This window comes from Melozone crissalis, unplaced genomic scaffold (assembly GCF_028551555.1).
Source record: "Melozone crissalis strain CALT ecotype California unplaced genomic scaffold, PUWL_Pcris_2 ptg000013l_1, whole genome shotgun sequence".
Lineage (NCBI taxonomy): Eukaryota > Metazoa > Chordata > Aves > Passeriformes > Passerellidae > Melozone > Melozone crissalis.
In genome coordinates, this window is record NW_026535791.1 from 6,885,082 (window position 1) to 6,957,170 (window position 72,089).

General features: G+C 39.0%; 1 protein-coding gene across 1 annotated transcript; it reads right to left on the reverse strand.

Moving 5' to 3' along the window:
• Positions 1-475: 475 nt before the first annotated feature.
• Positions 476-56,340, reverse strand: UBL3 (ubiquitin like 3). Its single transcript, XM_054271784.1, has 5 exons — positions 55,579-56,340; positions 10,567-10,675; positions 6,931-7,017; positions 2,670-2,747; positions 476-2,243 (listed from the first exon to the last, which is right to left on the reverse strand). Exons 1-5 carry the CDS (start codon positions 55,603-55,605, stop codon positions 2,191-2,193), a joined length of 354 nt encoding a protein of 117 aa, XP_054127759.1. The 5' UTR covers positions 55,606-56,340; the 3' UTR covers positions 476-2,190.
• Between the last annotated feature and the right edge of the window lie 15,749 nt (positions 56,341-72,089).

Here is a 72,089-nt window from a genome sequence, read left to right on the forward strand (position 1 = left end):
TTTTAAAGAAGAATGTTTGTGTCCCTACAGTTTCTTATTTAGCAACCACACTGCAGAGCAGAAGGAAAAGCTCCCTCCCAAGGTTCATTTTGGTAATGAGCACAGTGGTGTTTGGATGACACAGTGGTGTCATCCAGTTCCCAGCACCTCAAGGGGAATGTCCGTGCTCTCTGCAATCAGTAAGTGAAAACTGCAAAAACCCACAGTCCGAGCACACGGCTCCTGGGAGGCACACGAGGGTCTGACACAGCTGCACTTTTGCAATTGCTCAGGCTCACATTCCTATTCTACAGAAGAAAGACTTCCAGGCCACTTATGGAGTCAAAGGAAAACAAATATTGCAGTGATAAATCCCATTAGCATTTTTCAGCAAGCTTTGTGCCCCTCCTTTTTAAAAAATAAATGAAATGGAGTCCTTACTTAATTTCCAGATTAAGAAGCAGTTCAGGCCCAATTACAATCCTTGAAACACCACTGAAATGCACTACAATATTCTTTTATTTAGTTTACAGAAGAGTCTATCAGTACAGGTTGCAGAAAGAAAATGTTTAGTGCTATTTACAATTTGTTTTAAAACTCTGCTCTATACAAATTTAATTCTGATCAGTATGAACAATATTTTTGTAAATCTACTGCATATAAAGCATTTCATCAAAGCAGTAACAATGAATAAAATAACCTGTTTACATTTGAATGATGCCAATCATTCGGAAAAACGATTACACAGAACATCTGTAAGAGTTGTGGACACTTAAGTACAGAACACAATGTCAACCTGTGACTCAGTTTTTTAAAGGCTAAAGCTATTTATATGGAATATTGTTCTATTATACTACACGCCAATCTATATTTAACTTCTATAGTTATGTATTTTATAAGATTTTTATTAAATATATTCTACACATATTTGTAATTTCACCCAGGAAGAATTCCTCCCCAGTGAAAAAATATAAAATCTTTTATATTTTTTAATTTTTATTTATTTTTATTTTTTACAGGTTTAGATGAAACTAGCTCATGCTTTAGTGCTGTGCAAATTTCTTTAGCATATCAACATTTAAATTATTGATATGAAATAAAAGAATGGCATCCTTTTCAATTATGTATGCCTTCAAAAATCAGCTTCTGATTTTAATACCATTGCAAGCACTAATTCCAAATGCAGATTACGTAAAGAAACAAAACTAGTACTATGGCAGAAGTTTTTCTTTTTGCTTTTTAAATTTTAATAATTCTTTTGAAATCTCTAATGAGTAAGCATGACACTGAAGTCTAAGGTACAGATGAGAAAAATGACTGAAAAACACCAATTGCCAATATTCAAATACATAAAACTGATTAGTAAATGATGTTTCCTAACATTTATGCACAATAATAAAAGCCTATGAACTACAGGAAACTACCCCTCCCATATTAAGGCTAGGAAATGCACTCTCTGCACTTGTTTGTGCTGTCTGAATAAGCACTCAACTAATACACGATCGGAGTGCACACAGTAACAAAAAATCAGTTTCATCAGCCCTCTACAGAGTGCTTTTAAATTACAGGCACATAGTATTTTTTCTTTGTTGCAGTGAAAAGATATATAGTTAGACTTGGTTTAGTTAGTATTCTGTGCCAGTTTGGCCACCGAGGTTGACTTAGGTAGAATTGACTTAACAGTTTTTCCTTTGATTTGGCCATAAGTGAGATTTGTTTTACCTATTAATATACTATTTTCCAGTGTTGCATTATACATTGTGGGTTATTACTAGATGTCTCAAATATTGTTAGAGATTGTTGAGGAGAAATATACTGTCAACCATATTTAGTGCAAATTGCATCTAGAAAGCTTGACTGGTTAGATCCGGTTAATGCGGATTTTTGTGGTAGCAAAAAGATTCCTGCTATGGAAAAAAACACAAACTTTTCTGGAGACTGAATTCTTTCAAAAAGTGATGTACTGTAAGATTATTCAACAAACAAAAAGGAGGAATTGAAAAAAATAAACAACTAAAGTGTTCATAGATCTTTCACTTTTTTTTTTTAAAAAGACGAATGAGACAGTGTTCGTGTATTATTTCAGTTCCATGGATTTACAGACAGGCTCTTCCTACAGGTGGTTGAAGCAAGGTAGGGCCTCTTCTATTCCAGCAGCATGAAAGACAAAGACTATATTACATCACACTTAGCAGGTAAAGCTAACAGGGTTTACAGGATTACACAGCAATTGCTTTCTCCAGTTTTTTCACGGTTCCTTTGACCTGCAAAGAAAAGGGAAGTGTTACTTACATTCCATTTCTAAAGCAATGAGGCTGTTCTGTGTGAGAGTATGCTTAATACAAATCTGTTCTTAATTATTTCCAGTAAAAAAACTATTTATTGCTGTACAAATGCATGCATAACTGAAAAATAAATCAGGACTAGTTTTTCACAATAAAAACAAGAACTTTTAAGGTCTGAGTAAGTTTCTGCACTATATAAAAATGCTAAACCAGAAAGTTAATTTCTTAGTTTTCTATAAACATGTAGAAAAGCATTCCATTAACTTCTTTTAACAAAATAATTCCATTAACAAAAGAGCACAAGGACTTGACTTTTCTCTACTATGAAATACTCAAAGAGCCCATAAGAGACCTGACCACTCTGCCATGTACTCAAGTAGGAAACTCCTCTAGTGCCCAGCCTACCTTGAGAGTTTGGTTCTGGCAGTGTCTCTCTAGCCACCAAATGCATCACTGTTGTTTTGCCAAAAGGAAGTTTTAATGCTGCAAAAGGAAAAAGGGAGAGTTATTAACACATTGTGTCAGCTTTTTTCCCTCCAAAATACCCAGTTGAAACTAACTGTAATTGGATTAGCACCTACTCAAAAGTTCAAACTGTTAGGTTTGAACTGCTTACTGGTTGAAGTTTGGTAAATCTCAGGGCATGACAATAGTCACTTAGAACACTGCATTCTTAAAGACATGATACTCCTGTTAGGAAGCTTAGCCTTCCTCTTTTGAGTAAAAAAGTGAAGTAGGCATTCATGCCAAGACTCAGGTGGTTAAGCACTCTTTAATGATAAGGATGCAAAAAAATTGCTAATGCAGCCACCAAATTGTTATTCCTGAGATATCAAAACATTGAGCCTCTACAGCAAAACAGATTTTCCTAACACATACTTTGATCCATGACACAGATTTCTTGAAATACAAAATCTCTGCATCTTGCCTTTTAATACTAATCTGTAATATCAGCTGCATGTGAAAAATATCAAATTTAAAGTAGTAGGTCTCAAAATGCTGCCTTTGTGAGCTTTAGCAACAAAAAAAAATTAAAAATTATGCTTTCCACAATTCATTCTGCTTGTGTCTGAAACTAAAATAATAATTTCTATATTCCAATTTAAGTATACAAATACACTGCATACTTATTTTCCTTGATTGTTTTTCTAAGAAATAAAAGGTCTTCTGGCAAAGTTCTGCCCTTCCTACTTTATAATGGAAAAAAAAGTCAGTGATAAATTTAACAAGAATTTAATCCTTAATACACAAATAATTCTGACTTGAATAGACTTTGTCCTATCAAACTCAAGTTACAGCTTTTATTTTCACACACAGTGAAATGGCATTTTAAGTGAATAAATGAATAAAGAATGGGCAATAAACCTGAAGGTAAATGAAGCAAAAAATGCCCCTCTGTTTTAATCCCTACAGCATAGATTAAAGATTCATCAATAAAAAGCCTCACTACAACACCACTATTAAATCATGTTCATTGCCTACATATTTATTTAAATAAATGCAAATTGTGATTTAAACACAGGTTCAAACACAGGTGTAAGCTCACAAAGTGGTACAGAACTCCACAAGATTCTTTGAAGCAGCTGTACTTTGGGAGAAGCCATCTCTATGGAAAGGCAAATCTGAAAGTTGCTTGATTTACTTGAAGCACTGCCTGTGCCCTGCAACTAGAAGCTGTTGATAACTTGAAATCTGACAAAGATGATGCATTTTGGGTACTTGACAACATGATACAACTGAAAACTCTAACTGACTGTTAATATGCTCTTTGCAAACTCCATGGAAAAGGACTGTCTTCATAACATAAACTCTTGAATTACAAAATAATCACATTAGGAACATCTTTCATAATATCAACACAATTCAGGAGACATCACTAGTGAGTTGTGGAGATTAACTATTTACAGTAATCAAGTTGTACTATGCTAATATTTATATTAACTAATTTCAGCTAGTAGTTTGTACAGTTTACACAAGTTCTTGCTAGAAATTTCCAGCTTCTTGCTTGGAGCACCACGACAGCAACTGAGCAGTCTAACCTATGCTCAGTAATCCTTCCTTGCTCTTCTCTTTGTGTTCTCACCCCTTTCTCTCAGTTTAGCCAATTTGTATTTAATTCCTTTCCCAACTGTTCAATTCCATTGTTGCTTTGTATTTTCTATCATCAGAACTTACTTTTCACCCCCTTTTGGAATGTGCATGGCACATGGTGGGTTAAACTTCCCTTCACCAGTAAATAAGGAAGCAAATACTGCTGATTACCATTATCTACCAAGAAATGGAGAACTGTTGATTATGTATTACTTCCCTAATTAATATTATTTGAAATGCAAACTGCAGAACAAATATTTAGCTAAAGGATTAAATTTCCTGTTGGAAGCTGAACAACGGACTCTGCCTTGCTAGCCAACTCCCCAGCCCTCTGCACAGGCAGGACACAGCAAAGCAGCTCAAGCACAGCAGGCAGGAGCAGTGCAGCTTTACAGAGGTGTCTGTTCCACACTGCTCCCAGTGCCATTAGCTCTGCTGTTCCTGCAGTGACAGGCCATTCAGAGGGGGTATCACAAGGCATGATTTATCAAAAATAGTTTTTCACTCAAAAGCACTTTTTCCTACCAATTTCTCTTTTCTGAGGCATCTTAGTTTATAGGAGTCTTAAATTCATAACACTACACAGACATGTAAGGCACAAGTGAACAAAAATGGACTCCAATTAAAAAGAAAAACATCAAACTGTTTCCTGGGAAACTTTTATTTCACTGGATGATAAAATGATTTCCAGGAGGTCCAAATTCTAGTCAATATTTCCTAATCACCTAAAGCAAATATAACACTAAGTGCTATAACTCAAAGAGAACTGCAGCTAGAAAAGCTTAATGCAAGTTAAGCTAAGTTAAGAAACATAATATAAATATTGTTTAATAAACCCCCCCCTTCACCTCCCTTTTGAAGGTAACTAGTTCACTTAAGGTTACCTCTAATGAATAACACAAACTGAAGTAAGAGTCTTTTCAGGCTGTTTCATGAATTCCTGTTCCACTTTCAGCTGTGTAATCTTACTCCTGATAACTTCATTAGTGCTGAAGTTAAGCCAAGGTTTTAGGGATTCTTTTTCTTAAAACAATACAGCAACAAGAATATTTTTGAAAAACACTAATATACATGTAAGATCCTTGGGGTAAAAACATGGTGATTAAATCTCAACGCATGAGTGATTAAGAATGAACTAAAATGCCCTGAACCCAAGTAAGTGTTCAAAATTCATAGACCTGGGTTAATGCAATAGTCAGCAGCATGCAGCTATTATTTTTCAGCTTAATTCATTAAATAATATATTAAATATATTGAACAGATATTCAACATTTTCTCATATTGAGACAAATGTCACTAAGGGAAAAATACTGGTGGTGAAGAGCAGCACTCAGTAAAGTGTAAAGTAAATAAATGGCAAAGTAAATCCCAGTTAGCTATCCTTGCCTGGAAATGTAGGGTAAGACTAGCATCTTTAATTGCAGAGATGATCCAAGACTTAACATTTGTCTTTCAACTCTACTCCAACTGCTACTAGCTGTACTCACTGTCACCTGGTAAAAATACAAATTAAAGAGTGAATAAAAATTTCAGAGTTCTTCCAGCTGAGCTGACAATGATCTTGTTTGCATATATAGAAGCATTAAAAATTTATATATGTGGAGAGTAAATCTATAAGTACATCACTAGGCAACATTGGGAATGGTAGAAAGTGAATCAATAGCTATATCATCCAAGTCAATTCTTCATGGAACATCACCATAAGCAGTCCAGAAATAGTATTTTCAGATTCCTCTTAACTTCAGAATAATTAATTGGTGATTTTGTATTGTATTATATTCTCCTTTCTGTACAGCATTCAGGTACCAAACCATATATAATTTGAACATACAAAGCAGAAGCATTAATTTGTTTTTAAACTGGCACAGAATGGAGAGTCTCATATTGTTTAGTCATTGATACAGCTGATATTCCCACTGGCAAATGCTACCTACAAAAGGAGGGATGACTTAACAAATGTGTGTCACACCTCTATGAAGGGTTCCCACCAAAATGCATAACCATGGGGAAACACTTGCCACGAGGGGGCACAGTTGAATTGCATTTCCTCAGCAATCGAAGTGAAGCCATTTACTGTTGTTTTCACATAACTATGCAATTGTATCCCTGGGAGAGCACTGGACAGCAAGAATGCTTCCCCTCATTCTCATTCACAGGGTGTCTCCCTGCGTTGTACAAAGATTTCAAGTATTGTTTGACCAATTATCATAAAGTTTATCAAGCATTTTAAAATACTTCAGATATTTATTAAGTAGCTTGTACTGCAAATGCAGTGTAAGAGAGGTGGAACAAAATATTTCATTTAGAAAGACAACAAATAAAAGCAGGACTACAGCACTACTCCTTTGTGTGAGAGGAGACTTAACTTGGCAGGTGGGACCTCGCAAAGTTTAACAGCTCGTGGTAACAAGATGGAAAAATATGCAATAAAATACAATGTCATTGTATGCACAAGAACAGCAGTATAAAGCAGGCCATCCTGTGATCTTGAACAATAAAGTAGTATTCATTGAACTGTAAATAAATATCCCCTTTTGCCAAACTGTAACATGTATAATAAAAATTATTTTCATACCTCCTAATGTCACGTTGCCATGAAGAAACCTCCCTTGATAAATAAGCCGCAAGATATTTGGACTGCTGACTTGTTCTTCTTCCCAGTCTGAAGAGAGAGAGAATTTTCACAGTTACATTGTAATAAAAACATCTTTTGTTAGTTCTCTCATCTTTACCCAGGAAGAAAATCAGGAAAGGACTCTTGTATAAAACACTGAAGAGAGAACACAGGCTGAAGGTACAGGAAGACAATTCAAGACCAGCACTCCTGAAGTCTATTCTTGAATCTATTATTTGACCCTGGGCATTGAAACACGTAATTTTATGTCTGCAAGTATATATATTACTGATGTCACAGACTGCAGGATATATTTAGCAGATACACAACTCCTAAAGAAAATATTTCATACATGCAAATTGCTTCCTGAATCCTGGTATGCAGGCCATTCTGAAGCTTCCCGAGCCATACTTCTCATCACCAGCTAATTGACTAGCTGGAGCCGTTCTCCAGCAGCGGGAAGCTGCCGCACACAGAGCGAGCGCGCATGTGATGGGTCACTTGAAACAGGACTCTGAGATCACAGCCCTGAAAAAAAGCTCCGCAGGCAGCTCAGCGCCGTTCGATGACGGCCAGATCCAACCAGTTCCATGTCTGGAGGGGGCAGTGACCTGAGCAGCCCCCGACCGCCACCACAGAGCTCTCTCAGAGCGCCCACCAGTACATTTTAAGGAGCTTCTCCAAGGCTCATCCATTTTTATGCGTGTTTTTATGTGTTTCAGTGTTTTTATGTAGCAAACAGTGGTTCAAAAAAAAGCAAGCTTGCATTTTCCTACAATGCTTAAGCTATCATAAATAAATTATAAGCTTAAATGGTCTTTCCTACTCTTTTCCCATTCCCGGTCACAATGTGAAGAACAAATAAATATGCACTTTTCTTTCAGAACAAGTATCACAAAGCCTTGAAATGTTGAATTTAAATGGTCTCTCTGGGAATACAGTGTCTTCTGTTTCTTAGATGACCAGATATCTGGCTATAGTTGTACACAAACATTCTCTCTTTCTGTTTTTGTAGTGTTTATATAGCAAAATCAATATTCAGCAAGAGATCAGGACAAGCCACAGAAACCAACCTGTTCCCCGGGAACACACAATTAACATACAGGCAATAGCAACTGGCACCACAAAAGGAGAAGAACTGAAAAGAGTAGAAGGGGAAGCATGTAAAACAAAAGCCACAGCTGCAGAGTGTACAGAGAGGCATCTGGTGCAAAAAGCAAGCAGGCAGAGACTGGGCAGCAGGAGCCATCTCAGCCCCAGACCGCGGTGGGAGCAAGGCTGGTGCCAACAGTAGAATGTGCTACACTCCCAGGTGCTCCCATGTGCCTGGTTTATAAGATTAGATCAAATTAGGCAACCAAAGCTATTTGAATTTCAAGTATTTCCACTCAGGGGCTGATTCAATTGTCTTGCAATTCAAGCACATGCCCGTTCCGCTGTGCTGTGAAGTGGGCTACATCAAGGCTGAATTATTGCACTGCTACCATAATAGTTTTGTTTTGGATTTTTTTACTCCATACAGTCTGAACTCCACTATACTATGGCTGTAAAGAGAAATTCAGCCAGTTGACAGAGCCATAATGATGTAAAAGCACAACCAAAAGAAGACAGACTAGATTTTGGCACAGGTATTTTCTCACTGTTAAGCTGCCAAGTTACCCATCCTTTTAATTTCTGCTTCTTGGCTGGAAGTCTGAAACATTTCTTTCTGACATGAATTCAAATTTTAATTTCCACCGATGACTAAATGAGCCAAGGACTCACTGAATCTACCTTTTTTTTTTAAAGTTCAGATAATTGCTGTACAAAAAAGAAGTTAATATTATTTAGCAGAAAATGGGGAGGAGAAGAAGAGAACAGGTAGCCTATCTAGATGATATACATTAAAATAAATTTGGCATTTTCTACTGCAAGTCGAGACATCCTTAATTAACAACTGTATTGCCAAAAGAGGTGGGGCAAGGTTTGCCTTAATCCTGCCAGCATGTGACAGAGGTTATTTCATTCCTTTTTTCCCCACAAGATAATGACAAGTCCAAATGGTGGTAAAAACAATTGTAACATCTGTGTTTCAAGGCAACTTTAGTCCTCATCAAGATTTCTCAGTCCTGTGGCAAAGAGGAGCACTCTCAGTCTGAAAACATCTAATGGGCAAATGTTTGTAAAAATCTATATGCTACTCTGAAGTGAGGTGTCTTTTTTCCATTTAAATTGAGACTATTCTTCTTTGCAAAAGCAATTAAATATTCATCAAAATTTAGAGTACTCCCCCAGGACAGCAGGTATTTGAACTGAGATTTCCATGTCTGGTTCTACTTTTTTAAAGAAGAGACTTTAAGGTCTGGGTCTCTTCCCAACTCTAAACTCAGAATCTGCAACTTTCAAGCTCTTCACAAGACTGTGAACATGATATCACATGTTCACAGGCACAGACTTGAGTAAGGAAAAAAAATCCAGCTCTGCCTCTACCAATTCAGATAAATGTACACAAAGAACATTTGGTTATGACAACTATGTTGTGCATTATGTACATATGTACATTAAAATATGTACAGCACAGAAGCTATGTTAACCTATTTTTTAAAACGTTTTACTTCTGTAACTAATACTTCAGAGGACTTAAAACCTCCTCCTTCATTACATATTTTACTAAATACATAATACTGCATCCCAGCAAATCAAACAGCAAACTGAACTTTTTTCCTGACCTCAAAGACCAGTTTAAGGACTGATTATCACCATTAACTTTTTGGCATAAACTATTATCCACCATATGTCTTTGACAAAGGCACCACAGAAACAGATAGTGCAATGTTTTAGTTTGTCTAAATAGTAGTCTTTTTAACATCAAAACAGTAACCCAAATGAAGTCCTGTACCAAAAGAAGCATTTTCTTTCATCGTATGTAATGCTATGTCTGGGTTTTGGCTATTTTCCCATGAAATCATAGTCGGGGAGAACAGAAGCACTTTGTTTTGGGGAGCTATTCACATATGTGAATACACATCTTAAGTTCTCAAGTCCATTTTCCAAAGCCAGTATTCCTGCATGACACCAAGTATATTTACACAAACAACATCCAGTCTTCTAATGTCTCTTAAAATGATCTTTTATATTCGTTTTCTTCCTAAAGCAATATCAGTATTCCAGATCCTTTTGAAGAGAAGGCAGTAAGGAAAAAGTACTTCAGACTCAATTTCACTAATGCATTCCTGTGACTTCCCATGTTTTATTTTAGCTGTTCTCACATAAGAGGTTTTATATCTCCGACATTTCCTCACACTTACTAGATCCTCTAAATGGATCGATAAAGAAAAGTGTCTAAAGATAGGGGGAAAGAAGTACTTCAGTTTGGGGAAGCAGATTTCAGAAATAAAGTAGGAAACAGTTCTGACATCTAAAAATCTGCCCAACTGAAGGAACTGTGAAAAAGAAAGCAAGACACCTGTATTTCTGCATAAATCTTTGTCCAGATAGTGAATACACATACTTAATTTGAATGTTGAGCAAGAGATCAGTTTAATGACACTTCAGTCTGAATACACAGGGAATCTCCTTGCTCACCAGTTAAAAAGCCCAAGCCACGCTGCTACTCACCCATTGGCCAGTTGTCATACACATGTTTTGCAATATCTGCAGCAGAGTCATTCGGTGAAAACAGGAACTCTTTTGTTTTCCCGCTTACCAAGATGAGGCGCAAATTTATCTGGTAAAAAAATCCCAAAACATCAGTATTAGGAAAGCTTACACAGACAATTTAAATTATTTATTTGTTACAGTTACTAAAAACTGTTGTTGGTTTTGGAAGACTGATCCAAATGATTTGAGAAAACAGTTTAACATGTTAACATATGTTAAAAAGAGGGTCAAAGAGGTCAACAGAATGTTGTTCACATATCCATAATCTAGGAAGATTAAATTCTAACAGCTGGTATTTTTGATTATAAACACCAGAAGATTCTGTTAGTGATTGAATCAATTGTGCCAGTAAAAAATAGCTTTCAACAAGGTAGAAACATACTCTAGCAATGACACATAAGGAACATAGCTCCTGAATGAAGAGGAAAAGTATAAACCTGAAAAATTAACCTAGAGAGAATTAAAATATCAAAATCTGCATCTGAATACCCTATGAGCCTAAAGAAAAGCCCTAGAATGCTCCCTCCTGATCTCAGCCAGTGCATCTCCTACAAAATGCCAGAGAGAGTTAGCATCCTTCCTTGCCCCCAGCTGCCACAGAGTTGCCTTCCTGAATCCCTCTGCCAGTCTTCTGAATCCAAAACTTTGTCCCACAACTGTCTTTTACCACAAGCAAAGTGCGATCCACATGCAACAAAGTAATAACATCACACCATAATTTTTCTTTCATTAATTTCCTCCATACAACCACCAGCACCTTCAGTCATAATTTTCCTCTCTTCTATTTGCAAACTACTGAATATAATTTCTTTTCCATATAGCATTAAAATAACACATATAAAGAGCTCACTATGACATTGTTTACAATGCAAAAGAGATTAAATTCTGGCTCCTCAAGCGACTGTTTGCAAGGTCACAAAATACATTTGGTAGCACTTAGCAATGCCCATGGCAAGCAGGAGTCCAGCTGCTGTTGTACTTTGACCTACAGGCCCACATTTCATCAAGTTTCAGTGAGACTTTAGCAGACTAACTGCTTGGATACTTTTTTCCAAGTCACATTCTCAAGCTGTGGCTCTCACTTTAGGTAAGTTGCAACAAAGCTTTCTTTGTTGGAATTCAGAAAACTGTTTTCTACATCAAATATCAAGTGCAGAATTTATAGCAAAGTCCAAGTTTTCTAGACTTCTTGAAAAAGATCTCAGTGCATCACATCTTCTGAACATAAGAGCCCTGCCTCAGCTGCCTGCTCTCCACTTATTTCAGAAGCTCTTTAGACAGATCATCTATTCCCTCCTGAATGCTTTGGCTTGGATTCATCCCACCTATCTTTAAGCACCTAATAGAGGTATCCAAATTACAATCTCTACCATCCAGCACACTGCAAGGTCAATGAAGGAAATGACCCCTCCTAAAAGCAATTCAGTGTCTATTTCAAAGTGTAGCAAGCACAAAAAGAGTGAGCATAAAAGGCTAAGTTCTCCTCCCTGTCCTCCCACTAACACCCTTTGGAAAAATACAAGTTCTCCCATTAGCCCAGGAAAGCAAATGGCAGCTGTCTCTGAGAAAGCACCACAGCCACTCCAAGAGCATCACTGCATACCATGAAATGACAAAAAAAAACTTGAAAGAGAGAAACTGAGGGAATGCTGTTTAGTTGAAGAGAATTCTTCATAAAATTCAGAATACATTTGGCTATACACAATAAAGTTTGTTTTCTTTGGGATTTCCACAATGATTATGGAATTATTTTCAGATTTCACCAATATTTAGCAGAAAAAGCAGCTCAAGTTCTACTGTTCTTGTTTACTCCAAAAACCTAACTACTGTGATGAAACTACAGCTTCAAAAAGTTGGACGATATTCAGGTGTTGTTTTGCTTATATTGCCTTCCAGTTTCAGTATTTCACCCCCCTTTACTGTCTCCACCTGTGTATGTATAGACAACACTCACATACACAGTTTCTTTTGCTGGACTACCCCAGGTAAGCTCTTCAAGCTTTCTCCAGTGAGATAACTATTTCTCCTTTCATCCTAGGAGTCTGTCTCTGCACAATTCTTTCTATCTCTTCCCCAAACAAATGACAATTTCTGAAGCATACTACATGATGTCTAACCAGATGCTTGTAGAACACCACCAGTAATTTCCTCTGTCTACTGGAACCACCTGTAACTGTGTCCCAAGAGCACATATGCCTTCTTCATAACTGCACCACGCTGTTTGCTCGGTTACTCTGCACTCTTTTCTACTTTGATCCTTTCAATTATTCAGCCTCCAAGCATTTATTTTGGCTGTATCACCCTAAAGCACATGGCTACAAATTTCACCCCAGTCCTATTACTCCATCCCTCAGAGAGAAAGGAGGCTAGGTGTAAAGAAGTATTCTGCATCGCAAAGATGTTTCAGATTTATCCCATGTCTGGGCACTGGACCTAAGAAATCTCCCACAGTTGTTCTTCCTCTCTGCATTACAAGCACTGTTCAAACTTCATGTCACCAATGAATTCTAGCAGCAGGACATCTTTACACTTACCTTTGTCATTAAATGAATTAGGAAACATCAAAATTGATCTGACACTTGTTTGATAATGAATTTAATAACAAGGGCTCTCTGAGCTGTCTCCCCCCCTTCTCAGCCAGGTCCTTTATGTGAGGCTCACAGACACACAGTTTCTCTAATACTTTTTAATTTCTCCTGTTTAATCAACAGTTTGCAAAACAGCACCACACCAGTTACTAAGTACATATTCAGATGACACTATAAAAATATGCATGTAGAAAGTAAGTTCTTTTCATCAGTTTGCCACACTCCAGCTTTTGGAAGTGGGGTGTACTGCATTTGATTCCACTCTCTCTATACCTCATTATTTTTAAAGCATTAATGCACCTTTTTAAAATACTGCCAAAAATTTAGGAAGTTCAGACCACATCACAAACTGTTACTTGTGCTTGGAATGGGCTGCCTGTTTAAAAGAACAAACAAACCAACCCCAAATTTTCATCACCAGTGCCTACCTTAGCTTCTTCACCAGAAGCCCTTTGGCCTCTCACTCCAATTCCCCATATCCATTTCCTATACTCTAACTGGCTCATGAGACACCCCCTTAGCTTGCTCCCTCTGGCCAAGCAGTTCCCAAACTCTGAATTTCTATCATTTATCTAAGGATTTATTTTGCTTCATCTCTGTGTAATTTAGCTGTGGTGGGGGTTACCTGGTTTTAAGACCACAGCACTTTTCTAGGTAGCAGACATAACACCAAACCATCCACTCCCTAGAACTAGTTTGTTTGGATCCTACAAGGAGATGACTGAAAACAACTGAAGATTAGCCCTGCTCCGCACTTAAAAGTATGATTATGGCACTGCATTAACATAGACATTATGTTAACACAGAAGTGAAGTTATTCTTCTTCTACCACAACATTAGGAAGACACATTTCTTTTTATTCTCACTACTGAGTTTTGAGATCACTAGGCACACTACAGTGAATACAGAAAGGAGATTAATATCACTAAAAAATAACCAAAACTAACTTGGCTTCCTGGAAAATTTCATTAAGTCATACCTATGCATTTAATATACACCATAAAATTAATAAAAACAATATGGGGAGGGAGGGGGGAGGCAGGGGGAAGAGTGAAAAATGTGAGATCCTTCTTTCCCTCTACCTCCCCAAGATGGATAAGGTTCTTGATGCTGAAGAGCATTTCTTAGTCTTAAAAGGCACATTGAGATAAGATAATAATTTTACAGGGTATATTAAAAAGTATGTCTAAAACACAGTATAAATATTTTCATTAACAAAAATAAATCATCCCATGTCAGCAGAAGCCCAAAATGAATTTTTAAGTCAGTCAAGCAGATGTTATATGAAGTGCAAAGATATAGCTGTTCTAATGAAAGCTTTGAGCATTTTCTTATTTATAGTACAGCATGCCACTGACACATTTAGTTTGCATGTTTATCTCTCTCTCTCTCTGTATATATATATATTTGTGTTTCTTAATCTTGGCTTGAAGGAATCTTAGTCTTGAGTTGCTTATCACAGTACCCCAAAGGGTTTGAAGCAAATAATCCTAAAACTTGTCTCTAAATTTAGAATCCAAACTCATTTCCCTCAAGAATATTGGTAAATGTCAAACTTGCAACTGCTGTACTACTTAATCTTGCAAATAAACTATAGGGGATCTGAAAAAAATTCCAGAAATTCCAGAAACCTCAGAACTAAAAGAAGAAAGAGAAAAGATAAACCCATATGTGTATAGACAATAACTCAAAGTGAAGAAAAAAGTCTTGGTTAGGTAGAGAAATTTTGACACAAAAGCATCAAGTTTTTATTTTTCAAGTTAAGAAAGAATTCTTAGCAACCTGAGCTATCGTATTTCCTACATTAAAAGCTGCCAAGGAGGTTGTATCTGTATTCCTTGTATGCTTAAAGCCCCTCCACCTATTCTTGTTGAGTGTCTTGGTCACAAAAAACTTTTGCAATTCTCATAGTCCTGACAAGTTTGCTTTTCAACTGGGAATGTTACAACAACTGTCCTGATTATGGTTTTTTTCTTTTTTTCAGGGTACCAAAGGGAGTTCCAGCCTTTTGCTACAACAAAGTGATAGAGATACTATCCTCACACTTCTGTGTTGTAGCATCCACTGCAACATTACTGCTGACAGCAGTCAAGGGCAGCCAGAGTATCAGAAGAAGGATTAAATACAATTTGCAGTCTACATCCCCTCTGCACTCTTATGTAATAGCACATTCTGTTTGTGATCTCGAGCATGCAAATCTCACCCTCTCCCCTCCACCCCAATCTCATAATCACAGCTCCAGTAACTCCCCCATCAGTTGCACTGAGTACACAATAAAAATTTTCAGCATAGATTATATTATCCAAACAACAACAAACCCCCCCACCAAACAGAAAACTTCCCAAAAATAAAACTGTATTTATGAAAAGATTATAGTAACAACTGTGACAACAATTTTTGGAAGAGAAATTTGGGTCACATATATGCTGACATAGAGTAAGTTGTGTTTTCTTTGTTCTAGGCATCTGCAAAGTTTGTTCATTCTTTAAGACATGCCTACAAAATATCTTAGCGCCACAGTGCTTCTAATTTCACAGCTAATGTTAAATAAATGGGAAGTCACTTTAACATCAATAAACATTGTGTAGGTTGGAAATCTCATTTCTTAATGTTTGACTTCTCATCTATTCAGTTAAACAAGCTAATTGGTTATCAATTTTATGCTCCAGTAGCAGCTTAAGATTGCTCCCCAACTTACAATTCAAATGCAAAGAAGTGTCATATCACTACATCATATGCAGCCCCAAGTTTAAGCCAACTGCTTTTCTTTAGCTGTTTTAAGATTGAAATACATGCACAAAACAATTTTTTCCTCAACATCCAATACACTTACCTTCTTGTTCAAGTTCATTAATGTAAAAATTAAGTTGGCTCTCTAAAGACACATTAAGGTTTCCTAATGGCTCTAGGCCAAAGAGGAACCTCTCAGCCCCCACTTTAGTGACTGAATTCCACCAGATTTACATACAAGGTTGAACAAAGCCCAAATAACAGTCTAAGCATCACACAAGCCAACTCAGCAGGGACCTGCAGGTTCTGAACACCAGGTCACTCCTGGAATGCATCCACCTGAATATAATGAAGAACTTCAGTTTTTACATGTCCTGCAAGTCCGTTGTAGAACCTGAGCTGTTTCACTGAGTGCTGCCTTCTCGTTCCCAGCTTAAATTTATTCTTGAATAAGTTACACTCACTGATCTCACATGCACATCACGCTTTAGCCCAAAAAACCCTGGGGTTTTGATAGCTTTCTTCTGCATCTGCAGACAAGGACACACTTAGCCAAAATTAAAAAGCAAAGGTTCTCCTCATTAGAAGCCTGGTCCTTGGTGGGAACACTGTCTTCAGAATGCTGAAGCACATCAATAGGGATTAAGGTAACTGGGCTTGGTAGGCCTGGAGGGGACCTATTAGCAGCCTTCCCATGCCTAAATTACCAAAGTACCCCTTTACTGAGGTCCAAGACAGAAGATCAACAGATCAATGGTCATAAATCAACAGATCAATGGTCTTAAATGGAAACAAGAGACTCTGAACTGTGATCAGATAGAAAGGTTTTCACCCTGAGGATCTCAAAACAGTGGTCACTCAGAGATGCTCTGGAAGCTCTGGCCTTGTGGATTTTCAAGGTCCAACCAACAAAGCCTCAAGCAATCTGGTCTGAATTCAGTGGTGAGTCTGCTTCCAGCAGGAGCTTGAGCTAGAAAATTGCTCAAGGTCCTTTCCAAAGTGAACAATTCCACAATCCACTTTAATCCCTATCCATATTTTTAGTTTTGTTTAAACTTTCTTAAGTATGCATAATTAGAATGATACACAGTATTTCAGGAATTCATAAAATGATACTAGAACCTCCTTAAACTGACTGCAAAAGCCTCTCCACTTTCAATTATAAACATCACAACTGTCTTACATTTGTAATGCAGTAATCTCACAATGCTCTTCTCCAGCCCAGTTGTTTCTATGACATAAACTTTCAAGCTTGCATTTCAAAATACAGCTTTTAACCACTCGTAATGTACAGGATATTCTTATTGTAATTCGACTAATTCTGTTCCTCTTAATTCAGTCTTTGAGATAATCCCATCTCCATACAACACTACAATCATCTTCTATACTATTCATCATCAACAAATTTCATCAGCATACTGATTTTCCTTGTCTAAGAGGCATAAACAAAGACAATACAAAGACAGCTGGTCCCAAAACTATCTTTAAGGAATTCCACTAAGCATAACTGACAGCCTGACACTTACATCCTGAACACTGTACTTTGTCATCCTCTCCACCTAAGTCACACACTCAATCAAACCCTGCCTTCCCCAGCTGATCCCTTGCTATGCAACATCAGCTACCCACTGAAGTCCAGGCAGGTTACACCTCTTCTGCATTTCCCCTATGTGGAAAACACTCTCCTTCCAGAGAAAACTAGCTGGTGAATCTGTCCTGATCTGATTTGGATCAATAGAAATCATGAATTTTATTCCATTATTTCTTCTCTGTTCCTTCTCAGCATCCTTCCCGAGATGGTTACTCATCTGTCAAGTTCAAAAGTCTCTCTTCACATCTTTTCACTCAACTAGCATGTAGATATTTTATAACTTAATTTCTTCAACCTGAAGAAATTAAGTTATAAAATATCTGAAGAAACACCAAGCATGCAAATCCCTCAGGCACACTCCTTAATACTAACCCACTACATTTAGTTTAATCAGCATCTGCCTCCTTGAAATCCAAAGCCTTTACATATACTTCTGCTTTGTTTATTCTTCCATTTGATTTTAACTGTATCAGCTTGTGGTCATTGAAACTAATGGTCATCTCCCCAAGCAGCCTTTTGAAGATTTCCAGAACTTTCTGGGAATTTGAGACACATCTAGAATAATAGTATTAGCTCCTTCTCAGCCAAGAAACTACCTGGAAGAGGGACTGAGGTGCCCAAGGTAAGAAAGTAAGAGAGCAAAATTATAATGCAAGCAATGAGAATGCAAGCATTCTCAATGAGAGACAAGAGATCCTTCATTCTGAACTCTTCTTCAAGAGTCACTTGGTAAAATAAATTAAACTACAGTTCTCATGAATCACACTTCTAGCCAACTATTTTCATCAGCTACTTTATAGGAAATACAGGTAACTTAACCACACTTCCTCAATTGAACACCTAAAATTTACACTTGGCAACCCTCAGAACCCCTGTATTTAGCTTTGCTCAACCTCTACAGCACTTGCAGTATCTGTAATAAATTTCCTTTGTATTATGAAACAAAACATTGACATGGAAAATCAAAAGAAACATACATTGTCCATGTGAATGAACAAAGCTCTGAAGGTCCATTGCCAGCTGTGTCACTTGTTCAAAGGCACAGCACTTGTGAAAGTAGGGCAATCCCAACACGACACCGGGTAAATGTGACAGCACCCTGCGTCACTGTGCAGGGCTAAGGTGAACTTCAGACCAGTTCCAATGACACACTCACCTTTAGACTACTCCAAAGTGAAACAAATATGGTTTTATGTGCAACTGCTTTCTCAAACAAGGAATGGATAAGGAAGCTTTGAACTGCTAAAAATTTAGTTAGCAAATTTGAGAAACTTGAAGTGAAAAGAAAGAGAAAACCAAAAGAGAGCATAAGCAAATTTTACTTCAAAGGGGGAAAAAAAGCAAAATCCTATAGGCATTTAACTCAGTAGCTATGATAGAACTAGCTGTTTCTATGGAAACCATGACACTCTTGAACTTAAAATCCTAGTGCCTGGTTACACTTCATCCATTTCCTCACTTCAGTTCAAGTAACATAGGAACAATGGCAATATCCTCCAATGAGTTTCAGGGTTATGTTTTCAGAAGAAATATCTAGGAAACACTGTTCTTCAAAAGAAATGAATACAGCCACTGCAATAAATAAGCAGCAAAATACAATGGATTTCAGTCAAGTTTACATACCGTTTCCTGTACTATCCTGACTATTTGCATTCCTGAAACAATTCTGGGTTAGTTCGGTTTTTTGGGGTTTTGTGGAGAGGGATGAGGTAAACACAACACACTAATGTGCCTGCTGGAGCTAATTAAGAACTAAGAATTTTCACTGAAAATCAACTTTAACAAGACTTTAAAACCAGAAGAATAACTTTTTCTTATAACATACTGGTTGTATTAGCAAAAGATTTTTTCATGATTTAATGAAATAGGACTCTAACACAGAATAATTTGTCTCACAGCAGTAAAAGAAAACTGAGGCACTACTTTACCTGGATCAAGTACCTCAGGTCAAGTGGAATTTTGGCCTCTGTATCCCACGTACATACTTTAGTCATAAACTGTCTCCTGCTGCCTCCCAGGAGAATTCACTCTGACAGAGAAGACTCAAAGACCTACTCTGATTACTCATTAGCCATAGTCAGGGCAGTTTCACCCTGCACATGTTGTAATTGTCTTAGTCCATCATGATCCTAATGTGCAAATTACAAGACAGAAGACATCGAAGACCTTTAACTTGTCTTTAACACATGCCAGAAGATCAGGAGACTTAATATAAATAGGTAGTAAAAAATGCAGAAAGTGGCATTCAAGTTTGCTATTTTTGGAGTTCATCCTTTCAACTCAGTGTTGGAATAAGCGTACTTTCACTGACGAATAAAGTGATTAAAACATGAAACAGTGAAACTGATATACTCAACATGAAATTTGGGTAGAGGCCATTTTAGCCATCGGTATGCCACACTGAGCCAGTCAATTCCAAACACAAGGGTGGAAACAGTAAAACTGCAATGCCCACAAGGGAAGTTCTTGTTTGCAGGCTGAACCAGTTAGCTCTGGTCAGCAGGGCCACAGGGAGGTGGTTTGGTATCTATGGTGGTTTACAGCTCCTGCTCTCAGGAGGGACCTGTAACACAGGAACCAGCCCGTCCTGGGGTGACATATCCTGGGGGCCCTGGCCTGTAGTGCATGGAGTTAGTGTTGCAGCTCCAACACCGGCATTTGTGTGCCTTCTTCAGAACTTACATATAATAACAGCAGAGAGCATTCCAGGGTTTCTTTCTGAAGTGGGAAAGAGTGTGAGTAGGAGAGAGAGAGAGAAAAAGGTGTCTGTTTCTATATTTTCAATCTCTGTCTCCCTAAAAATATCTTTTAATGACACACATCCCAGTATTTGACCCCAGAATTTAAAAATGCAATCAGCGTGTACCATTTGTGCTACCATTCTGCCATCTCTTCTCAAGAGCTGCCCCTGGATGAGCCCAACACCTTGTTTTCATTCTCTCCTATTAAGCTGATATTTGAAGCTTAGGAGTCCACCGCACAAATATTATTAATGATAATTCTAGTCACTTAAATTTGGATTTAATTCTGTTACAACTCAATAATTGTTCTATTGTGTTCTGTAGGGAGAATATTTAAGTATTATTTTAAAATATTATTTAGGACAGTTCAGTGGCACCTTGTAAAAGACTGATGCAAGACCATCAAGTCTGTGAACACTGATGTTGTGCAATGCCTAACACCTGCAATTTGAAAGTCAATACTACCACTGCTGCTAACAAAGGAGAACATACAATTCCACAGAACCAGTTCCATATGCAGCTACTTTTTCCAAGTACAAGCAGCAGAGACATACTCTCTATCCCTTCATGATCCCCAATCAATTATTTTTTCTTACTTTTAACCAACTCTGCAGGGTTCAGTTCGATTTAACCATGTACCTAGAAGACTACCTAGACTGGGAGGTACTACAGTTTTATAACCCACAGAGGTGATACCATAGACAAAAGTCAAAGTAGTCTTCCACTTATAGCCTGGATGAAAATAAACATCAGCTTCAATTTGACCAAAACTAAAGCTCTTAGGAGGAAAAAAAAAAGTGAACACAACGAAAACATTAAAAATACATGAAAAAAATGGACATTTCAAGGGAGCTGCTATTTACTGGAGCAATCAAAATAATTATAATTGCAAGCAGCACTGATTCGTGGATATCCTATAGTTCCACATGCTAATTTTCAGGAGAAAAGTTTCAGTTTTTTAAAATGTTCTTTGTTTGTTTTTAAATGAAGTTTTAAAATGTGATTTTTCATATTTAGTTACCTAAACATAATAAAGATGGACTGGGTTCTCTGCATTCTTGAGCTAGACTTTATTGCAGAAGTCCAACTGCTCCTCCCTTTGCTTCCCCTTTCTACCATGTGAGGCAGGAGCATCAACTAAGGATCACTTCAGTGTGGATATTCAGGTACATGAACATATACATAAGAAGACACAAGTAACTAGCCAATTCAGAAAATCTCTTGGGAAATATTTAAATAAGGAAAAAAAAGGATTTCTTTAAAAAGAAAAGACCCCCAAACATAAAACACACACACACAAAACCACATACAAATCCACAAAAAAAATCACCCCACTGTCTTGGAAATGGATGGTCTACTCCTTACATATGAGAACATAAAGATTCATGAGATCTTACTCATGAAGATTACAGCATGAGATTATACTTTTCCTCAGAAACAAATTGATCTCCAACACAAAGCCTCTATTTTAAAATGTGCTATTCTTCAGGCCCCCCAAAACAGACAAAAATAGTCTGATTTGGAGCAGAAGAAAAATAATACAAAAGCAAGGAAACAACCCAACCTTCTGAATCCAATTTCATCTTCTCTTCTCTCTTGCAATAAGTGTTGCATTATATGTTATTTAATACAGTTTACTCCGCAATACAGAAAACACCACACTGTGACTAAGTAGGAGATTATAGCTAAAAAAATACTATTTTCCATTTCAACTAAACACAGCTTGAAAAACTCTTAGAATAAAAAGTCACTCCATAAGGATAAATAAAGAGTGACACAGTTCTATGGAACTCTCCTCATATAAACTCTGTTGCGTAAATAAAAAAAACCAACAAAACTTCCTTAGGATTTTTCAGGACCTAGATCCCAATGGAAATATCAGCAACAGGGGGTCAAATTTGTGGCTTCTCACTTCAGAGTCATATTGGGACTCTGCTGACAGGTCCTTTAACTTGGTCAGCAACAAAGTATGAAATTCTTCAGGCCTTGAGAGTGTATGTCAAAAACAAAATAGAGAAAAATCTTTAAAATCTTTTAAAACATGAAAGAGGCAAAGAGTTGCACCTTGACTTAGAGATATATTTCAGATCACTCGGGTGGGCATACCATAAAATTAAATTTTTATTAATAACTACCAATTCCTAGCTTCCCTGGGCCCACTGTGTATCATGGCAGTCAGCCAAAGTTTTGCCATTCCAAAGCACTACATAAATCACTGAGCTATGGTAATTAAAGGCAAGAGACAGGACATTATATATTTTTGTCTCTGATGCAAAATATCGTTCATATTTTAATCAAAATGGATGTTTCAATGACCAGAGAGCTCTTTTATTCTAGCAAAACCAAGCAACTCAGATATGAATGAGAACAGAATCTTTTCTAATTGTTTTCCTTTTAAAATAGCCCAGAGAAAACACTGAATTACGTGATAAAAAATCAAGGATTTTCATGCTGGTGCCAATTTATTCAGAATACAACTCTTCAAGAGCAAACAGCTTGACTTTGACCTCTGCCTGTACTTCTCAGAATAGAATAATGAACACACTTTCTTTTCCTTTTTTTCCTTCCTCAATGAGTTACCCTCCTTAATGTTGAACAAAAATTTAAACCATGTTTATAGAAACCTTACATGTTTTTCTTCTATTTAAACATTATGGCACTAATGCATCCCCAAGCTAAGTTTGCTGAAGTCAACTGTCTGAATTAATGGAATGACATCACAAATAAGGTCTGATGCAGTTATTTACTGTGCTCTGCATTCACTGTTGCACACTAAAAGGCACAGCTTATTCCCCTCTGAAGCCAGTCAAGTGCTTCTGTTGTTCCAACCAGCTCCCAGTCTAAGAGTAATTCTTGTCCTGCTTCCATCATGAAGAGCACCAGCACATCCAGACTGCCTATTAATGACTAAAAGAGTTAAAGCTGCCCTTTCATTTTGGTCTCCTCCTTTTCCAGAATTGTAAAGACTTCTGTAGAGTCAGAAACATACAATTTACCAGCTGTTAACTTACCACTCAACTTCCTTGGGTGATTTAGTTTCTGATGCAGTATCCCTTTATGACTACCCTGTGGCTTTGTGAAGTACTTGCTACCACAGTGTGTCTGCATGGGAAGGTACCTTAACTTTTTTCCTCCACACAAGAGTTTTCTTCAAAGAAAAAGAGATTTTAGTGAAGATGGAAAAAAAAAAAAAGATTTATAAGAAAAGCTTTTCAGAGCTTTCTTCTATCTTCATTTGTCCTATATGCCCAGGGTCTACACAAAAAGCATTAAATTACATAAAAATGCTTCATTCCAGCCCTTCAGAAAAATCTATCTTCAGACAAATAGCACAAACTTAAGACCCAACTGATATTCAGGCATCTTCTAAGCATAAATATCTTCTTGGTCTAGGATCTCACTAAATCCTTACCACAAGGAGAGAACAGTGATGCCTTCTTGAAGGCAATACAATCTTTTAATCAGTAGTGATTATAAGCAACACCAGTCACGGCTCTCAGTTCTTACTGCATCAACAACTACATTATAACAAGCCATCTGCTCTGTGTCAAAGCAGTGAGTAAGGTTGGCTTCTGTGAATCTGGGGCAACATGTGTTCTAGCTTGCATCTTAATTATGATTTACAAAACACTAGGTATGGACAACCACAGAGGTATGTCACTGACAGCTCCCCAGGTAGCTATGATTCTTGCCTTTAAAGTAAAAAGGAATTAGTAGTACCTCCCTGAACTAATTTCTTTGAATCTATACACATAGGCAACAGCAGAATACATAATTTAACATGCTTTTCTTCTCATACATTGTAACTTTCGCTAAAACAAAATAATTTTAGACCTAAGTCATATTGCAAAACTCTAAATTTGCCTGTCCTCATGTTTTTGCACGTGGTCAATACAGCTAGCAGACAGTACTTCCCACCTCTGCATGTCCAAGTCCTCTGAGACCTGGAGATGACCCAATCGGAGATGACCTGACTGTCTCTCCTCATTTTTGTTTCTTGTGTACTCAGACTGTAAAGTTTTTTAGGACAGCTATTTGTTATGCCTGATATACAATATTACTTCCAGGCTACAGGACAGATGCTGATTTAAAATTAAGAGCGTTTTACTAATAGTTCCACAAATGCTACAGATATTAAAGACCCTCTAAACCTCTATTTTCATTAAGGAAAAGGCCTGACAGTCTAGAGTGATAGCATCAACTGACCACGTTATGAAAAATCTCACTGGCACCACTGGCTATAAACAGTTATAGTTAGAGAAGAATAATTTCCTAGACAATTACTAAACTTTTGTATTTATCTCAATTGAAGCATTACATTGATGTTACAAGAAACAGAATAACCTCTCACAAAAACTAACAAGCCAGAAGATTGTCTTCCTTATTGGGGTTCAACATGTTCAGCTCAAGAGCTGTGGACAGACGTCATGTCAGCAACAATGACCAATCTTTAACAAAAAGAATTTTATTAATATATATATATGTATGTATGTATAAAATATATAAAGGCATCTTTTCATTAGAGGGAAGAAAGACGCTATAGTTTTGCACTTCCTGCCATGACACAATAAAGTTAATGGAACCATGCTTTTGAAGAGAAAAGGATAAGAATAGAATTTAGCAAGCCCTCTCTGTCAGGAGACACAACACCCATTATTATAAAATTGTTTTTAGGGAAATACGTATGTATGTTGGCCGAAGGTCAGTTCTGTACATACAACCTGATGCTAACAGTATTATGGTTCAAAAGTTTCCAGTCATCAGGCAAATTATTTTCTAGCTAATTACCAAGTCAAAATTACAGCACAGTAGTAGAATTGCAGATGTAACTACTTCTTACAAAGGGTCTAGCACATAGACACAAGACAGCCTAGAAGAATACAGCTGCTCTATAGGAAGAGAATGAAGGTCCACATAGTCAGATTTCTTCCATTCTTCCCTATCAGTTTGGGAAACAAATAATTATACAAAGCTGAAAGGAAGATCTGGCATTTAGAAAGAGGAGTGTATTTGTCATACAAAACAACTATCAAGAAAACTATTGTCTTAAGTCATGCAAGGCTTGGGTGACTATTCAGCAGAGAGTCAATCAGCATCAACCTGTGACAAGTAACACTGTCCCTCACCGTGCCAGACACAGCCATGGCATCATCTGCTTTCCACACTCCCATCCTCATTCAGAAATTCCTTTTCAGCAAATATAATGAATTCTCCTGTGCATATAACTATTCCATTGATTACTTCAATAAGCAAGGCTTGCAAGAAACAGCCCATCAGGTCATACCAAATAAGTGTTATGTGAACATTATGCAGAATTTGCACAACAAATCAAGGATCTGAGAAGCAGAATAAGCATACACTGCTGGATACTGCCTAGGATCTAAACATCACCACATTACAGAAACATTCAATCTTGTCATCTTGGGAACACATTTGTTAGTGTGTCAGCTATCTGACAGGTGAGTACCAAGTGGGACAGTTCAGTTCTGTTTTAATTTGTACTGTAAGTGAGGTTAAAAAAACTTTTTTTTTCAATCCAAGATTTTTTAATAAAGCTTGAAACCACTATAAAGCAACTAGACAAGGCAGCACAGAGGGGAACAACAAATGTAGAAGTGGAACAAGATGACAGCTACAAAAACTTGTAGAACCTGGAAACTGTCTCCTTGGGAAAAAACCAAACAAACAAATCCAAAGCAAAACACAAACAGAAAATAACTACAAACAAAAAACCCACAAAAACCCAAACCCAACTCAATTCCAGACTGCAAAAAACACAGGAATAACATCAGCAAGGGGAACACTACACCAGCAAAAGGACAAAAATCAAGAACAGTGGTGATGAACAGAGCATGGAACAAGACTGAGGCTGCCAGCTATAAACTTTGTAAAGCTACCTGAAGCCTATGAGGCTCTAAGCCATGAAAAGTAACTGGCCACAAATGTTCATGGCCAAGCAATTAAAAATAAGTAAAACCAAGGCAAGAATCAATTGAGTCTCCTGAGCAGCAAACGTCTCCAAGAAAGAGCAGGTGAATACACCTAATGTGATATGCCCCACATAAAAGCTTAGCCAAAGTACCTCCGAAGCAAATGTTTAGAAACTTCTAATAAAGTATCAAAGTTTATATTCTATCCTGGCAAAAACATGTTTCACATTTTAATAACTGCAGCACAGAGAATTGTAACCAACCATAAGCAAAACTCCTCTGTTCAAAACCCGTGGTATTTTGGACCTTTCCAACACATGCCTCAAAGGTAGGATTCAGAAGTTTAATTAGCTTTTTATGCACGTACTGAACCAGCTGATCATATTCACCTTCCTCCCCAAGTGTGTTAGCGAAGTCATCAGGGTGCTATTTGCTCTCTGAAGAAGAGACCATAATCATGATTACCTGCTAACAGCCAAGTCTCAAAAGCCTTGGTGTCATCTCAAAACAACATAGGAAAGGTCTCATGATTGCTGTGTTATACAGCATAGACCTTGCACTCTTGTACCCATCCACACTCTGGAACTGAGAACACACCTGTGTCCCATAATCCATCCTCCTTTCTTTACAATGAAGAAAATTGACTTCCTCCATAATAAAATAAAATCCTTACATTAATAAATGTCATATTAATTACATTACACATGTATATACATGATATAAATGTAATATAATAGATATAATATATTAACAAAAATATAATAGCAATGTAATCGATTAATTATACGTTGTTATAATAGAAATATAATAGATTAGCCAAACAGAACCAATCTTCAACACACTAAGTATGGAAACGAGTAAGTCTTTACATAAGATAAGTCTCCATCAGGATATAATCTGAAACTTCAAAACATTGAACAGGAATGCACATAAGAGAATAGATTAAGTAATAAAAATGTGACTAGTGTTGCTAAAACCCACCAGTTTGCTAAGCATTACACATACCCTGAGTCAATCTGGTTTTGTTACAAGAACAATAACTCACATGCAATGTCACTGTGAAAAATTAACATAAACTACCCATAGAATTTTGTTTCACTAATAGTGAGAATATTAATAATACATACAATATTAATAATTTGTACTTTCACAAAGAAAATTGAGGCAGTGTTTAGATCCTACATTCTAGAATGCTTGTCAGGTCACAAGTTTAAACTTCTCTTAAACTTCTGAGATATTTCTTTGCAACTCAAATATTATTAGTGTTTTTTCCAAAAGGAACTTCTATATTTCCCCATTAAAAACTCTGCTAAATAAACAACAGTAAATTCCATATACTAGCAAGCAGTTCCATAATTATTAATTATAGTATTGCTTCTCAGTACTAATTCTACCTATGGAGAATATTAACTGCAGATGGAGCTTTATTTTATCACAAACTTATTCTGGATATCGCAGAGAAATGAGTAAAATTTTTATGGAGAGTCTCATTTCCACTGTGCCATAACTGAAGAACGTTTTCCTGCCTTCAACAACTGGGCTTGGGTCTTGAAAATTAACAGCCCTGTTTGATGTAAATCAAGACAATAATTTTCAAAACGATTCTTACTAAATTACCTCTTTTGTCTCATTAAAACAAACTCGTTAATTCCACTCAATACTTACCTTGCACATCCTCTCTTTTCTTGTAATCTGACCTTCAATCTCCCTCACTGTCCAAAGACACTTTATATCGTTATTAACTCTAACAGCATTTTCCCATCCTTTTCTTACCTCAGAAGGGGGATTCAGCACGTTTTTCATGTCCAAAAAGGAAGTAATTCAGCAGGTAGCATACCCAGTTTTGGTCTATTTTGAAGCATTGTATTTAATCAAAAAAAAGTAACCTTTCACTCTCAAAAGAGCATTTTTATCCTTTAATATACATTAACTTATCACTTCTCTTCAAATTTAAGGGTTAATAACAATTCACAGCTACTCAGACTGCATTATTTTCTCAGTTAATGTTTAATAATTAACATAATTCATAATATGATATTTCCACATCACATATAGATAAAGTTCAAGTCAAATACAAGTGCACTAAGGTGCACACTGGGAGGTTTGAAAAAACATTAACTTTGATCCTTCTTTAAATAGTGATAATCATTACCAAAAAACCACATGCACATACATGCAGAAAAAACCACATTTCCTAAGAAGTCTGCAAATTGCAGCATAAACTCAAATCTTTCTTGCCTACTAATAAATTCTTTTGTGGTTTGGTAACAGAGGGAATTTGCACAGAGGGAAGGTACTGGCAACAAGCTAAATTACTAGAGGGACATAAATCAAAATAGTATTTCACTCTCCTCTGCTTCACAAGCTACATTCACAGACACTCATCAGTTAAGTACTTCCAAACTTTCCCGAGGAAAATACCACGGTAAATAATACTTCCTTGTTGTTATATTGTTTGTTTCATCAAGGAAGGAAGTGCAACTGACATAAAAGCCACAAGAGACAAAGTCATTAGGACTCTTAATTATTATTTTTTCCCCTCTCTCAACAAACTAAGCTCTGAATGGACACTGAGTGTCCAATTGACACTGATTCAACAGGAGAAGTTACAAGTGTGGCCTCTGCAGCATTTCCATGTGCTTGTAGGTGGGGATGACCTGAAGTCTGACTTGCAGCTCCCCAGGCTGCTGCTGCTGCCTCCTCACAACAGGCTGAAGCCAAACAGATTCTCCTACAGAGCTGTTACAGCTCTGTAGAAAAGCATTAAGAAGAAAACCAAAGAGAAATATTAAAGATGACAAGCTGCTAAATGGACCCCTTCCATTCCCTTCTGTCCCTCCAAAACCACACACAGCCTGTCATATGATTTGTCTCCTGCACATAAACGAGTGCAGACAGAAACACCAGGAAATACATATGGGGAAAAATTATCCTATAGGCAAACCAGCAAGATTAACTGTTGGAAGCATAAGTTCATGACAACAAGCCAAAGGCACATGCCTCAAATTGAGAAAGGTTTCCATTTCCATTTTGAAAACTGTGCCATATCTGTGCACACTTGAAATAGTTTTAGTCAGACATAATGTCCCTGGAAAGGACTGTAAAAGTACCACCCTCAGTACATGCTCTTAGTTGGAGATTAAGAGAAAGAACAACATATTTTTTTTTACCAGTCTTCCACAGGCAGCAGTTCAATGTGCAGAGAAAGGAACAGAACCATTGGCTTCCAAAATTAACAGATTTTAAAGACCTTGTGACTTCTGATCCAGAGTGCTCAGTAAGGACAACAATTAATATTTTTTCCAACAGTACTTCAAGAACTTCAGTATATTTTTGTGGTAGCTTCTTTTTCTTTTTTTTTTTTTTTTGATAACACTTAAAAAGTGTGCCCTAGCATAGAAACTCTATTACTAACCAAAATGTTTTCCCCTTTGCACATGGTTCAAGTATGAAAGCAGTACAAAACACAGAACAAATATTTAATTTCTTGAAATAACACTGATTGCTTCCCTTTCCAGAAAAGCATTAAGTGCTTGTGAATACATATCTCTTAAGAGATTAGATACTTCTATGTAAAATAAAGGATTAGAGTTGCTAGGGCTTTTAAATGGCCACAATTATTTTAATTGCTTCAGAAACAGCACAATTACATTTTTGTTGTATAAAACTACAGGTTGCACATATGACTCCAATCTTTCCAGAAAAACATTTTTAGAGACAAACAGGCCCACATTCATTGCATTACTAACACATACAATGTTAGCAGCAAAGGCATAGTTAACACTTACTGAGGTTTTCCACTGAAACCTTCTGCACTGATCACACTCAATATTCTCAGACCTACATCTGTGACACTGAGATTTTCTACACTAGTTCTCACTTAAGATAGGGCTTGCTCTGTATGTTCAAAAGGAGGGCTGGAATGAAGTAATTTCTTCTGAAAAAAAGTGAAGAAATAAGGAAAATGAGAAACGCTTCCACTTACTTTTTAAAAAGCAACTTTTAATATTTAAATTAAAGTTTGAAACAACTGTCTTAATACAAATGGAAAAGAACCTAAATGCCCAGTGGTAATGTTTGAGTGAAGTGTACTGTGTGCTCTACTGTGCTCTTGTGAGACCCCATATGGAGAACTGCCCACAGTTTTGCTGTCCCCAACAGAAGGACATGGAGCTGTTGGAGCACGTCCAGAGGAAAGTCGCAAAAGTAGGTAACAGGTCTGCAGCACCTCCTTTAGGAAGACAGGCTGGGAAAGTTGGGGCTGTTCTGCCTGGAGAAGAGGAGGTTGTGTAGAGAGACCTCATAGCAAACTTCCAGTACCTGAAGGGGGCCAGAGGGAAGCTGGAGAGGGACTCTTCATCAGGAACTGATAGGACAAGGAGTTATGGATGAAAACTGAAAGAAGGGAAACTTAAGTTAGATATTAGGGAGAAATTTTTCACTGTGAGGGTGGTGAGACACAGGGACAGGTTGCCCAGGGAAGCTGTCAATGTCCCAACCCTGGCAGTGTTCAAGGCCAGGTTGGATAAGGCCTTGAGCAACCTGGTCTGGTGAGAGGTGTCCCTGCCCATGGCAAGGACTTGGGACGGGATCATCTTTAAGGCCCATTCCAACCCCTGAATGTTTATTATCTACAGCTATCTTCTAACTCAAGCAAAGAAAATTAAGCTGTTTACGATTATCTTGAAAACTGTATCAGAGCATAACAACATTTAGTCTTTCCTGGAAGAGTTACATTTTAAAGGGAAGCTTTGCAACAAGTCATCCTTTGCAGATGTCATTTTAGCTGACAGCTTTCTGGTAATTAATTCATTGGCCCACATTGCTGTCTGTAGCTTAGGTTTCTTTCCTAGCTCACAGTGAACTAGATGCACCTAGATGAAGAAGTAAATACTACCCAAGAGACCAAGCATCCACAACAATACAGGTAAGTATGTAACACTGAGGAAATCCTTCTATAAGCATTCCATACCATATTCAGCTTCCCTCAGGAATCATCCTATACAACTAACTTCACTTTTTCTAGGTGGGTGAGTTCTTGTTCCTTGGGAAAAACAGTGCAAATCACTAGAAAACATGGATTACATCACCTTTCCTGTTTGACTGGAAATTGTCAAGAAGCCAAAAACCAATTTACTCCCAGAAGATGAACAAAACTAGCAAGAAACCACTCTGATGACTGTTTAATCCCTAGTCATCTGCTGTGATCCTGGATGCTCTCTGCTGTCTCCACCTCTTACAATACCTCAGATTCCTATCAATTTCCTTATTTATTTTCCTAACTTTTTCCCCCTTCAGCACTGTTTTCTCATTATCTGCACTCAGTACAAGGCAACTCATTTATGTGCACACATTTATTTGACACTATACATTGAAGCACTTGCCCTTAATTTAGTCACATATGTGACAGTCCATTTTATCTGCAGGTAGCTCAGGCTCAGCACAATCCAAAGTAGGCTTGTGTTTTGCCTTCAAATTCTTTCCTACTTGTATCTATTCCTACTTCTACTTACTACTATTGTCCCATTTTTCTGGCTGCTGTGAGTAGTTGCTGGCCAGCGCTCACTCAGGGCACCTTACAATTTTCATTTGCTCCTTACAAACATAGACAGATACTGTCCACCTTTTCCTTACTTATCTGTAATCACAATACTGCCTAGAAATCCAAGTCTAGCACACTTAACTGTTACCAGAATAAACAAGTTGTCCCTTATAACTCAAGGTTGACAAAAAAATACAAAATCCCTTCAGACAAACCACAAAGACAGCACTGCTGACTATTATTATGCTCAGTGGTCTTAGAATAACACCTATGAGTTGTCAAAATTCTTGTGGAAATTTGCAAAAGATATTCAAGGGGTAAAAAAACCCGAAAATATTAGTTTTGCAAAAGACATACACCATACTCTTTCTGAACAGAAAGAGCACCATGGGATAAAGGTCAAGATGTACTCACTGGATCATTAAGTGCACATGCAGCTGCCAGTGAGAGACAAACAATCCTGCAGCAAACAGAAGTGTATAATACAAAGATAAGCAATCTACTTTTTCATGAACTAGGGGAGAAAGAGACAGTGAATAGACATATTAAGAATGCAAACATTACATGTATTATCTTTGTAGATCATTCTGAAAGCTTATAAAATGAGCTTTTTCAGAGAAAAGAATACTGAAGCAACTAAAAAAAAAAAAAAAAAGAGAGAACCTGGACAGTACAAGCTGTAGGAACAAGAAAATGTAAATTATTTAGAGCTGCTATGGAAGAAGAATCTGAAAGCTTTAGATGAAGATCTTATTAAGGCCTTTCAATCACACCCATTCAAAAATGTCACCCAGATTACAGGCCCAAGTGAGATCAGAAAGCTGATGCTGCTCATGTAACCAGAAGAGAGGTAAAGTGAACACCTTTAGGACCAGTTCTGCTCAAGCTAATAGAAGATTATCAGAGGGGCAGAGATGTTAGCCGGACCAAAACACAAGCCTGGACTAGAGGCTTGCACACAAACCTGGCAGCAGATGGTTCTCTGTGAACAAGGAAGTGCTTGGCAAAGTCATAGCAAGGAGAGATAGAGCAAAGATGGGTACACACACACAACTGAGCAAAGTACCAAGGACAGTGTGTTTTGAAACCTCTGCAAGAAAGCCTGGAGTGAAAGAGTTTGAGCCATCTAAAGCAATAAAGATACTGCAGAAAAAAAAGGAGAAAATAATGTTACAGTATCCCTGAGGGACGGACTTCCTCAAATCCATTATAACCCCATGGCTGTAATTTATTGCCAATAGTGAGATATATGCACACATCTCATTTAGAGATTAGTAACAAGTGTATTATTTAATGAACATTGGACACAGACATAAGATGTAGCTGAAGATGACATTTCTCTCAAGGATTTACAGGCACTAGAGTTGGAACAAAAGTTCCAACTTTTGTTGGGCACAGAAGTTGAAACAAGAAGTTTTGAGTCTTTTTGAGCTATTCCTAGCAGGACAACAACAATTGCAAATTATACCAGATAAAATTGCAATTCCATCTTCAGGAAAGTAATACAGTACTTGTATTAACACAGCAGAAGACATTACCTGAAGTATATATTAAGATGCTTCAAGGAAGTGATTAAATATGTTCACAGCCTTTCAGGACTTAAAAGCCAGGATTTAAAAACAAACAATTACAAAAAATTTAAAGAGGCTCCAGGACAAGCAACTACATATGGAACACAACACAAAAAGACAGCATCCCTGTCAAGGTGGGTTTCAAGAAATAAAATATGGCAAACCATCTGGATACAAGAGGGAGGTATTCCAGATTCAATCTCATTGTACATCAGTTAACTGTAACCCTCTCTTCCATTTCTGTAGTTGTGTTCTTTACACCATTTATGTTTTCTCTTTGAAATATTAATAATAAATTATTAATAATAAATATAGTTGGGGGAGTTAAATTTTATATAAATCTAAATTTAAGCAAAAATAATTTCAAAGTAAACCTGAACACTAAGGACAGGAAGCAAGCTTATGAATGAGTCAAAAAAATTTCATATCGATGAATGCAAAAGTAAAAAAAAAAAAAAAATGCCACCAGTATTCCCCCATCTCATCTCCTAACTCAAAACCTTTCTTGTTCCCATTTTGATCACTGTCATTCACTCTCTCACCCTTTTAATTTAGTTAAAAGATTGGTTTCAGCTTTTAGACAAGTTCCTTGTAGATACAAGGAGGCTGCTCTAAGGTCTCCCCAAAGCCAGCTTTTCTCCAGGCTGAAGAAGCCCTGTTCCCCCAGCCTCCCTCACAGAAGTGCTCCACCTCACTCCCCTCAGCTGAACACGCTGCAGCTGATGGACACATTTCCTCTTTTAGTGCAGTACAGCAAACAATGTTCAAAGCTGCCACTGCATTCCTGATGCAGCCTACTGAGTGCCAAGTAAAGGTGCACATTCACCTCCCCTAATTCCCTAGTTTCTGCTCCTGCTGGAATCTCCTGGGTGCTGTGAGCCTTCACTCCTGCCAAGATGCCCTGGCAGCTCATGTCTGATCCCAGACCATCAGTCCCCAGCATGCATCACTTCTAGAGCTTAGTCCACCCCAGGTGCAAGACATCTGCTCTTGCTGAATTGCCTCAAGTTCCTGCTGGTCCATTCCCTGGGCTGGCTGAGTCCCTCTGCGTGGCAGCCCTGCAACTCCAGCAGGCCAACTGCAGCTTGATGTTCACAAGAGCTCACAATGCAGGAGTGTCTCCTCCTCCAGGTCACTGATAAAAGATATTAAATAATCTGCTCCAACAATAAGAGCCCTGCAGGTCTGCTTGTACCCAACGTGCAGGATGGAAACCAACCATTAGGCACAACCTTTATCTGAAGTTTAAAGATCCAACCAAGAGTTCCCTGTTTAACCAACCAACCTACAGGCTCCTCTCTTCATTTTCCCCATTCCTGGGCTAGACTACCTCTGTGCTTAGAGCAGGTGGAATCTGCAAAAAGCCCTGATAAAGCACGCTCAGACAAGGGAAGCTTCAGCAGTTTGGCAAGGCGCATGGCACAGTTTCCAGCTGGCACTGTAGGATGCTGCAGTCTACAGGATCTCCACCATTATCTAATTAAAAAAGAAAAAACCCTTCTGTTTCTTCTCCAACCATATGTCTGTCTACAGAATACCTGAATTAACACAGTTTTTCCACACAACCATACCACAGATGTTAGGACTTTCAGGCCAGGCAAAAGTCCAGGGAAGAAAGGCATGTCATATCAGAATATTTTCAGTTGTTGGTATATAAACCTACTTATAAATTATTCTCATTTTATTCATAATCCTCCCTTGGCACTGAGAAATAAAAGTACATTTAATATACCAATCCTTGGATCTCTTTAGAAAGACAAACATGTTGAAGAGAATAAATATCTGTTCAGAAAGTAATTTAGTATTTGAAGGTATTTTTTGTGCTTTTTTACGATTTCTTTCTCTAACTACTATGTAAAGGTCATTTTTTAATTCATTAAAACAGCATGAACTTTTCCTTTCATGGCCCATATTTGAAGGGAGGAAAGAAAAATACTATAGTGTCATTTTCATTAAAATTAAGATTTTCAGAAGCATCACTTTCTTAGAATATTACCCAAACCCTTTACAGAGCTTTATGGGTGGTTCAGGCATTTTCTTAGGTCATAATTTTATTTCCAGTATTGCAATTCTTAGAGTGACAGGCACATTTTCTTTTCCTATATCTGAAAGGATCAAAAGAGTCACGAGGTATAAGCAGTCACCCACACTCCCTCAATATACAAATGCTACAAACATGCTTTTCTCCACTGAGTCACTGCCTGTTCACACCTGGAAATGGAATGAGAGAGCAACACACCAGCAGTGACAGAGTGAAAAACACTACTCAGTATACGGTCACACCACCTGAAACACTACACAACCTGCTGCAAGGATGACACTGCCTGATAGCACTCGGATGAAGGTACTGTACATCTTATGTGACATTATCCTGAGGGGCACAGCTCCCAGTGGCCCTGCAGGATTAAACTGCTGTGTTTTACCACTTCAGAAAATGAAGGGGCTTTTCAGAAATAAAGCCAGGGGAACAGACATTCAAATGGAAAAGTTTGTTATGTACAAATAGCAAGGTACAGTGACAGCGTGGACATTCAAGTGAAGCACAGGACAGTGAAACACACATCACATGTTTGGCCAGACAGGGACAACATTGCTAACTGAGGCCCCTTTCTTAGCTGATAACAAAAGCTAAGAGCAATATTCTGCTCCAGATCTCCCTCTTTTCCAGTACTTAGCACCAAATTCCACCAGGATAAATATTTCAGAGATGACAACTCTTATAATATCTGTTTTCAAAAACTGATGAGACACATGCAATAAAGCATTTCAGAGAACAACTTAAAACATAATTTCCACATCTTTCAGTATCAATAACACCACTTAGATTAAATAAGGTATTTGCTGGATTCTTATCCCCCTTTTTCTGTTTGTTCCTTTCAGTAGCCTGAATGCTTAAAGTTTAAAACAAAACGAAAAGCAAGCAAGCAACCAAAAACCCCTGCAACACATTAAATGAAGTATATAAGTGAACAAAATACAGGTTACTATACATGCAAGGAACAAAAGGCTAACTTCTGACCCAGAAGATTGGATGGGAGAACATAACTCTTTGCACACACTTTTAAAGCACTTTTCCTTGTTAACAAACAGCAAAAAGAGAAGAAACTTTCCTTGTTTGTTGTTTTTGCCTTACAAAAATCTGATCAACTGCTCATCTCCAAAGCTTCACACACACAATAGCCTGTTTAACATTTGGGAAGAATTCTTTTCTTTGTTCCTATTTAGCTATCTAGTTTCAATTGAAGTATCTTGCTATTTTTAAGTTCCTCTTCACTCAAAAAATAAATTTACTTTCTCTTTCCTACTTCCACCCAAGTAACTGAGATGTCCTTTTTAGTTGGTATTTTAGGTAGGCTTGAATTTCAATACAAATCTACACAATCACAACTATTCCATCTTTAGATGGGGGCAAACATTTAAATGAAGTGAGGAATGCAGAATGACAGGATATTTTGGTAAAAATTGAGATATATCTTCAAACTCCGATGTACAGGCAAAATCCTTATCTGCTACAGATCCCAAATCAATCACATGTGGACTTTGAAATAAAAGGAATTCTGATGTAGCTTGGTTTCCAACAGCTAAGTATCTAAGAGCATTTCTACCATCTCGATGGTTGCAAGCTGCAGCAAGGGAAATTCCCACTGCCCATGCAGACAAAACCTTCCCAGTAAAGGCAGGTTAATCTCTGGCCCTACGAGACAGCAGAATGAGCATATTTGGACACAGCCAGAACTCAAATGCAAAAGGCTCGAGCAGCATGATCTAAGTCTGAGGTTAGCCCTGCTCTGAACCACCATCACAGCTAGCATGCTTTGGGCTACAAACTGGAGAGGTCTCTTCTAATATTAAGACTCAATGATCTATAAATACAGATTTTCTTACTTTTATTTAGCATTTGTATTAAACACATTGCATATATCAAAGCACTGGTAAACTGAACAGAGCTTCAAATGAAGTTCATGTCTGGCAGCCTCAGTTGCCAAGCTGTAAGCCCACTAAGCCCAGCTAGTAAATTCTGGAAAAATTATTTATTATTAGTCTAGAACTGTATATCTGAATAACAAACTCTGACTTAAAATTTTTCTCTGAGACTCCAAGAGTTAAAAGAAAAAAAAATCTTTTATTCTGCCTTAACACTTCATACTATTGCTTCACTACAACTGACAGTTGAAGGGCTAAACAAACAAAAAAAAAATTACAGGAATATCCCCAATGCCCCTCCCATACATGCACCTGATAGTTTTATTAAAACTGTAATGTATTAAAAGTCCTCTCTCAGACCAATGGACTTTTATTGCTACAGACTCCTCACTGTTCCTCTGATTTACTTCCTCCCCCCTCTCCCAAAACAGAACCTGTTGGGAGATTAATGTCTGATGAATATGGCACCAGGAATATGAGAAGAGAGTGAGCAAATATTCTATCAAAAAGGAATTAAAATGAAAGAAGTTTATGTCCTAAATTCTCTTCTTGGGTTATTCAATTCCATCAGAAGTCTGGAATAGCAATAACTACCTAAATAGCAATAACTACCTAAAATGAAGACTATTTAGGTATTCATCTGCCTTTCACCATTAATATATTCTGTTCATGAGATAAAAAAAAAATCAGAAGAGGGCTTCTGTTTTGCCTGACAAGCAACTAATCCTTTAAGCTATGTTCACTGCTATGATCCGACTTGGAGACTGGCATTGTCTCAGAGCAGTGGTGGTTACATAAATGTAAGCAGGCTTGGATCTCTAACGTTCAGCTCGCTGGTCTTTTCATTACGAGTGTGCATTTCCTGTTACCTCCCATAAGGTAACTCAGGCTACCAATAAAAGGGATGCTCCCACTCTCTCCCCTTTGCTGGGGTCACATCTGATGACCTACTAGCACCAGATGAGTGGGTTTAAGCTGGACCTATGGAAAAGCTCTGGGGGAATTTCTGGTAGATTACTGCTCCCTCAAATCACTCACTGGCTAATTCCTCTCGGACCAGTCCTACTATAAGGATGTGGAAACCAGTGGAAGGCAAGTATTAAGTGGTTAATTTTGTACAGACATAATGACTAGATGGGAAGGTAGAGGGAGAAGCAGAGCTTACAGCACATTTTGTCTACTGGTTCACGTGGAGACGTTCAAAACCCACCCAAATGTGTTCCTGCATAACCTGCACTAGGTGACCCTGCTTTGGCAGGGGGGCTGGACTAGACGATCTCCAGAGGTGCTTGGTTTGGCTGTCCACTTGTCAGGAACACAGATAAATGGACCATCTTGCAATCATCTTACATACTCTGGTTTTAGCTACAAAGCTTCCAGTGAGATTTTGAAGACAAGGGCTGGGGCAAAGGAGATTTTAAAAGCATAGATTTGAGGTCCTTGATCTTCCTAGAATAAGCCTCTGATGAGCTGGGCCAATAAAGTTAAGCCAAAGCAAACCATGTACAAACAGCAGAGACTGGATACAATTAATTCTCAAGTTCAGTTTATCCAATTCACATATGCATAAAAAAGCCCCAAGCATTTCAAGTATTTTGATACCATAGCTTGATTAGCAGTCCAGATGAACTCCATACAACAGCAACAAATTCTTGTTTTCATTTCACTTGCATATCTACACTTTGGAGAAACAGCAAAATGCTACTCCATCCAGCTGAACATAAACAGTGCTGCTGTTCTGAGATCAAAAATGAAGCTGGACAAGACAAGAATACATTGGTGTACTCATATACAACACTGGCTTGAGAGGTTCCAAGCTTTTAAGGGGTACAAACATGTCTAGCTAACACAGTGATGAAGAATAAACAAATGGGGACCTCCATCTTTCCCAGCACAGCAATCTCATCCTGGCTGAACAGAGGGAGCCAATGAAAGGAGCTTTGCCACTCTGAGTGATCAGACACAGCACACAATTTATTTCAGGGAAATACAAATCAGAAAGTACAGTGCATTGCCTCAGGTGGCTTCTTCAACTGACTTCTGCTCAATTTTACTAAGGCATTATTCTGCAATTTTAAAAAGGGAAAAGTCCTGTGGAAGTCAGAAAATTAACTTCTAAAACTAAGTTTTAAAGCCAGCTCTAAATTGCAGTCAGCAAAAAGTTTTTAATTCTAAACCAATCTCTACAATTCATTATTTTTTCCCTGAATAGAGGTTGTTTTGCTGCAAATTGAGCAGCAGAACAGAATGATTACCTGACCTGCAATAACCTTCTTCCCAGGCTTTTGTAAATACTGACTTCTTCCCTTGTCTGATCATCCCTTATATAAATTATAATCAAGTACACAAACAACATAACACTAAAATCTGCCAGGTCACCCTGACACCATTACAGAATAGATCTTTTTTATTGTGAAGACAACAGTGAATGTGAGAATGATTTCAGAGAATGATTTCAGCAAACTCTAGTGGTCTGAATGACCATCCTAAGTCACTCACGTAAAGGAAAATAAAGTTACAAAAAGCTGTATCATCTCGCAGGGTCAGATAAAGCAAGCAGAGCGGGGGGGGCAGATTAAGTGACCGCCACGTGGGCTGCATGTCAATAGGATTAGAGCGGACTTTGGTGGCCGCGAGCAAAGACGCGCACATGGCTGGCACAGGGGTCGCTGCGAAGGCAAGCCTCCTCCTGTGGGGCAGCTCCACACAGCACCGGCACAAGATGAAAGCACGAACCAGAGGAGTGCAGCAGGGGAAAGGTTTCAAATACATTCCTCAGCCAGAGACTAAATATAAGGAAGTGTCAGACAAGCTAGGGGAGTTTCAGATGAAAATAAAAAAGCTTTTTGTCAACTCACAGAAAGCCTACTGTGTTATTCTTAAATGCACGCCTCCATCCAGGCAACATTATAAAATGGACAGCTGGCTAAACCCATCCAGAAAAAAAAATAAGCTTCTGGTGTATTTAACAGATGGTGACACAGGTTATGAAATTGGTCTTTGCTTCAGTCTACAAATATTATTTTTAACGTAATTGAGATATAATATTTAAACACCCTTAGAATAATTCTCAGATGAAACAAAGCTAAGCAATTACTGAAGTGTATGTGTGTATATAGATTATATCCTATTCCACGTTTCTGTTTTCTGAGAAAAAAATCTGTGCTCACAAAAGTGAGAAGTTTAGGGTGACTTTCTTGTATCTAAATATTATATTGCTTAAAAAAAAAATTACAAACAATTAAAAACTTTCCCCTCATTCATACAGCTACCAAGTTGTCTTCTAAATAGGTGTTCTGGAATGCACTGCCAAGCAACAACATGCAATTTTCACAGAGAAAGGAGTAGAGCTGTTATCTTTGTTTTATATTACAGGATTTCAGGGAAAAAAGAGATTTGTTTTTTATAAATAACAAAGCTCATTCCCTTCTACTCCTTCATAAATCAAAGTCTTGACCTTTTCCCATGGTATAGGAAAAAATGAAGGTATCCTCTCAAAAACATTGGTTTAAATAAGGGGTTTTTCTTAAAGTCACAAATAAACATGTTCAATCCTGTTTAACTTAATCACCAAATTTAATGCCACAAAAAACAAGCTCAGTCTGGGCTCAAGCTAAAGTAGCACAGCCCCACATTTCATCAATTTGAAAGGAAAGGAAAACACAGAACATAACTACTTAACTGCAGTTCTTTATTCGAATGTTTAAAACCTCTATTTTTACATGTCTAAGTAACAAATTTGCTCATTTACAGTGACTTGAGCATCCTTGAAAAAGAAAAGTGAATATATACTAGGGGAGGTTTAGATTGGATTTCAGGAAAGCATTCTTCACTGAAAGGGTTGTGAAGCCCCGGAGCAGGCTGCCCAGGGAATGGTGCAGCCACCATCCCTGGTGGTATTTAAAAGCCACGTGGATGTGGCATCAGAGACAAGGTTTAGTGGAGGCTTTGGCAGCGCTGGGTTAACTGCTGCACTTGACCTTACAGGTCTTTCTCAACCTAATGAATTCCATGATTCTGTAATTATCAGACTTCCAAAATTCAAATACCTATCACTACAGGTTGGGCAGTCAATTCTCCCTAAATATGTACCATGCTGATGCCACAAATGTGCAAGCTACCTACTCCAGAGCCCACATCAATTATGTGGGCTGACCTCTCCAATATGTTACATTGGGTGAAACATTCTCCTCACATTAAAATTAAACCCTAATTTAACATGTAATAAAACACTGTGCACATTCTATTAACAGACACGTAACTCTTAAACATAAAATAATTTATTCATCATCAATCTTCAAAGAGAAGGAAGTAAAATTAAACATAGACATACATGTGCACAGATTTGGCAGTTTAACTCTTTCCAAAGCGTGGAAGTCCAGAACTATGTCACAGCTTTACCTTGCAGATCATTTTCAGCTTTGTTTGAACAATAAGAAAGTCATTTAAACAAATGTGCCTGCATTCAACAATTATAATACACTTATCCTGAAACAGAAGCTGTATGTGTAACAGTCCATGTATCCACAAGATAAAAGGGATGGAGTTGAACAAATATATTCGTGGGCTGATAGTTCTTTGCTCCTTTGTAATTTAAAATTATTAAAAAAAAAAAAAAAATCTGACTCTTCAGGTCAAGTATTATTTCCAGGGTTCTCGATCTACAAATTCTTTGTCAATTTTTCATTGACCTCTTAGTAATGGAATCTGGCCATGCAAAAGAAGTCTGCTAGGAACAAAACTACAAAGTTTACTTTTGTCAAAGGGATGAAGACTATATTTGGATATATATCTATTTACACAGTTACCATGAAAGATTCCTCTACGTCAGGTTCTCACAACATGAAGAAGTGTGTAAGCAAAATAACTTTCATGACAATTTGTACTGAAAAGATCTCATTTATGACCATTAGATTTCTACCTTAAGTTAAAAAAGCAAAGCATAACCAGCAACAACAAAAACAAAACCAACCCATATACAAAACTAATGTTTCAAAACTTCAATTCAGACAGAAGCACTAATATGAAACACACCAGAAAGGCTTCACTCAATCTGTAAATTAATCTTTAGCAGTACACACATATCAAAAGCTCCTCTCCAAAATATAAATGGAAAATATATTCATCAAAATGTAAGACTGAAATTACTCCAGTATCCAAGTGGAGAAATTACATTGAATTCCTAGGGCAATGATAACAAATCTCCCTGCATTTATATCTTACATAATGCCAAAGAATCCTCATTATTTAATTATGTAAGCATAATTTTTCAACCCACTCATATTCATTTATGCTCTGAGGATATGAAATATCTTGCAAACATTTCAGGCCAAATGTCAAGAGAGACCTGTCAAGCTTCAAGGAGTAAGCCTCTTTCTTTTAATGTAATACAAAAACCCCCAAACCAATCCATATCTTTCTTTGCAAGATTCCATTATAAAAAGTTCAGTTATTAAAACAACCTAGCAATGGTATTGGCAGTGATGTTTCTCTCCTGCTCCACAGGTGTGATTACACACCTAAGCAAAAGCACACCACATTTCTGCTGTGATTTTTAGAACAGACCGTTCAAGTCCAACTTTATACAACAGATAATGATGACAATGGATAATGCTCTTTAAAATTTTTCAGAATTACCCCAAATTAAATTAACCCAATTTTCATGTGTTCGATAACTTAGATTACTTTTAAATTTACTGTGACAACATGTATAAAATTCCTTTTCCTCCTTTTTAACAGGCTGTATGCAACAGCTTAGATGGGATCATGCTTAGTAAAGATCTGCAGCCACACTGTACCTACTTCACCACCACAAGCAGCTGTACAATATTTCCATCTTGTTGTAGTTAGGAGAAGATCTGCTACACTCAAATGGCAGCAATGTATTTTGAAACCCTGAAAAGTGTTTTTTCTTTTGGAGTGTTTGTGTCTGTAGATGTGAGAGTTTTCTATAGGAAATAACAAAGCTGGTAGAACTGTGATTACCTGAAAATTGAACTACTTAATGATTTTGAAACACTACTTAATGAATTTAAGCTAGGAAAAGCCAACCTACCAAAAACCAATCTAAAAGGATGGGAAATGAGGTTTTACAAAGCCCCAACAGCTCACAAGAATTACCTAAAAATATACATCTAGTGCTATTTCCAGGTGCCATGAAATATTCTCTTTGTCCAGAGCAGCTGCATCTCCTGCAGGGCATGGGTCTCCTGCAGCTCATGTGTCATTGCTGCCTGCCCTTTTTGGCCATGCTGAGAATGCTGGCATGTGCACACTGGCACGGGATGCCATGTTTAGGTAACTGAATCATGTGCTTGAAGCTTTATTGGTGTAAAGCCTGTATTTAATAAGGTAAGATTTACTTTTGCCAAAAGGTGAGATAATGTTTACACGGACACTTCTCAACAGTCTTTCCACCCAGCGAAGTAACACACACTGCTTTTCTATCTCCACTCAGCAGCAATATTGAAAATACAAATATTAAGCGATGGATTTGGATATGCTTGTGTCTGGAAGGCAGAGGAACAGCAAGGGTGTTCTTCATCAGAAACCTGTTATCATTTGATACACTAATAGCTTAATTAAATGGAATTTAATCGCTCCAAGTACAACCTATGCATGGTAAGAGAAATTCATTATAATTTCTTGACTGTTTCTTGTGTGCTTGTACAGCAAATTACTGTCCCTAAATAAGCCTGATGGCTTTGACACTGATATGTTCAGTGTCTGTACCTTTATCACTACACGATTGTGTAATCACAATTTGTCTTTCCCTTTAAGTCCTTTCAGCTCCTACCACCACCCATCCTACAAACTGCTACACTACTCCAAAATGCCTACACTGACAAGTGAATGCCACCCAGCAAGAACTACTTGAAGCAATTCAAAAGACTTCTCTTCCCTATCCCAATGGCTCCACAGACACGCTGGGGGGTTAGCCAACACAGCTTCCAACAGAGCCCCACAAAATAACTGCTGGCTTTATCCAAAAGTTAAACACAAGAAAAAAGGATAAGACTACTCTATTTTTGGATTTTGAGTAAGTGATTTCTGCATAGAAAATTTTAAACTGCTACAACAAAGAGCTATGGGTCTTCCTAAAATCTGGATCCCATTTTTTGGAACATGCTACAATCCAATTTTACAAGAAAAACTATGATGTGATATAAAACACAGCAGAAAATGTTGTGTTCATTCAAGTATAATTCTCTATGTTCCATTTCCTGCAAAACAACACCTAGTCAAAGAAAAGTAAAAGCAACTTCAAAACTGTACTTCAAATGGTCTTCATTTCTATGTGTTAAAAATTACAAGATAAAACAAAAAGTTTCTTTTTTTTTTCCTTTCTTGAAGACAACAATAAAGGGGAACAAAATCACCTCCAAACCACAAGTTCTTTATAAATAAAATTCATAACCTAGGACACTTATTTAAGCATCAAAGTCAGGACAGACATGCAGGAGCAGAATCAAGTATGAAAAGCAGCAAACTATTTACCTACACTCTGCCTTATCTGGCACTACTCAGCACACTGAATTATTCACTTTGGTGCTTGTCTGTTGGTTGTGGGCTTCTTTAAAGCTGACTTTGAAACTTACCAAGCAGCACATTCAGAGATAAACGCACTGACTGATAATCATATAATAATTCTGTGCTCTATGCTTAGGGCAAGCTGTCTTTCCTACATTTCATTTCCTGAAAAAAAAATTAATACAGAACTTAAAGGAGATAATTTAAGAATAAAACTAAATCCCCATGTCCTTGAACACTGGGAACTACTCTGGATTTTTCTTCTTCTCCTGAGATTGTTCCACATTTAAACTGAGGGAATGGTATTTAAAAAGCAGGAACATGAAAATAAGTCAAGATTTGACAATCAAGAGCGCAGAATTACTACTTTATTGAAAGATCAACAAAAACACATCAACAAAATCACATGATTCTCAAATAGCAAGAGTGGAAAGAAATACTAACATAACTCTAAAAACAAGCTTCCCCATATGCATTAGCCACAAAACTTGCTTTTGCAACTCATTAACAAATACAGTTACAACCTTTCTCCAAATGTTCTTAGGAGCATTTCTCAATGTACAAATATTTCTCTTTTTTTTGCTTGATTTTAATTAACTTGCTCTCCACAAGTCTTTTGAAATAAACCCTTCACATCAGCACAGAGCATGCTGGCTTAGCTGAAATGCTGGTAAAGCCATGCTCTGCACATTCAAGACTGACAGGCACAGAAGATGCACCAGAGCAAAGCTGGCTTGAGAAATTTCAACTATTTGAATTTCTATAAATTGACTAAATTTGACAAAATTTGACTAAAAGAAGAAACATCATTTAAAAAAATAAACCACAAAAAAACACAAGAAAGTCTTGATCTTGTTTGAATTTTGACTCACTCCAATTCAAATGGTAAGATTTTATTCCCTGCAGCTCTGCTGCATTTATCTAGCATAAGAGTATATTTGAATGAAACTACATTTCCTCAACATCCACTATTTTTTATAAATAATAACCTTCTTCCCAAAAAATAGATAGATTTTTATTAAGTACTTGTTAAGAAGACTAGTATCACAGGAAGGCTGAAGATTAGGATTTATCTTCCAAGAAAAGTTTGAAGAGTGCAGGAAGATAAGACACTGATCCAGTCTCTGAACAACGAGGAGGTGCTGAATAAGGGGAGGGGCAAAAGACATGATTGTGGAAGAAGAGAGACAATTAAACATTCACACCACAGGATGGATAAATATCATTGAACAGTCAGATATTTAGGACCAGTTGTACTTCATTTAACAAGTCAAGGGAGTTCCCCAACATGAGGTTTCCATGTACGACAAAGCATTATGGTGCATACACCACACTCACAGCAGCCGAACGCACAAGATAAAATTGTGTGTGCCACAAAATCTGTACTGAAAAGCAATCTAAGCTTAAAAATGCCAGGCTCTTTGCAGAGAGATATTTCAGTCCTCACAGTTAATTCAGGGACAGTTACAGCTGCACTTCTGGAGTCCACCCCCACCAAAAGCTCACCCTCAAAAACTTTCCACTCCTTACTCCTGCAGTTAAGTGCAAGGAGCACATATGCTGGGATCATCAAGTGCCTGCATGAGAATGCTGGAACAAGAAGTATTGAGCAACTGCACTGCAGCCCTCTGTAGGGACTTCCCTGGCTATCCCTTGAACCACCTCCTCCCTTCCTAGTGAGAAGAAGCAAGTCAAAAATTACCCTCTCCAAATTAAAACAATTTTGCAAATACCTGCTGCCACTTTCACCAGAGCCGTCACCACAACCTCACTCACAGTTTACCAACCATTCCACCCACTACGATGGCTACTTTGAACCTCCAAATAATTTCCAACATATGTAATTTGAAAAAAAAAGAAATTATCCACTTGCAGATTTACATGAAATCCTGATTTATCCAGAAATATACTGGCCAGATGCAGTAAGCAGATAGAAATCAAACCCAGTTGCAGTTAATCTTTATTAAGAGTTCCTAGCTATCTTGTCATTAGTTATGAAAATGAGATCCTCAAAAGAGAGTCAAATATCTCAGTAACAAACTGTTGTCTTGGTGCCAGACCTAACCTACTGCACTCAAAAACCTCAGTCATATGTCTAGAACACTAGAAATACCCACTAGCTTCCTCTCCTACTTTCTTGGAATTGAAAGAACTTGCATAGAGCTGACCTTACAAAAAATACTTGACATGACTTTAAATTATACAGATGGTGTCTAAAACACCTTATCTTGGAAATCCACAGCATGAAGCACACACGTTACACCCTTTTTGGTAAAAAATCTTCGAATATTCATGTCAAACATTACTCCACTTATGTGCTGTAATATGGGTAGTGGAAGTTACTAATTTTTTGTTGGGACTTCATGTTAACATCATTACCACTGAATCATATGGACTTAGCAAATGTGGATTTATTCCCCACATGTAAAATATTTTAATAAAGCTTTTTGCAAGTTTGGGATTGATTGCCAAAAAATACCTATATAAGTATGCAGAGAGTATAAATCACTACAACTTGCAAGTCCAATAGAGTTTGCTTGCATCACAGATCAATAACCTGGATTCAGAAGTGAGAGCTAAGCTTTCACTGTCACACCACACAACTGTTATGATGCACAGATTAAAAATAAATGCACAGGCAAAATGACATAAATATTCACATATGACCTAAGTAATGTGTTGTGCATCAAATAAACCACCAAGCACTAGTTCAAAAATTAAGTTTATTTTGACATTATTGCCCATAAAAATAAGAATCCTATAAATAGAAGAAAGTACTGCAACCAGGTATTCCAGACTTTAAAAGCACACAAAGGCTTCTAATTACTTTCTTATAGCATAAAAAAGGTAAGCATGCCTAAAAACTCTTGCACAATATTTAATCTTCAAAGAAATACTGAAAAGAAATGCTATTTTAGAAGAACTATATTATAGTAGTGTAATTTATAGTAAGTTTTCTGAGACTAATATACGTCACAAATATTTGCATATAGATTGGCACTAATCTACTTTCAAGGAGAGAATCCTGAATTTACAACCTCAGCTACGAAAGATTTTTGACTAGCACCACACTTTGCTATTTTATCACTATTCCATTATTTCTCTATATTAAAAACACACGTCAAATTCTGGGGACAGATTAAGTAGTACCATCTAGAGCATGAATTAAGTATCAGATACAGATTATGGTGATGTGGATTTGTGCCAAACCACAGAGCATTATAACATCACAATTTTGCTGAGGAGACACCAACCAACTCTACAGTATAAGGCTATGAAGTACTGTTCTTTTTGAGATTAAATACACTGTTCTTTTCCATCTCAAAGAAGAACACACATAGCTTCCTTCTGTTTATTTTGAGATTGGTATCCCAATTTTATCAAGTGCTGGAGATAATTTCTTATGCAACATAAAACAGTTAATATTGCATAATGAAGACCACAGAAGAGCTTAGAGAGAAACTCAGGACTACTTAAAAAAAAAACAAAAAAAACCAAAACAACCAAAGAAGAAAAGGAGCTTAGCCTTCATTTCCAACCAAACTGTCCATAGTCACAGACTAAAATCCAGACCCGCAGCTGCAGCTAAAGAGCACCCCAGGATAAGACCACCTTTGTTCCTCAGCAGTGGTGCAAGCCCTTGACATAAATCATACCAGCCCTGAGAGAGACTGAAACCACCACAGCAGGTAGACACCAACACAAACAATTCCAGTTTGTATTCCTTGTGTGAACACCAAGAATCATTTTGGCACCTCCATCCCACTAAGGCAGAGATTTCTTGTTAGGTAGTAGTAAAACAAACCTACCAAACTCCCAGACAGAATCTCTGGTTTTACTTGGCCAATTTCTATGGGATACATAAAACTCAAGGAGTTTCTTGCTTGCTTCTGTCTCCATAACAACAGTGTCATGGAATAAAGTCTCAGCTAAACTCCGCCACAAGCCTTCCATTTAACTCTAAACTGAATCTCTCAAATAATTTTAAGAAAGCAGCCAAACCAAAACAAACCCACAAATGTAATTCTGTCACTGGCAAGCTATTTTCAAATTTCTTTACAGAAAGTAAGGAAAAAACTTCAAGATGCTGATGGCAGTGTCAGAGTTGTGCAATCTGCCAAATCTTCATTTTCCACAAAGTTTCTATCTGTGGAAAATGTGCATTATTTTTTTAAATCACATTTTACAGTATGTGTGGAGTCTTACTACAAATTGAGAGCAGGCCTTCACTGTGGATAGTATACAAGCAGCTATAAATTTATCGTCTGTCAAGGAGCTAAACACAATCCCAGTTAGTGACCACAAAATACACCAAATTTCCACCAATATATAAGAGCTGTCAGCTGCAACATTTAAGCATTTCTCCAGAACTATACTTCTCAGGCTCAGCAGGCCTACAAATAAGGTCTCAACTTTTTCTTTAAGTATTGCTCTCAAAACCAAACAGACCTCCTAAATAATGAATCCACATTCTTAGAAAGCTTTTAGAGTAACTTTTCTGCCACTTCAAATTTCTTTTCAGATATTGAAATGCATTGACATGCTGCTCATTTTCCAATGTTTTTAAAATGAAAACAACACAGTCATATTCCTTTAATAATTACAATGAGCTAAAGTTTATCCATGCAAAATTGTGTCAGGAAAGGCTCGCTACTTTAGTAGGCTCAATTAATTGCTGCAAAAACAACCTAATGTAAAAAAGAATACTGATCAACAATAATGCCTTTCACCATAATCAGAATAAGAAATAACCAACCTAGAGGATCCAATACTGTACTCGGAAGAGACTGAAAATAAGCTGAATTATCTCTTTTACATAAAACCACAAGAATGATTAGTCACATTCCAGTTATTTCTGGATTCCTGCAAGCCAGTGTAGCACTCGCAGGCTGAGTCAGAACCGAGGTCTCCATTCTGCTCACTATTGCATAAGCAGATAAAGAGATCTCCAAAAGTTTACATTCTGAGTTTTACTGAGTAACAAAGCTGACTGACCAGAAGTATAAAATAAGTAAATCCCACTGATTACAAATACTGTGGCCATGGCTTTCAACATTCACAAAAGTTATACCTAGGAGGAACTCTCAACTAAAAAAAGTAGTAAAGCATGCCTTTAGTCATTTTGTTCAAAGTATCATGAAAGTACTTCTTCCCAAGACTGCTGCAAGGACCATGTTCAGACACCCTAAGCTCCCACTGCAGCCTTAAGCCAAACCAAGGAAGTGAGAGATGGGCATTGAATGATTGAAAGTTTAGATCAAGATATGCACAAAGCAGTCACAAGCCCCAAGGTGAAACACTGGCTACAGATACCTGACATTACCCCTAATTCCACATCTGAGAGGTGTAACTTGTTCCCATTCAGGCCCTGACTGACCTGTCCAGTCACCAGATGATTCTGATACCTGAGCACTCCTGCTGTAGATATGACTGTTTTCCTACACTCACATATACTCAGCATTTGTCTTTTGCCTCTCAGTCCTGCTGGAATCTGCCAGCAGCTACTTTCCAGCACTCCCAACACGGGAGGAGTTAAATCTCCTTCAGTATACCTTCCCTCCAGTATTTCATGAAATTACACAACAAAAGCAGAAAGAAACCAGTTCAGGTAATGACAACAACAAGGGTGGGTGGCAGGAAGGAAGGAACAGTTTATATCATCAGCCTACACTTCTATCTGTACTATGGAGCTGCACCACAGCCCAGAGTAAGGATCAATCCAACCACAGCTTACAGCTGCTCATCCCCAAAGAAAATGAGACTATGGTCATTTAAACATTGTTTCAGAGCATGTCAGATGTCTTAATATTAATATGTTACAAAGTTTCTCCTACAGCATCAAGCCTAATAATGTCAGTGCTTGCTAAGATGTTTCTTTTTGGTTGTTAGATACATTTTTAATCTGTGAAACAAAAAAAAAAAGGTGGGTGGGAGAAATGATAAATACAAATAATTTTGGAGTATACCCAAATGTACACACACCGAAGATGAGCTTTAGTAAGTTTATCCCTGGCCAGTGCTTCAAATAACAGAGAAAGATTCTCCATTTCATTACAAGAAGCACTGCAATATACTACAAAGGCTCAACTGGCTTATATATTGGCTCAGTACATAAGGAGTCAAAGACACTTCTCCAAGCTCTTCTTTCTGACACAGATCCCACCTCTAATTCCTCTCCAAGAGGAAAAAAACAAACCCAAAACAAACATTGAGAATGGCAAAAGATAGGCTACTAATTTCTGTTATAATCAGCAAACTATTGGGGGAAAAAAATCAAAAAAGGGAAGGAAAAAAGACCCATACAGAAAAACTCAATTAGCTATTTTTATTACAGAATGTAATGAATTAGAACTTTCAACATGTGGGGGATATAAAAATACAGAGAAATAATCATACATCTATTGCTACAAAAACATAAGGGACTGACTTAAGCCTGTTATGTACAAAGGCTACTAGGACTACAATAATTTTCAAAACCATCAAAAGGATCCACTGAAGGCAAAAGGAAAAGCAGTTAAAACAGAAGAACAGAGATGCAGGACTTCTCACATGTTGTTCTGATACATTAAAGTGCTATAGTGAACAAATTACTTTCTATGTTCCAAGTGTATTATAATCCTACTGCACCTATTATTCTTAAATGAAATAATTTTTCAAACTGAATGATAGCAACTAAACTGAATGATAGCAACTAAACTCAGCTGCCATAGAACCAACTACTCCTTTAAGTCTCTCATACCTGAACCTTATTCTTGGATCCCAAAATTCCCTTACTGATGTAGCATCAGTTTCTGTCCATCCTTTTCCACTGTTAGCCACCATTAGTATCTATCAGAAACAAAGTCCTTATACATGTTCAACTATTCATCAACATTCTATACTAAATCTCCTAAAGAAGAAGATGCACATACAGATTTCCACTAAAGATGTTAACTCTAATAAGGAGTGAACTGAGCAGGGTTTCTATTTGTTATTCTTCTTCCACCTACTACCCCATTTTAACACTGACCACATATAACCATTTTAGACCATACACTCTTCTATGTCTGCAAATGTCTCACACCAAACATTCAGTTTTCTTAAAAATAATCTCTCCCATGCCATCTACATCTCTTATGTACAGCACATGGATTGAAGAGCCATGCACATTAAAATTAAATCCTTTAATTGTTTGGTAGATTCCAACATTTTGCTGTTTACCCAATGCAGAAAAACCCAACAAACCAACAAGAAAACAAACCAACAATAAAAACCCCACCGTGAGCCAAAAGCATCATCCTCTGTTACTGCTCAGACAGAAAAGGAATTGGATCTCCTAGAGGGCATGCAAAGAACTGCCCAGAAAGTGCTGGCAGAGCCTTTTCATACTGACATAAAACACACGGACTACAGGAAACGGTGGACACTGTTAAAACTTTTTAGTCATTTAGGCAGGCAGCTTTCTGTGGACTCCTAAAATCCCTGAAGAATTCTAACTGTCAGAAGAAGTATCGCAGGCACACAGAATACACAGAGAGGAAGCTTCCCAGATTCTGATAACTCCACTAAAATAAAGGGGATTATTCAATTGAGTAAGAACTTCTTGACTGAATATAAGTTTTTCATAGCTTGCTTTAAAATTGTCAGCTAGAGTGTTTAAATATATATCAAACTATTTTCATTTCATCCACTCAAAAATCCTGTGTGATTAATTTCACAAGTCCATAAACCACTGCATGTCTATTTATCATTCCAAAAGAAACACAACTTGCAAATAGCCCTGCTGTTATTCACAGTCAAACTCTAACTGCTACCAAATGGTAAAACTGATAAATTACCTGATTAAATTACTGAACATAATCAGAGATGCCCTGCTGCCACTATAGTCATCAGTGCATATGTGAAAAATTGAGCAAAACTGGGCTGTAGATAAGCAGTTTGGTATTCAAGAACTACCCCAGACACATCTAGTCCTAATAAAGTTAATGAAACTACTCAGGTAGAGAGGTCAGTATCAGCAGGTTTCATTCCAGGAGTGGAGTTTTAAGCCGTTGCTTAAGGAATAATGCTAAGCAGTAAGGAAACATTGCTAAGGAATAATGCAGCACAAACTTGCAACACTGGGAATGTGGTGTGTCACTATCCAATTTATTAGTGGAATGTAAATGATAAAGTACTGTGTTAATTATTTAGGAAGTGATGTTGAAATGGTTAGCTGGTAAAAACTGCAGTAGTTCTGGAAACAAGTCAACTCAACGCCAGAGAACAGGAGACTGGGTCAAATTATGTCTACTCAGAAATCCAAAGCTTACTGGAAATCAGATAATTTACTATTAATTTATGTATAGCAGATCATTCTCAAAGGTGGGACAGGAAGACAAATTAACACATTTTTAAGAAGCAGCAATTATAATATTATCATTATGAGCAGGTTAGTTTGTGAATCTGACATAAACAGTTTCAAACATTATTATTATTATAATGCTTATGTAATTCATAGCAGATTTACTAAGTATAATGGAGTCTTCATAAAATGACACTCCATCACACTGCTGCCAGCTCCTACAGAAATGGGAAATCAATTTTTTGCAAATGCAAATTACACAGTGGGTGGGTAAGAGAAATGCAAACTGCAAAATCCTACACTAAATAAAAACATATATAAATATGGTGACAGCCTGGTAAGGGCTCCTCTTCAAATAGCTAAGGAATGGCAATCCCATTTTCCCTCTTGAACAAACTCCTTTCAAATATGGAGGATGTCAACAAAAGGAGACCAAAAATGAGTTTTCAAGCAATCTTTTCATAACGTAATATTTATTATTTGTAATTAATAATTGGAATTTCTACAGCACACTTCAAACCTTCAGAGAGAAACTGCATCTAATAACGCAGACACTAAGAGAAAAATGATCCCATGACAGGCCAGAAAATATCTATTTATTTAGTTAAATTCTACCGACATTGGAAACATCTTTATTCAAATGTTTTTGTAATGACTCAATATTTAAACATCACTATGTATAACAAGCTTCTTCCTGATTTGAATAAACAGAGCAGCATTAGGCCCAGCTACCCCCAGCAGCGGCATTCTCATTACACTGTAACAACACAAGGAAATAGTTTTCGTAGAAAAAATTGTATTTTGCCTATCTTAAAATCTGTGTACTTTGTAGCAAATGCCGAGCAATACAAGCCGAGTGGCAGCAGCGGGACTCCCAGGCAGGCAGGCCCTAGGAGGAGCACGGAGGTGGCAGCTCAGCCCAGGGTGACAGGGAGGAGGAGGAGTGTGTTCCATGGCACAGCCAAGGGACTCCTCCAGGCAACTTAAAAAGCAGCACTGAGAGATTTGCACCTAATCCTCCACGGCCCAGGCGAGGATTGCTGTGATATAACGCCAGACAGCCACGTGCAGGAGAGAAGGGGGTTCAAAAGGCTCCCACAGTCAGAGACAGACAGAGACACTAAAAAGATATATGTGAAAACTGATAGCTGGGGAGCTTATTGCCTCCGAGTTTAAATCCTTTCATCACTCTTTTCATCCAGGGGAGGCAAAATTTATTTATAGTATTTGAGAAAGGCAGGGGGAAGAAAAGAAAAAACCTATAAGCTTATAACTTGCTGTTTGATCATCCTCTGTACCTTACTGTTTCTGCTTTTTTTTGGTCAAAATTCACTCATTGTGACTGCTGTACAAAATCTGTGAAGGAAATACAGAAAGCAAGCAACTAAACAGATACCATTATTTCAACAGCCCAATTGCCATACATATCCCAATTAACTGTACATCAATGACTTAAGCAAGGGCTACTCGATTTTATTGTTCTCACTACCGGGGCAGGTTGCACCCACAAAACACAACTTCATGCTGAGATTTAAAAAAAACCCCAAAAACACAGACAAGTCCTCTGCTTCTGGGGAGGTAAAAAAAGTACCTTTAAATGTGAACATCCATGTGGAGATACGTGAAAATATTCTGCTGTAAGAATAAAGAATTAACATACCAAACTGCAGCTACAAGTTCGTGAGTGTTTTTTCCAATTAAGTGACTTATGAAAATATATCTTGATTTATGGAAATACATACAAATAGAGAAAGTCGTGCTGAACGGAAGATTATCTAGCAGACCTGATTGACCCTACCTCCTCATGATCTGCTATACCTTCCTGATTTAAACGTACAGAGCCGAGTATCCAATACAAGCTGAAGTACAGTCCGCCATAAGAAGTACTAGGAGTGCCCTTGAAAAATGTCCAGATTGCAGCTAGTGCACAAAGGACCTCGCCATGAAAATAAAGCGCATGAAAATTTCTCTCTCGCTCTTGAGGCGGCAGCAAGTGAAGAGATTAACTTCCCATCAACATCGGAAGGCAAAGCGTTGTCAAGACACAAGCGAAGTTTAAGAGGTTTAGAAAGAAACAAATGGAAAAAAAAAAAAAAAGAAAAGAAAGAAATGGGTCGAGCAATTAATCCCGAATACTCTGCTTCGTAATTACCTCCCCCCCAAAAATGCTCGACTAAGCTGAAGAGCAGTACTGCACGATCCAAGCGGGATCACCCAGGTGCTGACTGCCAAAGGTAAGGGAGCCTGGCATCCCCCTTCCCTCGCTACACGGGAGGCGACGCTGCAGATCTCCCACTCCATCACCGAAAAGCGAAGCAGAACCAGCATCTGGAGTGGGAGGGGGGAGGTAATTAACTGGGAACTTTATGTTCTTTAAATATGTAACCACGACCTTTTTTTCTTCCCACGCCCCTCTTTATTTCCACGTTCTCTGTCAAAACCAGGCTGAAATAAACGTTATTCTATAATATAACTATTAAATAAGCAGTACAACACTCACCATATCAGCTGGAACGCTGCTGGACATTTTGATGTTACCCTAAATGGCTTAAAATCAACTTTAAAAAAAAAAAAACACAAGGCAAAAAAAAAAAAAAGCAGCAGCACCAAGAGCAGCCCGCTGGAGATCTTCAAGATGCAAAACCAGTGTCAGTATCGGAGGCAGCAGCTTCCAGGTCCCCTACGCGAAAGAGGTGCCCGATAAGCAGCGGGGAAGGCGGCCGGCTGAGGAGCAGGAATATCCAGGGGCAGCGGCGCCGGGCTGGACCGGAGGAGCCAGCGGGAGACCAGAGATGGCAGCAGATCCCTGTCAGCGGCAGCGGCACCAGCGGTGCCAGGTAGACCAGGCAGCAGGACTACACCGCCACATGAGCTGCGTGCGGGCTTTTTCCCCCCTTCTCGCCCTCTGCCTTCTCTCCCAGCCTCGACAAATGACGACGGGATGATTCACACGGGATAATAGTGCGTCCAAGTCACCTCCTCAGCCGGCGCAGGCGACCCGGGCGCGCAGGCAGGACCTGGCTCGTGCCCTGGGCGGCGGGCAGGGAGGCGGGAGGGCCGGGGTGGGCCCGGGGCCGCTGGGGAGGACGCCGGGCTGCAGCCCCCCCTAGGCGGTGTGCGGCATCCAAGAGCGCCCGGCGGGGACGCGGGCCGGGGAGGGAAGGGAGGGAGGGCGCTCGGAGGGGAGAGCCCTCCCCCGCGGCGCTCGGAGGGGGCCGGGGGGCGTTCGACGGCGGCCGCCTCCCGCAGCCTCAGCTCTCCGCTCGCATCGCCGCCGCCGCCTCCTCAGCCCGCCCTCCCTCCCTCCCCCTCCTCGTCCGTCGGCGGCTCCGGCCGCCCCCCGAGAGCCGCGCTGCGAGCCGGAGGTGCCGCTCCTTCAGCGCGATCCTCGCCCGCAGCCGCCCCCTGTCATCTTCGGCTCAAGCCAACATGGCGCCCGCCGAGCCGAGCGAGGGGACGCGGCAGGGGAGACACGGACCCTCCGCCGCCGCCTCCGCCGCCCCCGCTCCCGCCGCGTCACACGCCGCCGCCCCGCGCGGCACCATGGGGCTTGTAGGCGGCCGGGGCTCTCCGCCGCCGGGGCGGGGCCACCCGCCCTCCGCAGGCCCGGTCCGCCCCGTCGCGGCGGCCCCAGGACCATGTCGGGTTGCCACAGTGTCGGCCAGGGCGGCTCCGAGTGCGCTCCGTGGCACCGGCGGCGCCGCTTCCCCCTCGGGCAGCAGAGACGCCCGAGCTCCGCGTGAATCGACGCTTTCCCCGCACGGGCGCCGCAGCTCCATCAGGGCGTTCTGGCGCTCCCCTCCCCTCGCAGCCCCTGCCCCCCGTAGCGGGTGCCATTCCCGGCGGGTGGGCCTGCGCTGTCCTCTTGGACGGCTTCCAACCAAAAAAACCCCAAAAACCCAACCCAACTAATTAGCACAGAATGATAAGGGTTTGTAATGGAGCTTAAGGATCATCTAGCCCTGACCCACCCTGCCCCTAGACCAGGTTGCTCAAGGCCTTATCCAGGCTGGCCTTGAATGCTGCCAGGATTGGGGCATCCACGACCTGCCTGAGCAGCCTTTTCCAGGGCTTCACTGCCTTCTGAGTAAAGAATTTCTTCCTAATATCTGTATTTTCCCTCATTATGTAAATACTCATTACTCCTTGTCATATTACACATTGTCCTATCATTACACTTCTTGACAAGAGTCCATCTACAGATTGCCTGTAGACATGCTACATTTTCATGTTATTGTTTTGTTTTGCACCCCAGATCTTCAAGTCTGGGCCTGTACATCACTTTTTTTTTTTTAAATGTATTTCTCATTCTCACATTATTCTTTTGGTTTTTCTTGAGTTTTGGGGTTTTTTTCAATTATTTTAATTATTTGAAATTTTGGGGTTTTTTTTTCCCCCAAACTCTGTAGTTTTAATAATGAAAAAAGCTCCTGTAAGATTCACAGTGCAAACAATGACTGCTGCCTTGGAAGCACTCTGAGAAAGGGAACTCCCTCATCATGTCAAATTCCCCTTCAGAAGCCACCTTGCTTCCTGAAGAACTCTGCATTTTGTTATGGACCCAAGTTATCAGAAACTGTCTGCAACTGGTGTTTTATTCATCATTCCAGGCAGCTCCTGGAGACCAGCATTCAACAAAGAAAGGGAGTGCCTGATGAAAAGTGCACTGCAGCTCAAATTCACACAAAAAAATATCCACACAAGGCACATGTCTATTGAAGAAATGACTTGGCCTTTTGAGAGGGGTGTGGATAGGCACATTCACATACCAAGACTGTGAAACTGTCCAAGAAAAAAAAATAAATCAAGAAAATGAAGCAGATGGTGACAGATGGTTCCTTTGTGGACAAATCTCATGTAAAACCACAGGAAATTAAGACAGAGTTGTTCCCTTTAATTCTAAAAGTTCGAGTCTGCCTTCCCTCTGTAGGACTTCATGCTGCAAAGGCAACCCACTGTCCCTTGCAGGGGTTATAATTCTTTACTTTGACCTCTGCCTCAAAATAGTTCAAAACTTCTGACTTCGGAAGATAGATCTGATAGCAAGCAGCCCTGTTTGATGCCTGGGAAAAGAGTTGGGGGCCAACAGAAGTGGCCCTACGTGTGTGATCTCTGTGAGCATGCCACATTGTGTGACTTAAGGCGTGTCGCTCCCTCTCTTGTCAGCCGAATTTGCTCAGATAGTACATTTTTGGGAGTCAGTGCCAGCCCCAATCTCAGTCAGGCCTTCTAGACACCAACAGGATAAAAGGTCTTGTGTTTGTGGGAATAGCAAGCTGTGGAAGCACCACTTACTCTCTCTCCAACTGGGTATCCTTGAGGGACAGAGAAAGTAAAAGAGGGGAGTCAAAGAGATGAGACTTGAACGATGATTCTTTATTTCAAACATTATGCATTCCTGGTATCTGTGACTTTCTGATTGAATCAGTGACAAACTAAGGAATTATAAAAGATCTTGCTTAGTAGAGTTTATCCGTAGAACCTTACTACTGTGGGCTTTTCCCTGAAAAACAATCAAACAAACAAAAAAAACCCCAAGAAACATACATACAATAGCTTAAATTTATTCAGGATTGTAAGATCTGCTCCAAGGCCATCCTGCAGCCCAGCCCTTCACGCCTCTCAGACAGCAGCCCTGTACAGGTGCCTTGAGGTGATCCAGGTAATTTAGGAAGTGCCCTGCCCATACTTTTCCTGCTAGCACTCTCAGAGTAGCGGCAAGAGAACAAGCACCACAACTGCTTTACAGGCACTGCACATCACAGCTGTCTCCTGATGTAAACTGAAATTGGTGGCAGTGCAATTGTGTTCTTGGCCACTTTGTGACTGCTGAGATTCGTGGCCCTTCCCACCTCCCCTGCTACAAGCAGGACACACAAACAGTGGGCCTTTGTAATCCTTTGCAGCTCAAAGGTGGATTGCCAAAGACTATGTGGAAATACCCTTCCACTGCACATCAAGAAGTCCATGTGCCCAAGCAAGTCAGGCAAGTAAGGACAGCAGCAAGCACAGGCAAAGTGGATGCAGGGTCAGCAAGGCAAGCAGGCAGCAGCAGGGCGCATCTGCTGCACTGGAGCTGGCTCTTTCTAATGTTCAGATGGAGAAACTCTTTGGTGGTGCATAATGATAAACAAATCCAAAGCACATAACCACAGGAAAGAAACCAGCATGATTCTATGGGTTTTGCTTTTTTGCCTCTATTTTAGCAATCCAATAAGAGGAAGGATCATGTGTTGGTGAAGCAGTGGGGTACAGGAGGAGTCAGAAGTCCTGACTACTTTGGATCTCTTCTGCTTTGTGTATGCAGTCGACTTGGCCAACTTTTCTGCCAAGTGTTGTACAAATGAGGATCAGCTCCTCTCTTTGATACACAGCTGTACTGGCCAAGAGATGTCAATTACCTTTTAATGATTATTTTGATTACCATCTATTTGAATCTACAGTTATGACTGCTGGCCAGAATGCTCTAGTATTAGACACAGCACAATAAAAATACATATTGTGTCCTGTTCTGAAAGGTTCATAAGTCTGGGTTTGCCCAACAGCTGATATTTATGTCATATTCAAATGATTGGTTTTCCCCTGGTTCTTATCTGTGATGACCAAACGAATGGAGGGTCTAGTACAAGTGGTACATGCTGGAAGTCATTTCAGGGTGATTGTGTGATGGGCAAATAAGTAAGAAGAGTTGCTGAATGATGATCCTGGTAGAAGTTGCACTACATATGATGACAGGGGTAAAACTTACCAGTTTTGTAGAGGTGAGGTCACATATGCTTGAAATGCAGGGTGGTCAAATATAAAACAGAAAAACGATCTTTTCTCCTTGGCATGTGCTAAGAAGTGCTGTTATGATAGTATTAATTTCACATTTGCAGAGAGAGGAAATGAGAGTTGTGGTCAGCAGTTGTCTGGAACAAGGGACCCTGCAAAAGCATAACCACAGGCTCAGTCTGTGATCAGCTTGCAGATAAATCCCGAGCAAGTGCTACAGGCATACACATCTGAAAACAAATCTTTTCCACATCCAAAGATCAAGGAAAAAAAGGGAAAATGCTGTTCAAGAGGAATGTTAGCAACATAGGAAGCTTAAAAAGCTATTCTGTTTTAGGGTCTAATCCTGTACTCAGATGCACAAATCTTATTTCCATTAAGTCTCCTTTACAGAATTGTCATTTGAATTTGGACATCCAGGAACAAAATCATTCATCATCACTACTTTGGCAACTTATGGGGGAAATTGACAAAGTATACAACTAATATTTCATTCCTTATTTGAAAAACATGACATGACACAAGTAGAATTTGGCCATTCTGTATTCCCTTAGAGAAGAATTGTGCCAGGTATTTACAAGTAGACTGAGCTGCGGATTAAGTGTTTCATGGCCATCAGTACTAGTTGAAAGCTGACTCTGTACTGAGATGTGCTTAATAGGAATAAAAGGTCTGTTATACTAAATCAGATTAGCAGTCCAGCCAATGTGATATCCTGTCTCCAGCAGTGGCCAGCATCAAATGCTTCAGAGAAGGACACACAGACCCCCACAGTGGACAATCACGTTACAATCATCTTATTTGCTAAGTTTCCACTGCTACCAAGGCTGCCAGAGAGGCTGGTTTATGCCCTGGAGCACAAAACTTCATGTCATTTATAGCCTTAATGGCAGCATAACCCACTGCTGACATGTGAGACTGACTGCCATTTTTCAGAAGAGCAGCACTCTCTCCTGAGTGTTGTAATTGCTGGGGCTGGAGACCACATCGAGCCTACATCCCACGACTGACACTAGAACCTTTCAGCCCAGTACTGTCCTCCAGTGTTTTCCCTTTGAGGCAGGCTGTGAACAGGAGCATCTTCAGGAGAGGTAGCACAACATCAGGAAATTTCTCTTAGGGCGATTTCTGATTTGCCTCCAGATTTTCTGAGTGCCCGGAGAAGGTGAAAAGCTCCCCAGACAAAAGGTTTAATTCTTTGGGGTTTGGCCGTGGGACAGATCAGGATTCTTTCCCTCTCTGGCAGCCACAGCAGCAAGATATCCAGGGCAGCAAGGAGCACACCAGGTTCCTCAACAGGATACTTTTAATACCTTTGTAGAAACGTGTGGCCTTTTTTTTTTTTAACTCTTACAGAGCCAAGTTTGCATTCAACTCGGTATGACTCAGACACACTGAATTCAGGCACCTTACAACAAAATGTTCAGGCAAAAATCTGCACTGGAAATGGGGGCTGGATCCCACAGAATGCTTGCCACCCACTGTCTGCTCCTATGCTCTGCTGGTTTCTCATTCTGGCTGCTGCAAAAAACTCCTGTTTTCTGTGTTCAGATTTATTTTTTTAAACTAAACTAACTCCTTTCCCCTTGGAAGAACATTGATTTTTGCCTGTTTGCTGCTCCTGTGTGAAGCCAAACCAGCATGTGGGTCCTATCAGCCTCTCTGTCAATGCCAGCAGGCTTCTGGGAACAGAATTCCTCAGGTCCTCACCTTTCTCTGAGCCAGCAGGAAGGCAACAAAAGGACCTCTGAGATTTTGCAGCATTTAGAATACACACTGCCAGGCAGAATCATGATTTATTTATCTATTTTTTAAGTTATTCATCAGATTGATCTTGCTGGAAAATAAAAACACAGAACCAGTTTAAACCAACTCACATTGTTCCTCTGAATGCCCCAATTTGCTTTAAGGGGTTATTTTCCCCCTCACATCTGCAGTACTTGTGTATAAAAAGAAGATGATAGGAAACAACTGAGTGACACTGAATGCCCGAGGTTATTCCTGACCTTCCTGATGCAGCTGAACCAGGCAGGACCCATGCTCTGCCACTCTAGTGGGTGTTTCTGAGATATGGCATAGTGGTGTTACACTTAGTGATGCCACAAATTATGTCAGTTAACTCCTCAGGGCAGAGGTGAGGACTGAAATAAGAGGTTACAAAGGTGGAATAAAAACAAGAAGTCCCCAGGCCTGTTTTAGAGAGTATTCTAATCACCAGAGTTCTGGAGGTGGTTTAATTATCCGTATACCTAGGAATAAATGGATACATCTGTCCAGTTTATACAGAAAAATAAAACAATTGGGACAGGTCCCTTATTTTACAATATATATAAGAAACAGGAAGGAGAAATTTTAGCAGTAAAGCTTCCATCCTGGATCAGCTTCCTGACAACAAGGGGGAACTAGGGGAAGCATTGAGGTTACGCTACAGCTCGGAACTTGAAACTTGAATTTAACAAAATAAAACTGTAAAATGCTCTTTAATATCATGAAATAAATATGTGGAAATTAAGAAGTCCTACACAACTGATTGCAAAAGTTATGGTGGCAAAAATTATTACAATTTTTTCAGAGAAGAGGGAGGTCAAAGATCATGAAAAGTGCCATATCAAATTAAATGACAGCTCTGCAGAAAAAGGAACAAGAATTTGTGACTTTGGGGAATGACAGTTGCAAAACTCAACACTGCAAAAGAAATTGTCTAGAAAAAAAATGGAGAAAAATGTATGGGTAGTGTGACACTAAACCATAAGAAAAAGCAGTAGAAAGAGAAAACAGTAAGAAGAACAGAAAGAAGCAGTAGAAGAGCACCAGGTATCAGTCTCAGACCAATCAAGGATGTAAAAGGAGAATGGCCTCATAAAACTGATGTAAAACTATTTGTTAAACATGAAGGCTAAAGCTCAGATTGTTTGTTGGTGCTACCAGGATCCCATCTATTGTTTGTGCCTTACGTGAGCCGCAGCAGCTCAAGGCTGAGTGCAGCCTATTAGTTGTGCTGAGCCAGAATCTACAGGGACCCTGGGGTACCAACTGTGTTTTATCATCCCTCTGTCCTGCTGACTGCAGCAGGTTATTTTTTTACACTAATAGGCAGCTAAGTTCATTTTTTTTTTTTTTTTACTGTAAGGGTCTCTAGTGGGCAGCTAAACATTAGTGAGCTCCCATTATAGCAAAGATTTACTATTTATAAAATTAGTACTAAAAATACTAAATTGAAGTAAGAAATAATTTTTGCTTCTTTGAATTTCATGTCTGTTATCTGTACTACATTAGAACTATTCAGGTTTTTTAAATTTAAGGACCTTCATATGCCTGTACTTTCAGGCTGTTTCTTATATGCATATGTATATATACTTAAACATATGTTTATAAAACTCTCAATCTGTATGCACACATACATATTAATACTCTGAACACTTTTTAAATTAGCTGAAGCACTCAGATAGATTACATGCAAATCTAATTGTATACTGCTTGAACTGAAACAAAAACCCAACCCAGAATCTGCACTGAGGAGTTAATTGTTGTTTACATAAGTTATGTCAATGTAATATAGTATTTTATTTGCCTTATTTTCTATCATTCATTACTCTTTAGATCAGAAACAATATCTGAATGAAGCAGTGTCTAGAAATGCTATTTTTAATTGGCTAAAGAGATTGGTTGACCTCTGGTAACTGGTCACTGTTGTTGGGGAGACTCTCCATGAGTGGTGGTGCATTGTTTAAGCATAATGGGCCAACAGTCTCATGTCATCCATAGGATATGGAGACACCAGAGTTTTGTGTTTCTTTTACTTTATTACTATACATGCGAGGCACAATCGACAAAGACTTCCTGAGGATGAATGTTGTCAGTATATGAAACACTGAATAACTGCTTTTTGTTTTGATGAATGGTCCCCTTTCTCTCAGATTTAAAGGGGAAAGTACAGAAAAAAAGTAGTAGCTCTGGGGAATGGAGTCTTGAAGATAGGATTTATTTTTTTTTAACAGGCTTTGGGCTGCATTAAGTTCTTACGATAATTTTATATGACTTTGACTCCATTGATATAATCTAAATGATTCCAAGCTTACAATGTAATGTTAGGGACTGGGCAAATTAATAGGAAGCTGAATTCCATGTTACTTCCAAGCTCAGTCACTCGAGTCCTGAATGTTACCAGTTTTGGGACTGATTTTTTGTTTCTCTATTTTCACTTTTATTCATCATGAGAATGAAACCCAAGGGAGACTGATTTCATTCTAGTCTCCCTTTCTCATTCCAGTTCCAAGCTTCTGTGGACAGTAATAGGTATTTGTGTTGCAGAGACAACTGCTCCCAAAATAGCCAGCACTAGAAGTCTTCTAATTGGTTTACTGTCAGCAAAAGAGCAACAGAATCTGAAAGACTGAGTGGACAGGTTTTACCATGTTGGAGTTTGTTCTATGTACATGTAGTTGCTTTGAAAGAGCTTTATTTGTTTTGATTAATCTTAGTTTTATTAATTTATTGAAATTATTTTAATGCAAAGTTCAATAAAAGGAGGCTTTGTCAGACAGCAGTGTCACTGCTCGCTTATGTTGTGTGTGTCATTGGCAGTGGGCTGGTGCCTTGGGTGCCAGCTGCAGGCACAACAGATAGATGAAGAGCAATAGTGTCAATTCTTGTCCATGCACAAAAACTGGGACCACATTTTCAGATTCCCTTTAGCATAACTCTAAGGGTGGCACTGAACTCATCTAAATCTAGTCCTCTAAAAATACTAGATATCATATCTAAACCACTTTTGCAGCCTCTATCAGTGGAGCACGGTACATCCATCACTTTAACCTCTTAGATAAGACTCTTGACTTCCTTCTATTGACCATTTTGAAAGCTTTTAAATGTCTAGATGCCTAATTTTTATACAGCTGCAGATAACCTTTGTGAATTCTCTCCAGTCTCTCTCGCTTCTCTCCACCAGCATGGTGTTTTCTGCTCCCCACTCTGCTCAGCTGGAAAGTTAGCCATGATTTGATGCTCAGGGCTGTTCCCCACTAACCCATCCAGACCCTGGCATTGTTCATGCTCCAGAGTGCTGAGATCCAATTCCAGGAAGGCTGCAGACATTTATGCCTGCCTGAACCTTCAGCATGAAAGCAGTACCACCATGGCTGGAGTTGGTGGGCACAGGCTGGAGGAGTTACCTAACAGAAGCAGAACTGGTTACATACTTAAGCAGGTGCAGAAATTTTGGCAGGATCAAGGCTTAAATAACAATTACCTCAAGGCAAGAAAATGTTCGTTTGTTTCCTTTGCTGCACAACACTTTCTATTGTCACTTAATTAACTCGGTTTTCAAACTGATGAATGATGGAGTAACTTTGGAAGCGTTACAATCATGGCATCACTTGAAACGCCTCAGTGCTCTCCCGAGAGAGGTGAGAAGGTTATGGGCGGCCTGTTCTGCTAAATGAGGCTACTCAGTGATCACAGCATGTGCTGTGGAGTCTGCCACATCAAGTCCTTGGGGTGCAGCCTGGCTGCTATTAAACCATATGGGTAGAGTCCCATTATCCAGGTGAGAGTTGCATCAGGTCTGAAAACCTTTCATTTTTCCAGAAAGATCCATATGTAGGACACCAAGGACACAGTGAGGGAGCTGATTGTTACAGGTTTGTTGAAAAGGAACAAGAAGAGCACATGAAAGCGTGGAGAAAATATGCCTAGATCTCTTTCTTTTCATAGCTTTAGTATGGCATGTAATGTGTGTATGCTTCCTAGTCCACTGCTGCAGATTTCTCTGCAGATGCAGCAAGAGGCATTTCTTAAGCAGAGACTGGTTACACAGAATATTAGAGTATTTCAAGGGTATTAGAAATGCCACTAAACAAAGATCTTGTTCACTCACCCTGCCCTTTCTGTGACAAATGACTGCAGTAAAAGTGAACTCCTGCTTTTCCTTATTTATGAAACACCTCCTCCCTTTTGTATGAAAAACTAATATTCCTGTGCTTTAGAAAGTGTATAAGTGGCAGTTGAGAGAGCGGGTGAAAGCTGTACATTAGAGTGGTGGAACAAGGCAAGCACTGAAAAACAAAAAGCTATTCAGATTTTCTTTTTTTCCCCTAAAAGAAAAGGAATGAAAACTCTCATCAGACTGAATTGTTCCACTTCTGATTACTGTGTGTAGCATGATGAAACAAAAAATGCATTTCCATTTTAGCTCTTGCAGGCAATATGTGCCTGCAAACCTTTTGATAGAGAACTGATTTTCAAAGCAGCACATTCCAGTAGGCTGTCAGTGATCCAGCAGAGCTCTCACGCTGCTTTGACTTTTCCTCCTCCCAAGAGTATCAAACCTTTACAATTCTTTCTAGGATCCTAGCAAATTTAATAATATAGGCAAACTTCTTCACAGATTGATTTTGGATTTACAAGGCTCCTGGCTGTTTGCTTGCAGAGACATAACCCAGAGGCAGAAACCCACATATCAGTCTTGTAAAAAACAACCTCATTTGCACCAAATAGATTTTGCTCTTCAACATCTTCACAACTGAAACTGGCAATGTGTCACACTTAGCCATAAACATTTTTTCAGGAAGGAACTGGTCTCAAATAAGCCAGTTTAAATAAGATCAGCAAAGCCATCTCCAGTAATACCATCTGGTGACTCTTAATCACATTCGAGTGTAGAATATTGAAAATATGAGTCAGGCTAGAAAAGACATGAGGAAAAACAGTGTGAGCAGGGAAGTGCAAGAGTATTAACTAAGAGTGGCTTGCAGGCTGTAGGATGGAGAAGAGCAATAAAGAGGAACATGTAGCAGAGCAATTCATAAAATCAAGGACTAAGGCAATACTTTCTCGTTAAATGCAGCCATGCACCAACACCCTGCCCATTCTAATGTCTGGTTTTGGCTTAGTCCTTATGTGCCACCCAGGTTCTGAGACAGGTGCAGAGGTGAAAGATCAGTGCAGAGTTGAGCATTATGTGTTTGCAGTGGTCTCACCAGAACTGGACTCCCCTGCCTGGTGAGCCACAGCAGCAACATGTGCCTCCTGAAAGTACATGAGAATCCACGAGCCACCATTGAGTCAACTGCATTTTCTAAGCCACTGGCAATATTTTGTAGAATTTGAACTTTTGTGTGTGAAGTTGTGAGATTCTTTTTCTTTCCCACATTTGTTTTTTCTTTTCTGTAGTTGAACCCTTAAATAAATAACAGCCTGTAGCAGCTTGTGTCAAGAGTAACAAAAAGGTGGCTGACACCTGTACTAGTTTGAAGAAACAATTTAAAGAGTTTGGTTATGAATTCTTCTGCAAAGCAATTTTTTTTTTCCTGCTGGTATGCATAGTTAGATTCAGTTTCATTTCACTTTCTGTGATGCCATTCCTTCTCCACAATAACCATCCAAGTGACGCATCTCAGGCTTGCTGTATCAGGGAATGTTGACAAATAAATGAATGTGCTGTTTTCTTTGGCATTTAAACCTTTTATTCAACCCTCTAAGCTAAAGACAGGTGATTTCTTAAAATGGTTTTGCATGCTAGCAAATATAAATAATCACTTAAAGTGACAGTAGAGGTGACATCTCTATAGACTTGGAAGTTATTAGAAAAAGAAATTTAAAAGGTGAGAGTAGTTTTGCCATTTTAAAAATACTTCCCAATTAGTTTAATAGGATTTGGTGCAGTGTTTTACAGTTTGATGAGCAAGTAGCTGAATAGTTTGGGCAGCATGTGTCTAATCTTGTTCTGAATATTTTGTTTTCTTTAAGCAGGTAGCAGTCTCTTCATTACTGGCCTCTATTCTCACACTCTTTCTTTTCCTTCTTCGGGCAAAATATTTTTGCACATGCTTAATCCCAAGGACATGGTTAATCCCAGGATCTTCATGTGTGGAAACTAAGGACAGCTTTCAGTACTTTATTGGCCTGTGCTGGGACACCCAGGGACACATCCCATAGGAATCCATCTATCCTGGGAAAGTCTGTGCTGCGTGCTCTGTGTGTGGGTTTGACTTCTGCTGGCCAAGGGCGGGGACGTGACAACCTCTTCCTGTGGCCATACGGCAGCCATCGGGTCATGCACAGAGTGGCCTTGAAAATCAGGCTTAAGCACCTGCTCTGGCCACTAAATTCAGGAAATTAGTGAACTGTTGAGGGGATCTGTTCTAAATGTCACGCCCAAGCAGTCGGTTTAAGTCCATCTTGGATGTTTCAGCATGGTGTCTGCTTGTAAGATCTGCAGTGTGGCAGGTCTGGGTCCAGCTCTGGTTTTTTTCTCACATTTTCAGACTGAGTCCTGGCTTTGCAGCTGTGAAGAGCAGGGACTCTGAAACACCCCTTGCCCTTTTCTCACACATTAGGTGATCAGATCTGTCAGAAGTCTCATGGGGATAGTCTCTTCCCGTTTGTGAACTTCACTCACTATTGGAATTGTGGAAGGTAAGGCAATGTGTGATGAATGCTCTTGTCATGCATTGAATTATTTAAATCCTCTGGAGAGAGTCTGGGCATTCAGTTCCTCCTCCTGGGAACAGGAGATCTTCAGCTGTTCTGCAGCCAAGGAAAAGTACTGATCAGAGAGGTGAACATAAAAAAAGTACATTATATATTTATAGAAGTATATATGTGTGTGCATGAATAAAGCCAGTTGTTTCTTTTCCTCATATCTGTTGCCTGGGAGTGCTATTGCCTGGTGCTTGGCCCTCAGGACATTTTGTGTGGTTGTAGAATTAATTGGCATATTTGGTGGGGTCTTCTGTGATAGACATTTGGGGTGTTTTGGTTAAGAGTTAGTTAGTTTTATGGGTACTCTCACTCATACAGAATCAAATATACACGTGCAAATAAAGCAAGGAAGGATGCAGTTACCTTTATGATTAATTTGATTGACAAAGTATGGGAATAGAGTGTTTCTTTGTCCTTGTAGAGGACATGTTTGTTGTTCTTCAAGCACTTTTGTGAGCAAATGAATATGCTAAATTAGGTCCTGTAGAGACTTGTTGGCAAGTGGCATAAGGAAGCTTGTTTCCAGTTTTGCAGAGATAGATTCTTTTCTTAATCTACCAAATTAAGTATTGGGTAGACTTCTTAAAGTCAACCCCATGGCAGAGGACAACAAATGGCAGAGGACATGCCAAGACTCTGTTCTTTGACCCTCCTGCTCTCAGGTCTGTGACCACCCTCTCTTTCCCGAGGGGGAACCAGAATTCTGTGCTCTGCAGAATCAGGGCAAACCTTTTCTGGCACAGGAGCCTGTCTCAGATCAAACACCTCCCTTGGAAAATACTGACACACGTTAGAAGAAAACAAACCAAGCCAGAAAAAAACCCCATCTGTTAGTTTCTTCACAGGTTTCACATTTGTTTCAAGCATGCTGGTCAAAAAAACACACCCCAACAACACAATCACATGGAGAAAGTATCAGTTCCTCACCTCAGAGAAAAGTCTTCTACAGCAACTTTGAACACTTCAGAGTGGATTCTCCTCAAAGTCACCTGAAAGATTTCTGTTTACCTTAAGATTCAAATGAACTAAAAAAAAGGTAGGAGCAGAGGGCAAGCCATCCCATCTACTCTGGCAGCTATCTTTAGAGGAGTGAACCATATTTTGGCAACCCATCTCTTCTCTGACCAGACAGGCTGCCAACATGGCTGGCTAAGATTTGATGCCTGACTCCTGAAAAGCTAAATTTAAGTGGTAAGAATTCCAACCTTAAATTTTTAATCTTAAGACAAAATGAGTGGCTGTAGGTACCCCAGCAGAGCTTATTGTTCCTTTCCCAAAAATCCAAGCACTTCATGTCATGCCAGATCAATTTTAAAGACTAGTTGCCCTTCAGTTGAGATGTGGTACTGTGGTATTCCTGCTGCCAGATCATTCCTGCTTTGCGGATAATGCAAAAAAAAAAAAAAAAGAAAAAAAAAAAGAAAAAAAGAAAAATACTCCCTCCAGCTGCACATTGAGCAGTGAGAAGCCTGGGGCTGAGAACAACAGAGTGCTCAAGTGGTTTTGACCAGTACATCTGAATAAAACAACCTTTATAATATTTGAACAACAAAACACTTTACTGCTCTTATAGCAACAAACCCCTTTGCACACAATAGCAAAGGGAGTTATTACTGGTGCTAGAGCACAGTGGTAGCTCATCAAGGGATCCATGTCTTACCTTTCCAGCATTAATCACTGGAAATTCTCACTGTACCAATAAGCTTTTACTTGTACACAGTGGAAATAATGGTCTCACCTATACACAGTGAAGTCAGAGAGAAGGCAATAGTGCAGAGCCACAGGTAGCTTTTATATCCTGTATAGTGAAATCTGGCAATGTATCCTTATACAGAGGCTAAAATACTCTGCTTGAAAATAAAGACAGTAACACTCAAAAGCCACTTGTAGCATTGTATTTACTGCTTCTCACTTTGAAAACAGAAAATGCTTGTGCCTTTTAAAAATCAAAACACACAGAAAGCAGAAAATGTAATGACTTAATTTTGTAATAAGACCCAGGCACAGGAACCCACGAGGATTTTCTTCCTGATGTTGGACTTCACATCTCACACCCAGAGAGGCCACATGCTGGCTTTGGCTCCCAACACTGTCCCCAAATGCCTTCCGGCATGGAGAGGAGAAAGCCTTCTCTGGTTACCTTCAGACTTGTCCTTGGGCTGCAGGAAGAGGAGGGAAAGGACAAATCTGTGTTGGCATCAGGAAAAGACTGTTGTCTGAGCCCCTTGCTAGAAAGTGAGTGCACAGCACTACAGGCGATACTGGGGTTTCCTTCAGCCAAAATGTGTCTGCAAAACCATTCCTGTCTCTGGAGACAGCAGCAGAAGGTCCATTGCTGTTCCTACACTCCTTCAGGGATGCTCTACAAAACAGAGAAAGAAACATCAAGCAGAGTAAATATTACCAGTCCCACTCATTGCTGCATGCACAATGAAAATCATCTGTTTCTGCTCATGGATAAAACCAAATCTCATGGAACTGGTGAAAAGCAAAGAAAGAAAATGTAGGAGTACCCAGAGACAGATCCCTGTAGACACAATGCTTCTGGAGACGTGATCATAGAGCTGCTCTCCTCCTTGGTTATTTCCAGAGCACACAAAATTCTTCTGCAGCCAGCTCAAAGCATGCTTATCTGTATCTGGAAGGACTTACTAGTGTGCCATTCTTCACACTCACAGTCATGGGCCCAGATATCTCATCTTTCCCCTAATTCCTCCCAATGCACCTGTGACAGGGAGGGGAGAAGCAACCTCTTTCAGAAGAATAATAGGGCTAAGCCCAAAGGTGAGTGCTGGCTCAGTGTGAGCACTGTTTCACACAGAATCAGGAAGAAAATTATCCCAAAGGCCTACAAAATTCCTTAATCTCAGCTGCTGGAACTGCCTGTGTGTTTTGGAGTGACTCCTTGCCTTGTCAGAGCTGGACTTCATGCAGGAAAACAAATTACTTTTTTTTTTATTCTAGCAGCATTCCACTCCAATACCAGAATCTTTGCAAAGAAATGCTCCTCTCTTGCCTTTTATCTCTGCGTGTGGCGCAGTTTGTGCAGAGAAACAAAGGACACAGCCATGAGGCAGAAGAAATCAATGTACTGAGGTGCTGCATGAGAGCATCTGATGTGGGTTTGCTCCATTGCCTACACAAAGGAGGTTCCAGGCTGTCCTGGCTGCCAGAGCCAGGCAGGACAGCTGGGGGCAAGGGCATGGAGGGTGTTCAGACCAAAGCAAGGATAAATGTAAGCTTCAGCCGTGCAAACAGGGGCGAGAAGCTCTTTGCTGAAAGTCATTCCCCCTCTTTCAGCAGCACCAGCTCCTGACATGTCACCATGTGCCTTGTTTGCAACACCGGAAAGGGAAGCTCATGGAGGTGATTTCCTTACATTTCTGGATTCTTTCAAGCCTGAACAAAAGACTTACTACTTCTGACATTGGATTCCTGTGTCTGATGAACCTCTGACTTCCCTTACTTGACTAAGTAGTTCAATTCATAGCGGAGCTGATTTCAGCTCGTGGTGTTGAAGTGTTGTCATCACAGCATCATTCAACACAGGATAGGAAGGTGACCAGGAAAAACTGAAATTAATAGTGCTTTCATATGGCCTTCCTAGAAGAGTGTGAACAAAAAAAAGCCATAACTGTAGAGGAAAAATTGCAATTTCTGTATGGAAAAGATTCATTCTGCCATTTGCTCTCCGGATCATTATATTTGGTTTCCACCACCACCATCATTCCTTTACTGTAAGATAGTAACTTTTCA

Excerpts from the sequence above, each read along its gene's own strand:
- UBL3 (XM_054271784.1), bottom strand. The coding sequence starts at position 55,605 with ATGTCCAGCAGCGTTCCAGCTGATATG. Across the intron at positions 10,676-55,578 it reads GCAGCGTTCCAGCTGATATG|ATAAATTTGCGCCTCATCTT; the intron begins GTGAGTGTTGTA and ends TTTTTTTACCAG. Across the intron at positions 7,018-10,566 it reads GTATGACAACTGGCCAATGG|ACTGGGAAGAAGAACAAGTC; the intron begins GTGAGTAGCAGC and ends CTCTCTCTTCAG.